Genomic DNA, 52,108 nt, shown 5'->3' on the forward strand with positions numbered 1-52,108 from the left:
TTGCCCCGAAAAGAAATCAGGCCAATCCGACCATCAGATGGATCACTCACGGACGTTGAATCTGGACCGTTGGTTAACACTTCTAAACGATCCAAATAGTTCGTACGACTATTTTTTCCTTACTGATGATCGGACATTCATACTATCTAGAGTGTTAGGATCTTGGATACGGAAAGTGGGCCTCGCCTGATGAGCGGCTTGGATCTTGCTCACATTTGACACGTTTCCATGTGTGAGAGGGGAGTGCTAACAAATGCTACTCACTCGAGCAATTGATCAGGTATAATGGATGATTAGTTTAAGTGAGCATAAACTCGCGCTGGGTACTTTCAGGCACGTTTGGAATGTTGGAGTAGGTGGGATTAGGTGGCTTGGAGCTGTCATACATGGTTGAATGTAAATTCCATCTAATGTCACCATACCATGATAAAGATTGAATTAATTCAGGTATCATATCCTGTAATCTCAGGAGTTAATGCAGCGGAATTTCTAAAAGGAAATGCCACATGATTTCTCTGGTGGATTTGAAAGCCAACATCCATGAGCCCATTGATTCATGTGTTTTACTGTACCGTTCTTTAATGTATACTTTACACTTTATAATTGAGTTGCATATACTTATAAGTAGCCAATGCCAGTTGTAAATCTGATTCGTTAGTTATAATTTTATGGTTCATCCAAATGTAAGTTTCATTTAATAAAAAAAATTTGTCAGAAGAAGAATTTAATTCCAAATATAATATTTGTTGGCCAAAATATCATAATATTACTGACATATATTATTCATCTTTTGTAATAATGAAGTCAATTCCACCCAATGCAATTCAATATCATTTAATCACACATATATTCATGAGATCTACCCTGTCCGTCCATCAGGTACAATGATTTAATCTTAACTATTGAACCCAACAACCATGATAAAAAAAAAAAAAGTAGGCCCCACCAGGTACAATGCTTTAATCTTAACTACTGAACCCAGCAACCATGAAGCAGAAAAAGTTGGCATTGGACACTCACCATTAGTTTCGTGTATTACCCACTGTGGTGTTGATATGACATCCAATCCATTCATATGATGTGTCTCACCAGAAAAGAGAATTATTCAAGTATTCTAAAATGTAGTGGTTTTAGGTAGCCCATAGTTTTTTTTCACACACACAGTCACAAGCACATGCACGCCACATGTGGGCACATGATCCCAGGATCTCAGTGTTGAAACAGTCTGTTTACCACTGAACCATGCAGCCGGACCGGGATAGCCCGCCTAAGTGTTGAATCATCCGGATTTTTGGGATCAAGGCCCAGCAAAGGATAAATATGCGATGGATGGCGTGGATTTTATGCACGTAAGTAGTTTTTCTCGCTCTACTAAAAGTCACCCAGGGAGGTACCCAGCGCCAGGAACCCAAGATATCACTCCAAGAGGCCCGAGACATCTACCTTTCACGGAAATGCCACATACGTAACCGAATCTTCCCACACGTACCAACATGGCAGGTACGTGTGAGATCTGGCTTTCTCATTTGGTTAGTCCCACCGTTGTTTGTGCTATGGCCCAAAAATCAAGTGGCTCCCGTCAAAAGTTGCTTCCCACTTGTATGCAATATGTTAGAAAAATAACTTACTTTCCATACTCAACACAATTGCATGAAGAACGGGACAGGTAAGAAAAGTTGACGGACAGTCCACATTGAATGTAAACACGTGGTCCACTTGATGAATGGACCGCCGAGATTTTATGGCCAAACACCCTATGAACCGCCCAGATCTCATATCGACAAGTCGGTTTTAGATTAGGAAGGATTAACTGAACCTTATTACGGACCTTGACTTGTTCAATCACTGCGACTGGCTGTGCTGATTTGGGCAATATAGATGCTCACAGTCACAGCGATCGATTCGCATGCATCGGGTATACATGTTAAAACATCTCAATCGTTCATGTCGTGGCTCTTCTGTCCACAGTGGAGAGAGAACAAACCCAGAAAAGAAAAAGACCAACTGGGCAATCCTAACCATTGACTATGAAGATTTTTGCCTATTAAATAAGGACCACTGGTTGGACTTTTTCCGAATCATCCATTTATCATCCTCGAAAGTCATCCAATGGGGATCGGTCCAACCCATAATGATTTTTGTAGACCACCGACCAATGTGAATCATATCTCCGCACGTGCTGCCGTGGAAAGATAATGAAGCAGCGCCGTATGGTTTCTGATTCCGTATACAACGCTGTAGGTAATGCAAAGAGAATGATGCTGTGGCCTTTAACTGACCAAAAGCAAGACTTGAAAAAATGAACAGCAGCAACAGTTGGTGTGTGGGTCACGGAAAAGCCAAAAAAAAAAGGTTCCATGCCATCAAAGATAGGTATAGCTGTTAGAGGCTGTTTCCTCTGCAAGCCACTGTAGAACAAGCCTATTCTACAAGTCATATATCCGACGGGAAAAGTCAGCTGCCTATTCACCGGCTTCACAGGCTACTGCCTGTGTAGGCCCACCATAGAGTATGGTCCAATCCCTTCATAAGTGAGCCCTACCATGGTAATGGGATGCCCCAAGAATCAGGCCACCAATCATTAGGTAGGCCACTCCATAGAAAACTTAAGACACCACACACAAAAAAGGGCCTTCAGTTTCACATTGTAGCCCACACGATAGTTGCGTACGCCTGGTTTGTGGGTCCTATTTTCATGGTGGGGTAACCCTTCTGAACAGGTGGGACGCCAGATAACCCCTATGCATGAGCTCGTAACTACAACAACAAGCCCATTCTAATAGCTGATATATTAAAGACAGAGAAGGGAAGATAGAACCTCAGGTGCTAACCCAACCTGATACAATCTGGTCAGATGAACCAACAAAGAGGGAACCTCACGTAGTAAAATCAGGTCATGAAGAACCAATTGAAGTAATCAGTTTTTGGCATGACTGTGTGGTATCTGTTATTATCAATTCCATATCTGATACATGGTTCATTGGACCACATAGAGATGGCCCACCACAGCAGCATGCTGTGGGGCCCTCCAGCATCGCCCATGCATTGCGCTACTGTTTGGGCCCAGCACACCCTTCAAAAAATAAAATTAAAAAATCATACCCAGTGGTAACCAAAGGTTGGTACGAGTCTAATGATTCCAACTGAAACCACCCTGATTCCGCCATATGGGCGGATCAGCAACTGCCATTGAAATTTTATTTTAATTTTTGCTTTCCTCGAGTGATTATACAGTGCTTGATCAAGCTCTCGCCCACTTTCTGTTGACGCCAATCATATGGTTGGCCCCACAGTGGATGGAAATACCACCCAGATCTACTTCATCAGATGACCCTGACCATCACGCATGAGCCCCAATAAATAAAAATGATCTTTGTTATTCCCCGTTTTCAATGGGGCATGAACACTAGGGGTGGTTCTCACCCGTACTAGTTCTAGATCAAACAAAACAAAACCCAGGGAACTTCCATCCTTGATCCAGAAGGATAAAAACCATGCATGTGAGTAGGCCTTACTGTGCAGGTTCCACACCTCAAAAATCACATAGATGAATGCATTACCATTTCCAATCTCTAGATCCATACAACAATCTCTGCTCAATGCTAAACTAAAACTTTTCATTCCCTTCCCAAGAGTTAACAGAATAAGTAATAGAAGTAAAAACAAATACAACGCACATCTAAAATAATAATCCGTTTGTAGCTGATGACATGAAATCCATAAAACATATCTTTCTTTTACTACTAAATGAGAGAACATGATGCATTTTCTTTTGCTGTCTGCATCATTTGCGGGCTTCGGCCTTCTTCTGCTCTTTGGCTGAAAGGTTTGGACAGCCATTTTAATCTCGAGACAGAAAAGAAACGAACAAAAAAGAAATCTATGGGTGTTCAGGAACAACTCACCAGCTTTCTCTTCTTCTCGTTTCTTTGCCGCTTCAGCTCTTTGCTGTCGTATCATGGATAGGCGCTCTGCAAGAGCAATAAACCATTCAAATTGGGAATCCAGTGTTAATGAAAGATTGCTGGTCCACGAAGCAGAAGAAAATTAGGAGCTATCCACTGATGTTTGTAGGAGTACCACATGGTAAATCATTAAACCTTGTCTAACAGAAACAAACTTGTCATGGACTGAGGATGAGTTATGACCTTTCAAAGTTCTCAATAGGTTAGCTCCAACTATGAACAAGCCACATGATTACAATAGTCTCACCACTACAACAGACTGAAAATCCAAGCCACATGATTTCAAAGTGTGAATGTTGGGCTCCAAAAGTTAAAGCCCGCGGTATAGTAAATGATGGTGCTGCCAATTACAAGGGAAGGATTCCAATTTGAGAAATGCTAAGCTGATGTGTGAGGATTAGTTGAAGGGGTGTTGTGGCACATCTGCCAATCTGGCATACATTGATGTGATATAGGCCACTTGTTATTAGGTCCCACCATGAACAGGAACTGGCCCCAAAGTCACGCTCATTATGTGGGCCATATGTACCATTGCTCCCTTTTTCTTTTCTTTTGTATAAGAATGTTGTATGTTGGCTTGACACATTGAAATTAAACCAAATGCACCCTAATTGAACACAAATCAAGCGTGAGTTGGTCAATTGAGGCCCATTAAATTGAAATACAACTAGAATGAAGACGATAACGTGAGAGAAAAAAGTGATGTTTCATCCTTTTTACAAAATTTCCCATAACAGTCCATCCCGCTTCATAACAGGGGGAAAAAAGTGATGTTACATGCTTTTTCCCATAACGATCCATTTTGCTTCATTTTGTCGAATCCCACTCCAATTTATTTTTTTTATTTGATCCCCAAAATAGGCCTAGATCTAGTCTAAAATGACTTTCTAAGCTTTGTCTATGGTTAAATTTTTATTTTTTTATTTTAAAAGAAAAGAAAAATAAGAGAAATAAATTGAACCTTTAATGGTCACATTGGCCCACTTCGGGTCCATGTCAGTGCCGATATGCCCCAAAATTTTTGGGGTTGACCCATATCGTGTATCGTATATGGTCGATACGGATACAATGAAGCTGTATCAGTTGATAAGATACCGATATTCAAATCTATGTGTGCTTGAGACTTATGACACGTTAACACTTGGCGGCATGAATGCCATTGCCATGTGCCTACTAGTGCTTCTGCGAAGAGGCACACATATAGTCCATTAGTCCCCTATCCTTCATACGAAAAGACCCTAGCACGCTACCTCATGAAGGTTACTTATAATGAAAGTACATTTTAAGCTCATTTTATGCTGTCTAGTTATTGTACACCATCTTTCCATATGAAACTTCAGGTCATATTACTATATAAAGAGTTAGCAAGGACCTCGCATCTTACTATTCCCTTGGCTTTTCCACATGCAAACAAATCTTTGCTAATAATATATTATCCATTAATAAATTGCCTCAATACAACCATAACATAAATGGAAATAATATATATATATATATATATATATATGTAAGAAAAAGGAAAGGCAATTTAGGTTCCGATGTTTCACCTAGATCTTTTCTTGCTTGTTCTGTTTTTCCTTGTTCCTGCAGTCTCATGTATCTCTCATGAGCTTTTTGTTTCTCTATCTCCTCTCTGTATACGAGTACAGCACAAGAATATCAACTTAAACAGCAATACTCCACTAGAAAAAATACCATACACAAACTAAGTCAAATAATAGGAAAACCAGAATAATGGACAAATAAGAATGATAATGACAAACAAACAATAGGCCACAGCAAGTTGGTAACTTCAATCTCAAAGATATGTAGTAAATCTTACGAAGATCCTGAATCAATGAAGAGGAAATTGCTGTTCCCATTACATTTTTCCAGCAAAAAGTGTGCAGTGTGCATCTATAAAGAAAAATAATTTTCCCTTTAAGACCTTCTGTTTCCCTTCTGTTAACATTTCTCAGGAAAAACGATCTGTATTACTGTGTGTCATATCTCTTACTGTTTCCCTCCCACATTTATTGTTGTTTTTTCTTCCACTTAAAGAGTCACTTTGATAGGGATTTAGCCAGAAAGCATTCGAGAATATGGAATGGTTTTTGTTTCAGAATCTAAGGGAAGACTTCCCAAAGAAGGAATTACTTCCTTGCACAATGTAGGTAGAAGGTTGCATCTGGAAATCAGCAATGGATCTCACAAGAAGATGGACTTCGTTTCTATTCTTTTTTCTTTTTCTTCTGGGAATGTTAAGAAAGGATAAATATACGAAATCGCTCCACACAAGCCCAATGGAATCATGCCAAAGGGTCTAGGTCTTGAATCATATCACAGGAAACAAGAAAAAACTAATGTCTATTCATAAAAATCTCACAATAATCTGTTCATAATCTCCATATTGCATCACATGTATGGCTTCATAGCAATATACAAGTTTGTGTGCAAATTGGCAGAACAGTTCTATATAAAAACCAAAATCGCTATATGGTGTATATAAACCAATAAAACCATTGAAATACAACTGATCCTGTGCGTCCCACAAGTTCAGTCCATTGCATGGGCCATCAATTGGATCTGTGGGTCCCACAATCTGACTAGACCATTGATTTGGTTCATATCTGTCATCAGAACTTGATCTCATCCAGATTTTCAATCAGGTGATTATGGACCCTTACATAAATGCAGTCTGGATGGTTGGATGGTCTGAATATTCCCTTTGGGACAATTGGATAACCACTATATGTAGTTGCCCTTGATGTAGCCAGATATGCACTCTAGACATATAGATGGTCCAGATGTGCAACCTGGGACTCTCAGATAATCATTGTCTGTAGTTGGAACTGTTGGATGTGCCTGACTTGGGCCAGATTTACAATCTGATGGCCTGAACTTCAATTGAACAGTAATGGAAGCACTCATGGTCTCCCATTTGGATGATCAGTTCATGCCCAGCCTGTGAAAATTTAGAAGGCCCAAGTCATAATGGCCTTTAAGATTTGAGCCCAAGCCCCACTCACCAAAATTCATGATGATCTTCATCATAAGCAGCAAAGAGGGATGGCAACAGGAATTGGAACAAGGGAATAATGAGGGAGATGAAAAAGGAGAATGGACAAAAGGGCAGTATCCTGTTAGAAAGTAAAAACACGTTCTTCATCATAAGAAGCAAGGAGGACGAGCTTGAGAGCTGCGGTCCTATAGCAGGAATTTGGAGCAGATAGTGGGGATGCAATCACACAAGTTGAAATAAAATATAGTAACTGTAAGTCTATAACAAAACATATATTTGTTTAAAATTTTACACGTATAAGTACACCACAACACAGCCTTTCCCATGTCATTCATAATATTAAGACAATCCAAAAGTCAATTTCCAATCTTGCACACCCATGTAGTTATATTAGGCCTATTGACCGATCCAATGTGTCCAAAGCAGAACTCATCAATTAAACAGACGCCTAAAAGGTAATTAAAAAAAAAGCAAAGCGCACCTTTCACGCCTTGAGAGCTCAGTGGTCTTCTCAAGCTGCATAATGAGAACAGTAATTATCCACCACAATTCAGGTCAACAGAATATTGGTACAAGTAGGCCTTGATCGAAAGTGATTAGAAACAAGTATTCTCAAACAAGGCAGTATAAAATAACTGGACCATAGCATCTTTGAGCATCTAAAATTTAGTGCAAAAAAAGTACTCTAAAAGTATTAACACTGGGTGAATCCATCCCTGTTTACAATAACAACCTACAACCCCATAAGTATTTAGGCATCAAGCAGAGATTCAACCAGTCTTGGAAGGACTAACTATTTTTGTGGTGAGTTAATGGAGCACCCTTGGATGATTCACTGGTTACTGAATTATTGTTGAAGAAGAAAAGATTAGGTCAATGTATGTTAATGAACATCATGGACAAGATATCATACTTAACTAGTGGATTCGAGGTTTCAATTCATTTCAAGTGTAATGAAATAGACCATTATCTTAATAATGGAGTGATGTAACCATAGAGAGGAAATCAAACTAGAAGCATAATTCCAGAATCCAGCCCAAATCACAACCCAATTGCTGCCCAAATCCTTAGCCTAAAGCTTAAGTCCAACGGCTATCCCATAGCAAACCACAATCTGTCTACTGAGACCCTGTAATCCACCCCAAACAAGTCCATGAACAGCCACCCAGTGCTACACAATTTGTCCCAACATCCAGCCTTAAACTGTCCTAAATCAAACCATAAAGCAGCCCTTTATTTGTGTCCCTAAACTGTCCTTGCACAGTCCCTCTAAAACCCATCTTTTACCAATTCAAGCCCACTAGAAGCTCAGCTTGTTTTAGTCTTAAGGTGGCAAGTGATAGTTGAAGTGATGTAATGAGGACACTGCAAAAATTCATGGAAAAGATAGATTTCATGCTGGGCTGCATGGATCAGCTGGACGGACAGACAACCGTGATGAAGGATGGTGGTAAAAGGGACAACCCCCAATATGTGGATCAACGGAGGACCAAGAGAATGGCCAAGTGTTGAAGGAGATTTGAAGAAGGCTAGTGTCTCCCTCAGGTCGGCGCTCAAGCCAAGGAGGAAGGTATCTATAAATATGATCATGGTCCTCACCCTGGATATCAGCCACCTAGTTATCCTTGGCAAGGACCACGGACACCAATGCCACCTCATTATCATTAATAAGGACACCAAGAACTGCACCGGTTAGAAGGAGTGGGTACAAGTTGAAGGCTCTAAAGGTGAATGCCCAAAAGGATGTGGGTGGAGGTAGTGAGAAAAGACTTGATGACCAATGGTCTAACAGAAGTTATGGCCCTTGATAGAGTGGAATGGTGGAAAAGGATTCATATAATAGACCCCAATTAATTGGTATAAGGCTTAGAAGATGATGGTGGTGGTGATGATGATCCTCTTTATCTTGGGGCAAGATACCATCAAGGTGTAGATGATCCAATGAAACGTGTTAAAGTTGAGATCAAGGACTATGGTAGTAGACTTCAGTCCAGATGCCTTCCGTGATTAATTGTAAGATGACTTCAAGTAGAACATGTGAATTCCAATGCTCCCACAGAAGCTAAGAATGAAGATTGGATGTGGACCAATATCTTCCATACATGGGTGCATATGCAGGGACTGCCAATTTGTCCGAGGCATACCTGACTCATCCTAATTGACTTGGACTTGGTCAAGAATCATAAGGGTTGGACCCACAAGTCACCCCTCCAATTCATGCCTAATTGATCCACCCAACCCACACTAACACAGAAATACAAGGACACAAAAGGATTGATGCTATGCCTACAACCATTGCCATAGTCCAGGATATGCAACTCCCCCAGGGGCACACCCACTGCTAGCTTATCCACCCTCGAGTTAGACATCAATGAACATGAAAGAAAGACCAAGATGGAAGCACAAGTATCTGTTGCTTTCTGGATTAGGTTCGCTATTTCCACGGATAGCGGCCCTCATTAATCCATTTAATCACATTAATCAAGTCCCCCTCAATATGATAGGACCAAGGTTACAATCGGCAACGACCTTGATCCCCTGGAGATGATCAACAGCTTCGGCACAATTTGAATTGTTGGCACCCAATGGTCCTGAAAATTTCAACACGGTTTGACCCTAGTTGAACAGCCCACCAATGCCGGCCAGACTTGGGTTCCCCATCAACCTCATCAAAATTGAGTTTGATGCAACCTGTGGGAGGAGTGTCATCTTTTAAATATTTTTGCCACAACCCTCCACGTAATAACAACTCCTGTTTGGAATTATTTATTTATTTATTAAAGGACCATGGGAAGCCTTTTCATGACTGTCTTGCCTTACCCTATTTCACTATCAGCGAAAGATTTTCTTAGCGATTGCTAGTGTTCGAAGTATCGTTATCACTACAAGTTTCGCTAGCTGGAGATAAGGAAACAATATTGTTATCGGAGATAACTGGAAATGCAGGGAAACACTAGGAAAACGTGGGGAAAACAATGAAGTTTTTCAGTGAAACTTTAGGAGATGCTAAAATACACATATTTACACATTTAGGAATTAAAAAAAATAAAATAAAATAAATGCAAAAAGAATGCATGCATAATAAGTTCTCATTTAATAAGGCCTAAAAGTATGTGTTATCGTAAGAAATCAGTCCAATAGTAACATAACAATCACTTAAATCTCACTAGACTAATTAATAGGTAAACAAACATGCATAATGCATTCATACATTATACATTCATGCATAAATAAGCATATAAACACAATACACATGCATGATGATCTAACCATCCAACCATTAATCCATCCTATCAATTAGGGCTGTCAATGGGCCGGGCCGGGCCTGGGGTAGGTCTCAGCCCGGATTTTGAACCGTTTCAGGCTGGGGCTATTCAAAATTCTAATTTTCAGGCCCGAGCCCAGCCCATTGACACCCCTACTATCGATCCATCCCATCCATCCATTTATGCAACCATCCATCCGTCCCATCTATCTACCCAACCATCCCATCCAACCATCCATCCATTCACCAAACTGCCCAACCGTCCCATCTATCCATCCATCCAACCATCACATCCATACATCCCATCCATCCAACTATCCCATCCCTCCATCCATCCATCTCATTCGATCATCCAAACATCCATCCATCCATCCCATCTATCCATCCAAACATCCATTCATCTCATCCATCCAAATAATTTTCGAAAATATTTAACAGATTTTTATTTTGTTTTAATTTGTGTCCACAAATCAGTGGTGTGGATTGTTCAAACAATTTGATTTTGGGACTATGACTTAGTGACAGTAAGTCCCACAACTTAATTGGAGTATTATGAGTTAATATGCATGCCACATGTACAATTTCTGAGTGCCGGTGTACCAAACATCATACACTGCCTGAGTATCATATGAGTAATCATATAACTCATTCATACACTGCCTGAGTATCACATCCAACTTATTCTTGCAAGGAGTTCCTTGACTATTAACCTTTTTGCTTCACTTCGCAAGCCTCTAACATTCCATGACACCATAATCATTTTTTAATGATGGCAAGGCTATACCCTACCCTAGCTGCCCCTTTATCGACCTTTCTCATGTTTTAATTCGTACATTTTTCAATTCCCATACCCCTTTTTGTTTCTTTCTGTTGCTTGTGTCGAAGTTGCCCTCTCTAGCCAGTAACTCTTTTGCTTTGAAAAGGTTGAAGATGTATGAAATTATTTTCTCCTTCAACACATATGCCTAGCAACTTCACCTTGAGCATCCTCTAAACCCACAGAAAGATAGGCTCGAGTATCTCTCTTTCCTGATTGATTGTTGCTCCACCCATGGATATTAAGGCTTTGTGCCTCAACCTTGTCCACACTCCTTGGCCACATTAGAAGATGTATATAAAGATCTAACAGTGTCAGCTTGTTCACTACTTAGAACACTGGAACATCTGCGATCCCAGCCTCTCTACTAATCTCGACTCTTGTGAACTCTGGACCATCGGCTGCTTCAAAGGGGAAGGTAGCTAAGACCACGACAATATTATAGGCACTTCATTTGTGGTCTTCCCTGGCAGGATAAACTAGATGCTGTTTTGGTTCACTTGAACTGGGATGGGCATCAATAAGATGGCACCACCCAAACCTGACCCTTGGACATCCCCCTAGAATTGATCAACCATGGCTGGAGATGGACAACCATCAAGAACCATCTCTCCCAAGAATGTTTTTGGGTATAATGGGCTTTGAGGAATGCAAGGCCAGCCTAAATGTAGCTAAAAACTGGTTAGGTGATTGCCCAACAAGGGAGGACGGATGTCACCCAACACAGCAAAATGAGAGCCCATGAGAGAGGACGGATATCTTACACACTTGGTGAATTACTCACCGGGATCACATTTCATCAATTTTGCATGGTGTGGATTGTACCAATGAGAGCCCATGAGAGAAGATTCGCTACGGGAAGAGAGATAAGACCATTTCTACAATTCAGAAGCATATCAAAAGATAGTGACATGATTGCACAAATCGAGAAAGAGGTAAGTGTGCCAATCAAGGTGCAAAAGTAGGACATGAGATGCAACCACCATAAAAAGATGAAGGAGAATCACCAAGAGACTAACAATTGCCAGGAACCAAGAGGAAGGGGAGAACAATCAAACAGAAATCGCGCCAAGCCAACAGGGGGCGCTTCATCACCAACTACCACCAAAGCCAATTCCAAACTACGAGAACCAATACAACACAGCCAGTCATCCAATGGGAGAGCACAAATGGTCCTAATCAATAGAGATCAGCAGCATCCAAGATCTGACCATCTACACTGAAGAACTAGAGCATCCAACAATCCAACTTTAAGATATGTACAACCATGTAAAGTTCAGATTGAGTGGATGAAAGATCAGGACCTTTTCAATGGTCTTGGTTGGTGCGTTGAACCAGATTAAGGGCACCGACGACCTATGGAGCTCACGAAGTCAATCAGATTACTAAAAATAAACATATGTTGGACTGTAGGGTACAAAGGTATATCAGGTCTGCATCAAAGAAGACCTCAGATCAGCTCTTTAACATAGTGTTGGACTGTAGGGTGCACATGTCCAATCAGTTCTGCATCAAGGAAAACCTTCAGCTGCTCCTTATCTTAGGCAATATTTTGCCCCTCTTGCAACTTATTTTTCCCTTTGCAAAAGTTGTCAATTATCACAAAAGATACAAAAGGTTGCTTATGAACATTTGACCAATTTGGAAGTTTTGATGAATATACTTTGTAAACTAATTGCTATTGTACCACTGTCACAGCTTATCTCTACATGGAGGAGTTGAAAGTTGTATGAAAGTCACATCATGGAACTTTTTTTTTTTTAATGCATTCATGGAACTATTTGAAGATAAAAACTACACAACTTATGCTCCAGCTCCTATTAAGCTACTTTATCACATATCGACATATTGTAGTATATAATAATTAAATCAGTGTGTCATATAGGAACATATAGAGAAATAAGAATTGAAATATGATATCATACTGAATACCATCAATTGGAGAGCATTTTTTGAAGAAACTCTTCCCCATTGGTGATCACATGAAAAAGTTAGCTGTCTTTGAGCAATTATTTTAAGGTGCTTGTGGACTTGGTGTTATTGACATACACTGAAGAAATTTTTGGGGCAAAGAAACTTCCATTCCTTGTGATATAATCAATAGTAGAATATAATACAGATATTATGGGCAGCAATGATCTATTCAGACATTCAACATGAGAGGAATAAAGCCTTCTCTAGAGACATATTCAGCACCAAACACTATTAAATTTAGCCAATGCATTCAGAAAATTCCAGCAGAATCATTAAATGACAAATTTCAAACTATCTAATAAGCTTCCAGATGTCAAAATGCTAAACTTTTCCCGCGGTACAACAATTAGGAGGATATATCCAACTTACATCAACGTCTCTCGCTTTCAAATTCTTTGGTTTTACCAAATTAGGATTTTCAATCTCAATAACACCCTGCGTGCCTTTCTTTTTCTGCCAAACATCAGGCACAGTTACATAAAAGAAAGAAGTGAATACAGATATTGACAGCTAAGTGGTGCAAAATGAAATTGTCAAGTTGTAACATAAGATTCTCAAAGTAAGAAGAGACAAAAAGAAGCAATAATCAGAGGGACATCCCACTGACCTCGGTTTCTTCTTCAGATTCTTCTTCAGACTCTTCTTCGTATTCCTCTTCTTCTTTGTCTTTAGCTTCTTCCTGATGGTATCAAAGTTTTTGCTTAAAACCCAAATGGATAAAACAGAAGTGTAGGCAAGACAATAACGACAAAATGAAAAACTACAACATAATCAAAATGCATGACAGCCCTTTGTTCATGCGAATAATTCATGTAAGCAATTCTCTATACAAACTAGATATATTAAGTTAACAACTAACCAAACAAAAATTAAGTCAAAGAGTCTATTGGAGAAACGAATTTATCAGGAAAAAAAATAAGTCACACATACCTCTTTGCTATTAATGCAAATAAGAATTAATTGCAGTTCCACTAGAAATATAAGTGCATTACAAGGCTAAAGTTCGCCACCTTTGTGTAGAGGTAAAAGCGTAGTTACCTAAATTGTTGGATATGCCCTTCAACTGAGATTCAGGTCAAGCTACCTAAATCGAAGTTTGATTCACCAAAATTCAGTGTTTATCAGCGAATTAGGTCACACCAGTTCAATCCTCAGTCAGTAGTCAGTTTGCTGCTAATAGCGAGTAGATTTACTTTGATCCTATGGCAGAGAACAGTCAATGACATGCACTAAAACATGTTTAATGGTAGCACATGCACTCAAAGTTGGTACATCAGCAGAAAGTTTAATAGCATAGCAGATGATATGGGCTGAACACGCATTTAAAATTTGTTCAGTATCTGTGGCGGATGATATGGCAGCACTCAAAATATCTACTTGGGCAACAACCACAGCATGTGTGCTTAAAAATTGTATACCTTGGTAGAGTATTTGGTCTTGTCTCTGAGTATATTGGCAGGGTTTGCATTCAGATTTATGTGTATACTCAGGCAGAGCGATGGAGAAGAGTGCATGGGTTATATTTCAACCAATCATGATCGAATGGGCTAATCACTTTATGGGTAATTTTGCTAGAAAGAAATTCGAGGATTTTTCAGAACAAAGGCGGGGTCGATTAAAGAAATGGTTGAGCACATTTTTAGATGGTTGATATCCTGGTCAAAAGCCAATGCAACCCTCAGCAAGATTCCATCTTCTGAGTTTGTATCCAATTTCGAGGAGGTTCATCATAGTCAGCTTAAAGTTCAGACGGTTTTAACCAGATGGTCCCCTCCCCCTTCCCGAAGCTTCAAATTTAACTTTGATGGTAGTTCCCTTGGAAATCCAGGTTGGGCTGTCATTGGATTGGTCCGTGATCATTCTGGGTGGGTTTCACATTACTGAAGCTCGGGGCCTATCGGAGTAAGAGGATGGCAAGGCAGTCAATCTCCTCCAAGCAGTCAAGATGATTGTATCTTACATCCTGCAATTGTTGAAGGAGACTCATAATGCTATTGGTTGGGCTTTGTCTGAGAGATATCCGTGGAATCTATCAGACCTGATAGAAGAAGCTCTTGAACTCTCTAGAGGCAAGGAGATTTCCTTTCAGCAGGTTCCTGTTGCATCTGTTTTCCTGCTGTTTTTCTGTCTTTCCCATGGATTGGCCTGTTTGTATTTTGTTGTAGGAGTTTCTAGTTTTCTTTAATAAATCACAGATTACCTTCCAAAAAAAAAAAAAATCATGATCAAAATGGCACATGTGGCACACATTAAAGACAAATTGTCCAAAATTGTGGGACCCACAGTAGATCAGCAACAGTCCAAATGTAAGATTGACCAAACAATCCTAACATCTAGTTAATAGGTTTGTTGAATTTGGACAGTTGACCGTATGAATTAGTTCGAGCTATGCCAAACTTAACTAATATATTGAACTAGACGAATCTGAGCTAAAACTAGGGACAATCGAAAAACAAACTAAATGAACCAACCCCAATGAACTGAAGAATTAAGTATCAAACTGTGAACTATGAATTCAAACATGAATCAGTTGAATTGAGATCCAGGTAACTATGAGTAAACAAGTACGCTGAGAACCAAGAATAGAGGTTTGTGAATTCAAACCTTCATCCTTCAACATTCTATCCTTCTACAAATCAAGGATGTTCTAATCTTATTACATTTTGATTTATTTGCAGGTTGCTTGTGGAGATTCTAGGGTCACTTCTTAATTTCGTTTGAAGTTATGGGCACAACTTCAAAGCACACAGGCTCACCAAGAGTCGTGGGCCCATTATCTCTCACCATTTGAAGATGGTTGGTGGAAATCTAGCAGCATTTCAAATTTCAAAATTTTCAGAAGTCTATTTTGAAATGCATGTTAAGATTTCTTCTTTAAAAAAAAAAAAAATAAATGCAAAACTTAAGAAAGGTGGAACAAACAAGAGTTTAGCTGCACAACAGCTAGCTAGCACAAACGGCAACAGCAAAGTATTACGTAAGCATAACAACCTTGCTGGCTGATACAATATGGGCCATATTGGCTATGAGTCACCCTCATATCAACAAATATGGCCTTCTAATACCGAAACTTTTTTGTTTGGGGGGGAAAAATCAAAAAGTAATTGTAAAATATATAAAAAAATGTGAGGATCCCAAATTGCACTCTTTTTCTTTTTTTTTGGGACATGTATTTGATGGTGTAGCAGGTCATTCTTTGGTAACAGTGTTTTCTGTTGAGCATTTTCAAATTCATCTGCTGCCAATCGACCAAATAGACCCTAATCAAATACAAGTCAAGCACAATTCAGTGGATTAGGGCCCATTACATTTAAGTACAACAAAATGAAGATGGAAAAATGAAAATTCGATAGTTTACCCCTACCGATATTTCCCATAATGATCCACTAAACTTCAATTTATCCTATCCTACTCAAATTTCGTGTTTTCATCCTCAAAATAGTCCTACATCTAGTTTAAACATAGTTTATATGCTTCCTTTTATGGTTGAAATGAATAAATAAGTGGAAAAAATGAGAGAAATGAAAATAAAAAAAAGGGCCTTTGTGGTCGTGTATTGGCTTTTAACGGCATATCGGCTCTTTTTTCATAATGGACTGATTTGCCCCATATCACATAACAGCCATAAACCATTTTTAAAGGAACACAGAGATTAACCCTGATGGCACCCACTTGTGCAAGCTGGTCAGCCAAGTATTAGCTACTCTCCACATTTGAGAAATCCACATGGTGCAGAATGAAAATGCATGCTAAGATTCACACCACCAAGTTATTCATGGTGGAAGATATGAGCATGACTATTGGTGAACACTTGGCACACAATCTGTTCCCTCATGATATTGTACTTTTTCCTTCTTTTTTTTTTTTTGCAAGATTTATACTTTTTAAGTTTTAAGCGCTCATCAATGTGAGACCTTGCCATGGACCACAACAGATCATAAAACTTTTGTCATTCTACCATTTAAAAGCCGGCCCCAATTTTCTGGGAGAAAGGCTACGATGATGAGGATGATGATGACGAGGCTACGATGATGAGGATGACGACGACGACGACGTCTATATGCTTCCTCCTGTCAAAACCCGACTTCCAATAGCTAAAACAGTCTCCAAATCAACTATCAAATCAGAAGAATATGTCAACATAAGATTGTCAAGCATCAACCAGTTCCAGATTGCAAACAGAATCACAGCTCTGTTAAATGTTTAGCAGTTCACTTCATGCCAAGGATTTGACTACATCTGGTATAGTTTCCAATGAGAAACATCCAACATATTGATGAAATGAGAACCTAATTCTAGCTCTGATGAATGTTAAACAATTCACTTCACAACAAGGGAAAGACTACATTTGGTATATAGTTTCCAACAAGAAACAAATTGCCTATTACATTTGCTTTGAGATAGACAAAACCAGCATCACCTGCTTCAAGACTAATGGAATTGAAGAAAAACAAGAAGCAGGATAATCTAACAAACAACGAGTATAACTAGGATGATTCTTTCCCAATAAGTATAGATATCTTCACTAAGGAGGGGGTAAAAAAGTAACTTCATGTTGCACTTCAGAACTAGCCAAATGGTTGCATTCAAACTCTTGTAGCTATGACAACCTCAAAGAGAAAGCGTCTGCCATCTAAGATGAGCTGAGTTTAAAACCAATGTTACCTAAAACACAAACCTCCTCACATTTTCCTTACTAGATCGAGTGAACCACATCACAGGTCATTTGCAATCCAGATCACTATTTTTAGTGACCCAAAATTATGGCCCTATATTCTTACTACTGTTTGAGTTAATGCCAAACTTATACTTGTGTTTATTTAGTTATAATATAACACTAAGCATGCAAGGGTTATAATAAAAGCATTCATCATTTCATATATAAATTGCAATATTAGTTCATATACAAAACTATTGGGTTTTGCTAATGTCCCCACCTTCATGGGAATGTTGCAAACCTTTCGATGGCACATGAGGTGACTTATTGTCAATCCAAACCATTCATTCATTCATTCATACAACTAAAAGCAAGCCATGGTACAAAAATAGTGCCAATCGGGTGATCCTAAGCTTCCGATGAATAGCATGAAAATGGACAGTCAAGGTTGACTGGAGAAACAAAAAGGGTCCAATCATCATCTTGAAACATCTACTAGATAGATCCCACTTTGTATTTCTTTTTATTCTGAAGTAACACTTTGATTTGATCATTCTAACCATGTGATTTATGGATTGTAAACAATGGACGGTTGTAACAAATTGGCCTCATTCAAAGGGTTAGATTCATCGGATCAGTGTAATTCTTGCTCCTAGTATGAATTAATGAACAGTTTGGATCGATGATAGGTCACGCCGTGTGCCATTGAAAAGGTTTGGGGATCAATGTTTTAAATAGCGGTAGCGTGATTTGTAGCCCTCAGCCCTCTATAGCGTGTAGCGTAAGCTACACGATACTTTTGTTTTTTAATTTAAAATTAGGACAAATATAATAAATAGTTGAAATAAATAAATAAATAAATAAATATGCCTAAAAGATGATTCATTTTATCAATTATAAGCATGTTCAAACGATTTATTAGTTATCATTTATCAAAATCCAATTCACATATATAAGCCAAATCAAATAATTATCACATCAACAACTTTCTATGCAAACCACTTTAACTAATAATGTCTTATTGAAGCCACAAGTCACAATTATGAAAAGAAATAAAAATATCATAGGTTAAAAGTATCAAGTACAATATAAGTGTCACATTCCTCAACATTAAATACAAAAAAAACATGAAAAAAATAATTAAAAAATACAATAGTAAAAAAAATACATTGTAGTTTACGCTACGCACTACGTAGTTGTAGTGTACACGACGACCCCTGTAGCGTATTTACACTATTTAGGACACTAAGTAGCGCTACAGCCAGGCTACGCTACGGGCGCTATTTGAAACATTGTTGGGGATGTTAACAAAACCTAAAACTATGTTGCATACACAATGTATGTATTGGAGTGATAAACCTGTTCCTAACCCTAGCATACCATGTATTGAAGTGGCACAGCACACACCCATTCTTGTATCACATACTAAAGCAATCCAGTTCAAGTGTTCAACATTGGCAGTCATGTGATTCTAGATGAAACTAAAATTTTCTTTTTTCTTTTTATTTCTTTTTTGAACGCTGATGAAACTAGCTTTCATCAACATTGATGATGTGGCCAAACATAGAAGCTTCAAAAAAATTCAAATGCACTCAAAAATAGAAAATAAGAGAAGTCAAAATTGTTTTTGGTGCAGCAACTACATCACTATACCATCCCACTTATGGTACAGAGTGATCCAAATTTGCCAGCAGAACGGTCTTTGATGCTAATAGAACATACTCAGTAACTGGGAACATTTATACCCCATCTAACCAACCAATTGAGAAAATAGAAGTCGAAAAAAATAAACTGACATTCTGACAAAAAAATCTAAGCAACATACCTGTTTAAAAGTGCGGGGCCGAGTAGAGGTGCCAGCAACTGCAGTAGTTCAGAAGCATGAAAAACAAAACAGAGAGTCAGGTTAAATTTAAAACAGCTATAATAGAAGAAAGTGCTGAGGAATAAGAAATGTAACAGCTATAGTAGAAGAGAGTGTTGAGGAATAAGAATTGTAACATCAACTAAAAGTTACTTATTAGCAATATGACAAAACAAAGACATGGGATCTCATTGATGCCATGGTACTATGGGTAAATCCTAGCTTTTTCAAAAAGCAAAATCTCAACAATCAATTTGACACTAAAAAATCAGCCATTAATACAGAATCTTATGAAAGACCAAACAACCAAGTCCTGTTCCAGGTCAGCAATAACAAACAGAATGCAACAATGCCCAGGCACACAAGTCAAATGCAGCGCCAAACAAAGTTTGGGAATCATGGCCCAGCACCTATAAACAATAAACAAACAAAACCATTTTTTTTAAAAGTCATGATTCTTAAACCTATACAAGTGTGAAAGGCAACACCGAACAAAACTAAGGTGATGAAACGTTTCTGCAGAAACCCTCTCTCGTAATGCCATTGCCAGCAAGACTGCTGCTTTCTTATACACACATGAAAGAAACAGAGCAATAATTTAAAACATCCACCATTCATGGTTGATGTATGAAAGAATGGCCGGCATTAAGCGGTCACCTTAATCCCAAAATAATGCCGCCTCATGGGCTAGTTGCAGCTTATGTGATGGGCCGAGGTGGACTCCACTCAGTCACCTGAATGATATGCCTCGTAACCTATTTTCATAATAAAGAGGCATGCCAAAGTGACTTTTTCTCAAAGGCAGCGATTTTATCAAAGCAGAAAATAGAAACAAAAATTATTAGTAGTGACCCTATTGTCATTCCGTGTAGCGTCCCGATTTCATATAGCTAATTATACACACACACCTAGACATATATATCTACCTCATGAGGAATATATTGAAAACTTAAACATAATGAATCAGTGTAAATGGTAGAAGTAATTAAATTTCGGAGATGAAATTTTGTTCAAGGGGGAGTAGATTATAAAAGCCCGAACTTTTCAATACCCGAGTATTGAAAGTTCTCGAGTGTTACCATGAAATTTAACTTAGTATGTACATATGTACGATACCAATTTATCATATCCTAACCTTAGATATATTCTCTAACCTAAATCTAACCGTTGGGAATAATCTTTAATCATAGATCAAGTCATTCGACTGTTGATTTTTAAAACAAGATCATCATATGTCCAAGTATTTCCACTTATCCATCATAATCAACCATTTAGTCAACCATCCACCACTAGGTAAAGGTATCTGACCATCCACTTTAAGTTTGGACCACCCAATCACATTAAACTAAGTACTTGATCTCTGCATCCGCTCATACACATTAGGGCTGAAAGTTGGGCGGGTTCAACCCGACCGACCCGACATTGGGTTGGGCTCAAGCAGGATGCATCGGGTTCGGTCTCGAGCTTGGGCTATACAAACACCAACCCAATAAAACTTGGGTCGAGCTCGAGTTGAGGTCTCGGGTTGCCTGACCCAACCCGAACCCAATCAATATATAAATAACTTATAAATTATAATTGAGTGCAAATCGTCTGCGTTGAAGGCACAAGAAAATCCAATGCCGTCGGTTTTATTGGTCCACGTCATTTCTAATGACTCAAGCTAACAAGATACGCCAGATTTCTCTCTCTCAAATAGATTGTGTGCTACATAATACAACTTTTAAAGGCGTAGTTTTATATTTTAGCTTGTTTGTTTAGAAAAAGTGAAGTTCTTTACTATAAATAACTACATATATAATTAATAAAACCATAGATACAAAAAAATAAAAATAAAATAAGACGTATTGAAAATATAATAAACTAATGTAATAATGAAAATATTAGCATGTATCAACCCAACCAACCTAATGAACCCAACCAAGCCTGCTTGGATTGGGCTTGGGTTGAGAATTACTAACCCGAGGTTGGGTTAGATTGGGTTAGGGTTGAGGTATAAGAACCTTGGGTTGGGCTAGGGTTGAGCTCCAACCCGACCCAACCCAACCCAACCCACCCGACTTTCGGCCCTAGTACACATATCAAATTGAGATTCTGATCCGTTCATCTTGTTCACCACCTATGAATATGTTTAACCCACCATCAGAACTACAATCTGAGGAACTTACGCATGTAAACGAGTCACTTAAATCTAACAGTATACATGTTCTACACCTTGATCACTAAAAAAAAACCACTTGTGTTCATCCGTTTACAAAACTGACCGTACACCTACCTACCTACATGATCAAAATACCAACCATCAAGTTTCCTTATTTTTAACATGTCATCTGACCGTCCATCATACTTGGATCCACCAAACGGGTCACCCAAATATTGGAATAAACTGTCCAATTTGAAGATCGCAAGGTATACGCCACAACTAACGGTTAATTTTCCCTTTAAAAATATAAGAGCGTTGTCTTAGCTCTTAGAACAGTATAGTCCATTTAAAATGACATTTTGCTCCTTTGTATGCGATCAAGGTCCAAATTGTACCGATGGAAAGAGCACAAAAAATGAAGAATGCCCGCCAAATTTCAAGGCATTCGGACGATGCATTTCGACATAACGGACGTCGGAAGTTGGTCAAGAAATGGATGACAAAATTGTAAATATGTAATATCATTGCATGCCACCGTTGACGCTCAATCGGACCATGTGGCCCACCCGATCAACGGATCTGTTCCATTTTCGAACCAATGTCCTAACAAAGCGTGTAAAACTCGGTAAACGGAACGGATCGTGCCACTACAAACACTATAGTGAACTCTTTAAAAAAAATAAAATCATATTTACATAACTTTCCAGCAAACACACGTCTCATGTCTCCATGAGACGTAAGGAGGGTTTTAATAGTGTGGGTCACCCACACACTTCATGAACGTATGGCCCACCCAGAGCTCAGATCTGCTTCATATTCTGGCTCCTCGGCCAACACGGGCCCATCCTACTGTGTTGTCGAGTATGAGCATGCGCAAATACTCTACATGAAATGTTCACACTCCAAATGCTAAACATTTTTAAGAGGAGAATTTCTAGCTTCTACAGGCCATCCTCCTCTCTCTCTCTCTCTCTCTCTCTCTCTCTCTCTCTCAGTGTTGGAAGACATTTTCTGAACGATTTTCTCCCTCCGCATGCTAGATTTTATAAGTCTTTGGATGCAGCCAGCGAGAGGGAGAGTCCCTATCCAATGCAACAGCGCCTTGCGCTGGTTTGTTTGCACACGGGAATTTGTTGTTTGCCATCACATGTTGATCTCGATTTTAGGTTCTGTTAATTATCTTATTTCTTTAAATGTGTTAGAGAAGATTGCCTGCTTGAGTGGTCATTACATGGATGGATTAGATCCATGGATGGTCAGCATGTAGAGAGGAAGATGGTCCCTGTTTTAATGGTGGATCTTACCCTGGTCCGTTTTTCTTCGTTCTGTTACTCCAGGGCGGTCCGGATCAATCCTTTGATGCATGTTGGGCCACCATCTTAAAGACTCAAATCGATTTATTCGGCGGGTTCCATAAATCCTTGCAGTGGGGTTTCTTTTGGGCGGTTTCACAGTCCGAACCAGGAAACTTTGCTTTTCCAGCGTGCTGGGATTCTCCAGTCTTCCCGAATTTGCTTGTTGGAATCGGATTCTACTCCCTTAGAGTTTGGAGGGTTTAGATTAGTCTTTTTGGATTCCGATCGGAAGTTTTGGCATTCGACTCCTTCACATCTTCCACTTTTATCATCCGTTGTTGCAACGACTGAATTATCATTTTCGGGTACTGTGGAAAGCGACATGTGGGGTCCATTATGATGACATTTCAGAAGATCCACATCCTTCATTGGCTTCGGCATGCCGTGTTGGCGTAGGAGCTAGAATATGAAGCATATCCGAGCTCTGGGTGGGCTATACGTTCATGAAGTGTGTAGGTGACCCCCACCGTTAAAACCTTCCTTGCATCTCATGGAGACATGAGAAGTGTGTTTGCTGGAAAGTCACGTAAATCTTTTTTTTTGTAGAGTCCATTGTATTGTTTGTAGTGGCACGATCTGTTTCATTCACCGAGTTTGACACGCTATGTTAGGTCATGGCTCCGAAAATGGAACATATCCGTTGATCGGGTAGGCCACACGATCCGATAGAGCGTCAACGGTAGCATGCGATGGTATTACATATTTACAATTTTGCCATCCATTTCTCAGCCAACTTCCGAAGTCCGTTACGTCGAAATGCACTATCCAAATGCCTTGAAATTTAGCGGGCATTCTTCGTTTTTCGTACTCTTTCCATTGGTCCAGTTTGGGCCTTGATCGCTTACAGATGAACAAAATACCATTTTAAATGGACAATATTGTTCTGAGACCTAAGATAACGCTCTTATGTTTTTAAAGGAGAAATTAACTGTGGCGTATACCTTACGATCTTCGAATTAGACAATTTATTCCAATATTTGGGCGGCCCATTTGGCGGATCCAAGTATAAAGGACGGTCAGATGACATGTTAAAAATAAGAAAACTTGATGGTTAGGATTCTGATCATGTAGGTAGGTAGGTAAACTCGATGGTTAGTATTCTGATCATGTAGGTAGGTAGGTGTACGGTCAGTTTTATAAACGGATGAACACAAGTGGGTTTTTTTTGGAGTGATTAAGGTGTAGAACATGTATACCGTTAGATTCAAGTGACTTGTTTATATGTGTAAGTTCCTCAGATTGTAGTTTTGATGGTAGATTAATCATATTCATATGTGGTGAACAAGATGAACGGATCAAAATCTCAATTTGAGATGTGTACGAGTAGATGCAAAAATCTAGTAGTTAATTTACTATGATCGGGTGGTCCAAACTTAAAGTGGACGGTCAGATACCTTTACCTAGTGGTAGATAGTTGACTGAATGGTTGGTTATGATGGACAAGTGGGAATACTTGGACATATGATGATCTTGTCTTAAAAATTAATAGTCGAATGACTTGATCTATGGTTGAATATTATTCCCAACAGTTATATTTAGGTTAAAGAATAAATGTATGGTTAGGATAGGATAAATTAGTATCGTACACATGTACATACTAAGTTAAATTCCATGATAACACTCAAGAACTTTCAATACTCGGGTATTGAAAAGTTCGGGGTGTTACACTCCACAACCTGCAAAATTATGTATACAAAAGAGCTAGACACACTAAACAGCCCCAAGAATCTTACTTCCACAAGAGAAAGTCCCAACGACAACAAGAGACTGCAAACCACTCCTCTCCCAAAAGGACCATAGACAACCCATGGAATTCTTTACTTGGCAATGGCCAATTACCAATCAAGACCAGTATTCTTCTCTTAAAGGATTCAATCCACCCCACTTAGTCCTCGAAAACTCTTCACTTTCTCTCCTTCCACAATCCCAAATAATCTAAAAGAATATCATTTTTCTTCTACTATTCTACATGATCTTCCTTCGGCCTTTAAACAACCAACACACCCAAGCCAGAAGCAAGTCACCAACAGACTTGTTAAGAGACCAAGCAATCCCTAATCGAGGCAGGAAAAAGTTCCATATTTCGATTGCTACCCTACGATGGATGAAAAGGTGATCAATGTATTCTTCCTCTTTCTTGCACATCATGTTCATGTTTGAGAAGATCATGTTGAGCTTCTTTAGATTGTCCAACGTTAAAACTTTATTAGTCACAGCAATGCAAGCAAAAGCCTTAACTCTTGCAGGCATATGACAAGAGCTTTCCATGGGGGCACAAAGACCAACACTCTGTCAACCAAGCAAAAAGAGTTTGCTGAGAAGCCACAACTTGATGTCCGCCTCCATATTTTTCTTATCCACTAACAAAATACCAATGGGAACACCATTTAGCCTGGCTAATAAGTTCACAGACGGGGCTGATTCCTTGTCCGAAAGGTTTCTTTGCAAGCTAATGCAGTGTCGTAGCGATGCTACAATATTACTATATTGCCATTGAGATATTGCTATAGCAGTGCCATGGTGACACTACAGTAACGCAATTTTAGAAAATCGATCATCTAAAATTGGTTGTGGGCAAAAAAAAAAAAACCTTAACCAACAACCAAAATTATGTCATCCAAAATGGTTGTGGGCTAACTTAACCAATGACGAAAATTTACAAGTATTCTGCCCTTCGGTGGAAAATTGGAAAAATATCAGAAGGGATAGAAAATGGCCATACCATGATGTCACTTGCAGGTGATCAGTTCTATTTAAGAAACTCGGTTGGGGCAGTTAGGTAGTTTTTGCAATATAGAAATGACTTTGTACAGGGTTTTCTTTAGAGACAATATAGGGTTGAGATTCCTATGGATCGAGAAATAGGATTCAATCTAGGGGTTTGCTTTTATGTTAATGAAAAGAGACACTTTCCAAATTTTATCATATACTTTTCTAGGATTTTTATAGAGTTTTTAACATTGTGGGTGAAGTAAAAAATCTTTCTATTTCCAATATCCTTCTTAGTGTGAAATAGTCTCTCTACTTAGGAGGTTTAAAAGTGAACAGCCCCCTAGTTTGCGCCATTCAATCAATGGTAGGGAGCGGGAAATCATACAGCTTTTGGGGTTTCCACTATGACATTCGAATATTAATGTTAAAGAACCTTGCATAGCAAAAAAATAAGAGTAATAGGCACTTGAAACGAATAACGTCACGGACTCATCACAATCGAATTTCACCAGATTGGGCAACTTCAATGACCTTGGCAACAACAATAACAACAGGATCACTAAATCACCACGATCATGGATGGCACATGTACTTGTTTATTTGAAGCTCTCATTTCATAGGCATTTGATGCCAATCACCCCACATCCCACGCATGCACGCTACACAAGTGTGCACAACAAAAGGCCCACTTTCCTTTTGTTGTGTAGCGTGCACAACAAAAGGCCCACTTTCCTTTTTTAGCTCGTTCCTAATTTTCTTTCTTTCCTATTTTTATTTTAGGAAAATAACTCTATGTAAGGAAATAAGTGATAATAGGATTTTCTTGTTTAAGAGTTTTTATTTTAGAGATCTTGGCTAACAAGGAATCCCATTTTAGATTCCTCATATTATGTTAGAGATTTTTCAAAGAGGAAACCTTGTAAACACTCATAAATAAGGCATGGGTGCTACGAAATAAGACACAGTTGAATGAAATTTTCTTTGAGAAAGTTTTCTTGTTTCTCTACGGTGGTGTGTTTAGGGGGGGGGGGAGGGGGGGGAGTGGTGATCTCTTGTAAGACTAGAGGACTATTGAGCTTGCTCACAATCGTTGCATCTTTTCTCTTTTGTAATTAGAACTTTCAATCTGGTACATTGAATTGTATTGTAGTTAGTTTCTTCCTTAATCTAGTTGCATGATTTTTTCTATCAGAGCAAGTTTTGCTCTTGGGAATTATTTACATTTCCACAAATTTTGTCCGATTTTCATTTCAAAGCCACCCTAAATTTCCTAAACCAGCCTATTAATTCAACCCTCCCACCATATACCATATATGACTTCCATCTCACCTGAGCCATCACCCTATCTCCATCCCAATAGTATTAAACCACGCTCGTTGTTCAACTTGTAAACAACCCATAATCTGTCATACACCCAACCTTCCCAAAACCTTTCCATTCCCCATGTCCAAACAAAAAAGCCACTCACATATTTTGCATATACATTCTATTGCCAGAAGAGGGACAACTTACAATCATGGGATAGCTATTGAACCTTAGGATAGGACTATATTGACCTTGCAACAACTAGTCGATTTGATTATGAAACAGTTGGACGATATGGAGGCTCGTTTCACGACTAGAGTAGATACTCTGGAAGAGCGAGTTATAGTTTTTGAAGAAGCAAAAAAGGGATTCAATCCAAACTATCAAACATCTATGGATGATCTTAAGGGAGACTTGAAATTCAAGAATATTAACCCAAGGCATCCTGGCTGAAATGGAGATTTCCTCGAGTATGAGTCGAGATATGGGATCCAACAACCACACTACACACAGCCAGGAACAAGAGGAACGAACAATCTCCGAAAATATTATCCAAATTATCTTGATGGAGTGCGAAATGTCATGTCAAGATTGAAATTCCATATTACTAATGGTGTGCCGTAAAGGCCGTAACGGCTGTTACGTAAAGATAACGGTGGCAACTGCCACATGTTACAGGGTCATGAAGGCAGTCACGGACGTTATGGGAAAAAAAAAAAAAGAAGACCCGTAAAGGCTATTACAACCCGGCCCGTTACGCGTCCCGTAAAGGCCGTAACAAACTATTATAAGGCCAATACAGGTTTTTTGGATTTTTTTTTTCAATAAGAGAGAGAGAGAGAGAGAGAGAGAGAGAGAGAGAGAGAGAGAGAGAGACTATAACAGCCACTACAGTGCCCATAACAGCCATTACACCTTGTATCGTAAAGGTAACAATGGTGGTTATTACGGCCACCATTACCGTTATGGAATATCTCGACTATGGTAACTTGGATCTCAAGGTGTTCAATAATTGGCTAAAGTCAATAAAGCAATATTTCTGATGGTACGAAATGGAAGAAGCTGTTAAACTAAATTTCGTTGCCTTAAAGTTTAAGGGCATGGCGAAAGATTGGTGGTACACAACAAATGTATACTTGCAATGATGTGCTTTCATCCTATGAGCAATTGGGAGGAAATGAAGGCAAGATTGAAGCAAAGGTTTCTATTGCTAGATTATGAGACGACTTCCTTTCAGGGGCTCCTTAAACTACGGCAAAGCAATTTGATTGTGGAGAAAAACACAACGTTATTGTAACGTGGTATTCATTGACACCTAATGGAGATTAAAAACAACAAGTGGCGCATTATTGCAATGGACTACAGTTTGTTATTCAAAGAGAACTTGTGACCTTTTTGCTCAATAGTGTGGATGACGTGTAGCAGATAGCACGAAAAGTACAAAAGCAGAAGTTTGTGACAAGGGACGGTAGCTCTCAATTAGAGGGTTATACACCCACCCACCCTACTATTTGTCGCTCCACGGCACGTCTGCAGCCAGTTGTTCTCCATAGTAATTTTCCATGAGATTACAAAATTGGCGAGAACTCTACCTCTAATCCTCTTTCCCGAAGTGGTAATGCAAAGGGAAAGTTTGTTGCAACGACTCAGGGGAGGCCAACCAACACTTGTTTTTAAGTATAATGGTCATGGACATTATACAACATCGTCCCTCTTGCAATCTCCAATTTTGTGAAGGGTAAGGGGATGAATGGTACAAAAAGAACTTCGCTACACACCAAGTGAAAGGTGAGCATGAAAGTGATCCAGAAGATGACAATCAGTAACCTGAGGAAAGCCCAGAAGGCCTTAAGGAAAATAAGTTGCCATCAATGGTTAGGAAGATTCTGACAGCACCAAAAGAAGAGGCCTAAAAAAACTGGGTAAGAAACAATATCTTCCATATAAAAGTATCGTGTGGTAGAAAGATTGTTAAGGTCATTATTAACGGAGGTGGCAGTAAGAATGTGTCCTTGCAATGCATGGTGGACAAGTAGCCGAAACCTCACAAGCATCCCAAGCCATACAAGATTGAGTGGGCAAACAACACGTTCATCCTCATGACCAAGCAATGCTTAGTGAACGTCTCATTGGGTCATTACAAAGAATCAATTTGGTATAACGCCATTCCAATGGAAGTTGCACATATATTACTAGGTCGCCAATGGATATATGGTATGGATGTGACTCATGAACAACCCTACGTATGAAGGAAGCCCATTACTCTCAACAATGACAAACCCGATGATACAAAGCTAGTGTCTACACTGTTTGAGTATGGCCCGTTTTGTGGAGGAAAATCAAGAACGGGGAATCACGTATACTCCAATATGATGGAAGACCAATCTAACTAGTAATGTTTCTGTCCAACCACCTGAGATTCAGAACATTCTTTCCTAATTTCAGGATTTAGTTCTTGAAGAACAACCCAATAAGCTTCCACCCATGCGCGACGTTTAGCACGTGATTGATTTCATGATAGCCTTAACCCATGTGTTGTGTCATCGTTGTGGACACCAAAGAAAGATGGCAACTAGTGAATGTGTATTGACAGTTGTGTTATTAACTAGATAGCGGTAAAGTATTGTTTTCCAATTCCACTCATCAATGACATGCTACAATCTTTTCGAAGATTGATTTGTGAAGTGGTATCACCAGATAAGAATTTGTCCTTGGGATGAATAGAAGGCCACTTTTAAAACAAAGGATGGATTGTATGACTGTATGAGTGTTTATATGGATGATGATATAAATTTTAGAAAGGTATTTTCAACACTCTTTGCCTGCTGAGGCATTGAGTATCCATGTTACAATCTACACAATGGATACTTGTTATATGATATAAGGTTGTGCCTTCCTAAAGTTCATTGCAATACCTTGCGATACAAAAGATTCATGTGGCCTCGGTGGTCACTTTGGCATCAACAAAACAACAGCCCTAGTCGATAACAATTTCTATTGGTGAGTTTGAAGAAAGGTGTTGAAATCATTATTAGTAAAATTGAGTGTACCAACTAGGCAAAGGTATCAAAAAAAATATTGGTCTATATACTTCACTACCTGTCCCAGATGCTCCATGGAAAGACATCCACATGGATTTCATCCTAGGATTGCCTAAGACTCAACATACCTATGATTCTAATTACATTGTGGTCAACAGATTTTCTAAGATAGCCCATCTCATTCCTTATAAGAAAACATCGAATGCCCTACGCATCACCAATGTTTTCTTCAAAAAGGTGGTTTGTTTACATGGTGTTCCCAAGACAATTGTATCTAATCATGATGTTAAGTTTATGAGCTACTTCTGACGAACTTTGTGGTCTAAGATGGGAACTAAATTAAAGTTCTTAAGTGCTTATCATCCACAAACAGATGAGCAAATTGAGATCATCAACTAGTCTTGGGAAATTGCTTCATTGTTTGATTATTGATTTAATCATATCAGCTCATGGATCATCATGTTATCACAAGCTGAATTCGCCTATAATAGTTCTATAAACCGCATATGGGACTCATTTCGAATCTGCGACAGGTATGCCACCTGGACAACCTATTGATTTAGTCTCACTTCCTTTTGCGACTCAAACAAGCCAGGATGGCGAAGCTTTTGCACAACATATTAATGAGATCCATGAGGAAGTCAAATGGACGATCACCCTTAATAATGAAAATTAGAAGAGGCATGCAAATTATCGATGAAGCTAAACAATTTCAACAAGGGGGTTGGGTTATGATGCAGCTCAAATTTGAGAGGTTTCCATCAAGCTCTTACACCAAGCTCCACTGGAAAAAAGGTGGGTCCATATCATATTTTGAAGAAACTGGGTGATAATGCATACCTAATCAAGCTTTCGCCCAAAATGAAGATCAGCCCCATTTTCAAAGTGGAAGACCTTACAACTTACCTTCGACATCATGAAAATGGAAGCATGGAAGAACGAGCTATCCAAATACCCGAGGTACCACATCAGTTCAAAGAAATTATTGAAGATGTGTTGGGCAATCAAATGGTTTCCACACGCCAAGAAGGATATTAAAACTTTCACATCGAGTGGAAGGGCCAATCTAAACTAATAGCACGTAAATCTCAGCAAACAATTTCAAGCGCATCAACCCGAAGCTCTATGAGGAGCAAATTGCCACTAACTTAATAGAGCCATGTTTTTCCAAGCCAGGAGAAATTGATACAATCACCCCACATCCCACACATGCACACTCCACACGTGACCACTTTCCTTTTTTAGCTTGTCCCTAATTTCCGTCTTTTCCTATTTCATTGTTAGGAAAATATCTCTATGTTAGGAAATACGTATAATTAGATTTTCTTGCTCAAGGGTTTTCTTATTTGAGAGATCTTAGCAAGCAAGGAATCCTATTTTTAGATTCCTTATATTATGTTAGAGCTTTTTCAAGGAGGAAACCTTGTAAACACTCATTATAAATAATGCATAGGTCCTGTGGAATAAGACATGGTTGAATGAAATTTTCTTTGAACAAGTTCTCGTGTTTCTCTACGGTACTATGTTGAAGGGGGGAAGCGATGATCTCTAGTATAAGACTAGAGGACCATCAAGCTTGCTCACAGTCATTACATCTTTTCTCTTTTGTGATTAGAACTTTCAATCTGGTACGCTGAATCTTATTGCAATTAGTTTCTTCATTGATCTAGTTGCATTAATATTCCACCTGTTTGCTTGCCATACTCATATCAAATTATGACACTGGATGAACCTCAGATTTAAGAGTTTCTTGAGATATTTAATATCTATTTGTCGAAACTAAACAAGTAGATTCAAAACCATGATCATAATTTCCACACCAAAACAGGAATCTGATAAATATTGGAACAATTTCTGTCAAAAAAAAAAAAACCCTAAAATCTGAGGCGGATATAGAAAACAAAATATCCAAATATGATAAAATAAAGAGAGAGAGCCTACGCATCTCTTCGGGGGTGGAGAAATTTCTGCGGCCCGTGGGCTTGCCCTTGAACTTTCCCCTTCCCATCGTTCGAAGCTGATCGAGAAGAGAAAGCTCTTCTGTGTTGCAGCTGCTTCCGAAAACCCTACGAGCAGATCGTTTAACCGATTCGCGGGAATCTTATGTAGAGGTTTGCCAAACAGACGCAAGTACATTCACGCTAGGTCATACGTGCCGACGTGTGATATGTGCGAGATCCAGAGATGTGTCCACGTGTTGGAAGCAGATTGCGTACTGAGTAAACTCTGTGGGGTCCACCGTGATGTATTTTATCCACTCCGTCCATCCCATTTACCAGATAATTTTAAGTATTGAACCAAAATGAAGCATATCCAAAGTTCAAGTCGACCACACAACATAAAGCAGTGTGAATTGAGCGTTTACCGTTGAAAATTTCTTGGGGACAGAAATTTTGGATCAAGATGATATTTGTTTTTTACCTTTATCCGTGTCGTTTGATCTTATAAGAGGTTCGATGGCAAATAAACATCACTAAGAGCCCTCGAAAGGCTTCAAGGGTGGAAATCATCATTCCCTCTGATTCATGTGGTGTCTTCCACTTAAGATTTGAATTTGTTTCAATTTTAGTATAATTCCCTAAACTGGTATGGAAAAACGGATGGACGGCATGGATAAATCACATAGGTGGGGCCATAAAAGGTTAGTCACTACGATAAAAGCATACCGAGTAACTAAGTACTCAATCAGATTTCACACATTTTTATTTTTTATTTGTTTAAAGATCTCGCAGTTTCGGACGGACTCGGATTAGGCAGTGACTCAAAAGCTACGAGTTTTATCTACGGGCTCGTTCTTAGGTAAGAGCCTAAAAATGCGGTAGATGCAATGCTCAAGTTAACCACATCCCGGGAATCAATGATGATTGAACGTTCCCCCTTAAACTTTTCTAAGCTCACCACCGTGTTTATTTGCGTCTAACCTATTCACAATGTCACTCAAATCTGGATGAATGGAAAACACAAAAACCAACTTGATTCAAAATTTATGTGAATTACAAAAAGTTTTCAGTGGTGGGCATTCAATCCCCACTGTTTCCTTTGGTGTGGTACGGTTGAGATTTGGATTTGGTTTATTTATTTAAATAATGCCCTAGAATGAGGGAGAAAATGATGGACTGCTTCTATAAATCACATATATATCATGATGAGGCCCACCAAGCTTCAACCAGTGCCTCGGCACTAGGGGGGTTACTATGAATCGGAGTCCAACACAAAGTGGCTAGGCCGCGTCGAAGCTAATATGCGTGTTTACCGATGCTGTTCATTTATCTTGCCTGCTCAATTTAGTGCATGATTCAAAAAATGAGGCAGATTTAAATCTCAAATAGACCTCACCATAGGAGATAGTGGTGATTGAACCCACCATTAAAAGCTTCCTAGTGCCACTATAATGTTTATTTTCCATCCAATCGTACTACATGGATGAAGGGAAAACACAAATATCAGCTTGATTCAAAACTTCTATGCCCTGAGAGGTTTTCAACAGTGTAAGTTCCATGGTCCTCCATATATTTAGATCTGCCTTGGGTTTTACATTGTACCTCAAAATGAATGGTAAAAATGATAAACGGTGTGGATAATATCATGGTGGGTCTATAGAGGTTTGACACCAACTAGGGGATGGTGTTAGGGTCACCAGCCAAACAGGTCTCTGTGGGGCTATCAATGGGCTGGGCTCACCTGATGGGCTTATGAGACTAGGCTACCTTGGGCAGCAGGATAATACCTAAGGGCCAAGTGAGCTGAGCTTCCGTCCATCATAAAATTCATAAGTTGGACTCGGACTAGACTATGAGAGTGCAAGGTTTTTAGAGTATATGGGAGTAAGATGTTGTTTTATGAAGGAAGCATAAGGTGATTTTTGGGCATTACGTGGGGTTGACGGAAGAGAAAGAGAAGGTCGTTTAAGTTGGAGGAGGAGATGGCTAGTAGTGTTTGGATCAACACTTCTACCTATGCAAGGTTCTCTCTCTGGATCAACTCTTTTTCTCCTTCTCTTTGGGAATAGCCAAATTTGGGCTTGGCCGAGCATTTATCACAAGCGGCCCATCACGGGCCCAACCCAAGTTTGGGCATATCTTAAAGAAGATAGACCAGGCTTGGACAAAGTTTGCCCGACCTAACCCCTAGCCCCTGGTTTTGGGGTCATCAACTCTTCAAGAGGGCTATTGGTTACATGGTTAAGACAACAAAAGATGATTACATACCAAGTAAACTCTGTGGCAACCCATTGTGATTTATGCCTTTTATCCACACCATCCGTCCGTTTTACCAGCTCATTCAGTGCATGAGCTCAAAGCTGAAGTATATCCAAAGCTTAAGTGGACCACACCACATGGCATAGTGTGATTGAACACCTGCCATTTAAAAATTCTTAGGAGCCACATAAGCTTTGGTTCAAGTTGATATTTGAATTTCCCTTGTCCATGTCCGTGTGACCTTATGAACAGGTGGGATGATAAATAAACATCACCGCGGGCCTTACAAAGGTTTCAACAGTCAGACATCATTGTTATTACTTGATCCACTTCAGCTTCTGATATGATTCGATTTGGGATCATCACCGTGTACAGTGCGGATAAGACATATGCCTCCATGGTGGGTCCTGCAGTGTTTACTTCGTACGCCATTGCTTTCAAAAATGACTTTTCCAGGGAAGTGGTTTGCGTACTCCATACAGTGGTAACTGCCATGATGTGTCTTATCCATGCTGTCCATTGGTTTTATTAGTTCATTTTATGGATGAACTAATAAGAAACTGTATGAATGGAATCAATCATGGATGTCATTATCCCCATTGTTTTATATGGTGTGGTCTGATTGAACTTTCGATATACTTCAATTTTAAGCTCATGCTCTAAAATGAGTTGGTAAAACAGATGGACAGCAAGGATAGGGCACATATTCACTACTGTGGGCCCCCACAGGGTATACTTATCAATACACCATCAAATTCCCTTTTCCAGCAACCCATTTGTCATATATGTTGGTCCACTTGAGGAGTGAAGCAACCTGATTTCCCTGCAATTGGAAGCTAGGTAAGGGCATACTGTGATGCCTGTGAGGAATCCAGCTCATTCGTCTAATTCATCTATTAGGATAGGAGCTAAAAAAAAAAGGCAAATCTAAATCTCAAGTGATTTTTAGGACACGGAGTGATAAGAATGCCCAATATTAAAACATACATTTGCTACAGAAGTTTCGAATCAACTAATGTTTTGTTTTTCCAGTTCACCCTAGTGGGAAATGACTTCGTGAATGATTTAGTAAGGCATATACCTGGCAAACATCAGGAGGTTTTAACAATAGGTATTTCCCTCCCCACCTTTTTCCAACCGCGTGGCCAAGTTGAGTTTTGGATCTGGCTATTTTTTGGCCGTGTTCTAATATGAGATAGCAATATGGTGGATTGGATAGATTTTTTAAAAACATCACCATGGGCTCCACTAGCTTTTAGGAACTTCCTGAGGTAGTAGGGAATCCCTAAATAGAATCTAGAGCTGTACACAATTTAAATCGAGCCGAACTTGGTATTTCTCGGTCTGATTCTGCCTGCAACTTACCCCGCTCAAGTTTGGCTGGGTCAGCAACTCGGCTTAATTTGAGCCAAGTTTGAGCTCGAGATTTCAAACGGAGATCAAGCTTGAACTTCCAAGTTGAATATTTTCTTTTTAGTTTTCATATGGGCAAGCCTTTTGTTATATTATATATAATATATTAATTAAATTATATATATATATATATATATATATATATATATATATATATATATATATAACTTAACAAAGCTGAACTGAGCCGAGTTAAGGCCAAGTTTCTAACTGAGTCAAGTTGAGCTCGGGCTAGCCTGAGCTCGCTCCGTAATTCTTTTGAGCTAAAAAAAATCAGCTCAGCTCACCTTAATCTAGTTTTTAAGTGGAGCCGAGTCGAGCTTATTCAAGTTGAGCCGAGTAAATTAACCGACCTAGCTCGGTTCGTGTCTAGCTTTAATAAAATATCTCACATGTGTGTTATATTAGCACATGTGCTTGTGTGATTGTACGTATGAGGTAGGGACCAAATCCTATGCTGTGCAGCAGATAAAGCAGCGGCGTTCTTTCAAGCCACCATGCGGCATCTGTGAAATCCAATCTGTCTATTGGGTGCGCTTCTCCGTGACAGGCCGTAGGGCCAAAGTAAGCAAAGTGCATAACTCATATAGGACACACTACAAGGAATAAGGCGAATAGGATGCCACTCAAAGGTTTGGGTGTGGGGTCACCTAATCCAACCCGTTCATCTGGTGGGACTCGCCAGGATGAAGGGAAGACACCTAATTCTGCATTAAATCACGATAATGGTATAATAAAATCAAGAGACAAGATTATTTAAAAAAAAAAAATTTAAATACAAAGATTTTGAAAATCCCACATTATGACTGGGCATAATAGAATTTGCTCAATTTTCCTTTTAAAAAAATCCATTAATTTTAAATTCTCCATATATTTTAACAAATGTCACCACCACCAATTTGCAGTGGGGCATTGCAATTTGCAGGGTGCTTAGACTTCCATTGCATGCTAAACCAAACTGTCCATCTTTGAGCCTTACAAGTACGCCATATTCAACCTCTCGTGACTTTCACACGCCAAGTATTATGTGTGAAGTATGTGGCACCTTGCATTGCCGTGCTCTCCACATGTCTCACATTTGCATGCATCAATTATGCCTTATTTTGGATTAAAATGAATTGTTCTAATTTTGCATTAAATCACATTCATGGCATAATAAAATTAAGATACAAGATTAAAAAATAAATTGCCAAGATTTTGAAAATCCTGCACTATAGTTAGGACATATTCCCCTCACCCAAAAAATAATAATAATAATAAATTGCAATAGTTTCAATACGGCAAGTATGCCACATTCAACCGGCCATGCCTTTCACGTGCCAAGTATTATATGTGAATACGTACCGCTTTGCATTGTAGTGTTCTTCACATTTCTCACTTGTACATATGTCAATCGTGCCTAAATTTTCAAATGGCACGTATTTGTTAGATGTGACAAGTTGAAGATGTGCATGATGCATATGCCATATATAGAATCATCATCCAAAATTATTTGAACAGCTAAAATTAGAATAATTAGCATAGAATGGCATGAGCTAGACAAACCCAATTTAGGTAAGTTTAAATTGTTACTGACTAAATTTTCTATAAAAAAAAAAGGATTAAGCATTTAAAAATATTATATATAGACTTTTGAAACTCAAGTGTTCAAAAGATATTTATGCAACAAATAAGTGGGCTGGGTTTAGGTTAAAGTGTTAAGCCCAAGGGTAGGGTTCAAGTTTAAAATTTAGGCCCATTTCTCAATTAGATTGAGTTTGAACGGTGTAGAATAACCCATTAGAATTGGAAGGGGCAATCTTATAATATGGAAAATATGAAAAAAAAAAAAACTTCATTTACTTTTCAGGTTCAATACTGAAAGCTCGGCTTGGAAATAACTTGGACTAACCCTAACCCCACTAGTTTCCATCTAGTAGTGGGAACACTAACACTTGATGTTGGGTCTTCTGATAATAGGGTGATCCAAGACTCAGATGGGCCTTCTTTGGCCACCATGTTGTTCATACGACATCCGACCTGTTCATCGAGTGATTACCACAAGGATGCATAGACATCCCAAAAATTATTTTGATTCATAGCTTAGCTGGGCCACACTAAATGAATAAAAAGGTTGTGGTCGTGATTTTACATCATTCATGTGGCATGGCCCATATGACTTGAGGATCAAGCTGTTTTCTGTTACCTGAAGTGAATATGTGCTGGTACTAATGATGAATGGAGTGGATGTCACACATATCACAGCTGCCTACGTCTGTGTGCTGCACGCAATTCATCCAACATGGGTAACACCTTAGTGGGTGTTACCCTTGCCGTGAGGCCCACCTTAATAGTGTGTTATATATCTACGCCGTCCATCCGTTTCTCCAGACCAGTTTGGTAACTGTACTCAAAAATTAAGTGGATCCAAATATCAGGTGGACCACACTACAGGAAAAAGTTGTAATTGAACATCCACCATTAAAAAGTTCCTAGGGACCGAAATAATGCCTATCTTAATGTTTTTTTTTTCCATCCAACCCATTAATAAGGTCAAGAAGACCTGGATTAAGGGATCCAAAACTTTTATGGCCCACAAAAAACCTTTAATGGGTATTCAATACATTTGGATATGCTTAAATTTTAGTCTTACGTGTTAAAATAATACGAGAAAACGGATGGACGGCATGGATATACAAAGATGCATCAAGTTGGCCCCCACACGGTCCACTAATGGGTCACCAGGGTAACACCTAATCCGCTCCCCTTCGATGGACGGGGATTGTCTGCAGCGCCTCTCCGGGAATATACAAGTCCCGTATGGCCGCAGTGATACATGTCTTTTATCCACGCCGTTCATCCATTTTCTTGATCTGTTAGAATAAGAGCTCAAAGATATCTAAAGCTAAGTTGTCTTCTTGGAGTAAACAGAAGTTTTGGATTAAGTTGACATTTATGTTTTCCCTTCATCTAAGTCTGTGTAACCTTATAAACAGACTGGATGGCAAGTAAACATGTGGGCTGTAGGAAGGTTTCATTGGTGGGCATCATTGTACCAAATGTTTCATATGGTGTGTGATCCACTTCAAGTGAACCATGGTCTCGGATTATCTGGCAAAATGGATGGCAGCATAGATAAGACATATATAAGACCGTTGGTATCTCGGAGCTGGCAGCGTAGGCTGCATTGATACTCCACGGGCAATCCGCGTCCATGAATAAGTAGAAACACGACGGGCGGGGATTGGCTACTTACGGGTTGAGTAGCGAGATTATTACTGAAGTTACGTCACCAAGTTATGTGGGCCCCACCATGATGTATGTTTTGTTTCCATGCCGTCCATCCTTTTGGAGAGATCATTTTAAGGTAAGATCCAAAGAATGAGTCACATCCAAATTTCCAGTGGACCTCACCACAGAAAATAGTGGAGAGAGTGACACCACCGTTAAAAACTTCTAAAGGCCACAAAAGTTTTTGATCAAGATGATATTTATGTTTTTCTTTCTTTAATGTATTTGTTAACTTTTGAACGGGTTGGATTTCGAAAAAAAAAAACATTGTGGTGGGCCTTAGGAAGGTTTCAACAGTAGGCATCAATATTCCCACTGTTTTCTTTGGTGGGGTCCACTAAAGCTTTGGATCTGCCTCTATCTGGGTAATGCCTTAAAATAATTTCTCCAAGGGCGTTGTTGTGGATAGAACACATACTTCAATACCGAGCCTTGCTACTTAACCTGTCAGTATCTAATCCGCGTTCAAACACCACGAGGAAACGGCGGTGGGTGGAGTTCTCCGATTTGGCCAGACAAGCCCTTTTTTTATTTATTTAAATGTTAGCTTGTTAGCGTTGAAACTGAGGTATCTTTCGCTCAAGTCTGCCACTTGAGCTATGGATCAGGGTGTTGGCCAAGCAAGCAGGGTTACATGTTATCGTGACATCATGAACACATGGATACATCTTAATTAAGCACCCACTCGATGGTTCAGCCCACGTGATATGTCTTGTGTTGTCGTGAAAATATTGATTAAAAAATATTTTAATAAAAAAATATATATTAATATTAAAAAGTTAGTTTGAAAAATTGAGTTTTTTGTGGTGTTTTATCCAAAAAGTGATATATAAAAACTGTTTATACACGAGGTGTGGAGTAACTTTTTATTTGATTGGTTGATACGTGGGACTTGTGTGTTCTAGTGTAATCGCATTTGGGCTCAGGCTCAGTGCGAGGGCATGGGCATGTGAAGCGGTGTGGCTGTAGAAGCATTAGTGACATAATTTGCGCTACACAGATGGGTTGCTCCCTTATGCGAACTGATATAAGACGAGTGTGAATCGCAGTATGACATGGAAGAAGGGTCAGGTGGGTGGAGTGGGCGAGTGGTTTGAATGAGACCAGTGTAGCTTTTATAGAGGTTGGAATGCATAGCGGTCAAAAATTGCCAGTAACAGCTTGTTTCTCACCAACAGCCATAAAACGATTATATTTAGTTATGACCTTAGACCAAAACGGTTAGGTACCCTGGACTATATAAACAGTGTCTAGGTGGTTCATTGGACCATCACCAACAATCAAGCCACTCTTACTTACAACCCAACAAGAAGAGCAACAATGTACTCTGATCAAGTCACTAATGTTCTTACGAACATTAGCCAGAAGTCCTCAAGAAACAAACCAAAGTAGTAATCTAAACCAGGTAGAATTTATTAATCTTCTTTCTGATATGAGATTTTCTTTTCTTTATTTGCCAGACAAATTTGTGTATGAAGAGTTCCATTCGTGGTTTGTTATATTTACTGAACGCAAAACCACATACTAGCTCATCGTATCCTATAAGCGATCTGCCTAAAACTTATCAGTTTTCTTAATTACTTTAAGAATTGGTGAATAACACTTTAAGACTAGCATGATCATGCATGGTTCAGCCCATCCTTAATTTTTCCGTTTCTTTAATATTTTATAAAATTGTAAATCTATAATTTGCTACAACATGTATTGCATTATCTTTCACGGCAACACGTGGCTCTAATAAAATTTCCCCACATCAGGTCTTTATTGTGTTGTGCGAGGCACAACCTCTGAGTGAGAGAGATTTCATCATTCTAATAGCTATAATCTATGTCATTAACCACACGCGCGCGTGCCTTCGAGCCGTGCCGTGTCGAGTCCGTGTGGGCGTACGCGACGTGACAGAACGGGACAGGCTGGGCTTGGCGCGGGTGCGAGTGTACTCGCGCGTGTGCGTATGGGTACTCGCACTTGTGAGGAGCTTACTCGATTTTTTATATAGTCTATTTAATTCAACATATATTCCAACAAACACTACTCCACTATGAAAAAACCCATGGTCAATGGGCCACATGGGAAAAAACTCATCGATATTAAAAAATAAAAAAAAAATAAAAATTAGACTATCCATATAAAAGTGAGTCAGCATATAATATCCGACATTTCAACACATATCTATAAACCACGGGGATATCTAAGTAGCTGGAAGATTTTGACCGCTTCTGTGAATATTCATCACAGTTATGTGTAACTGTTCTAGACGATCAAGCAAGTAAAAACTCTTCGCGGCAACGTGTTACATGTCATGGAATCCCATACAAGCAACAAAATGGGAACCCAAAGAAAAGTAAAATGACTGCCTGTGCGATCCTTGCCATTCGTCAATGACTGCTCATGAACGTGCCTTGACCCAAAAACTGGGCTTGTTAGTGACCTATTGAGTAAACTGTGGAGCCTACTGTGATGTATGTTGTATCCGTACCATCCATACATTTTACCATATCAATTTAAGGTTAAAAGACAATTTGAAGCATATCAAAAGCTCAAATAGACCACACCATGAGGAACAATGTCAATTGAATGTTTGCTATCCAAAATTTATCGGAGTTCGTACAAGTTTGACATGTGTCATCACATGTCATGGAACAATGTCAATTGAATGTTTGCTATCCAAAACTTATCGGAGTTCGTACAAGTTTGACATGTGTCACCAAATGAATATGTTGGATGACAAATAAACATCACTATAAACTCTAAAGAGGTTTCAATGGTGGATGCCATTATCCCCGTAGATTTATAAGCTCAATTTTGGGACTATACCCTAAAATGAGTGGGAAAAATGGATGGATGGCATGGTTAAGGGAGAAATGGATTGGCTGGACTACCACACACCCCACACCACACACCACTAACCTAGCTAGTGTGGGTACGTGTGACGAGAGTTGATGCTCCTTGAGCTTCGAGTTGTATGAACAGTTGAAAGGAGATTAAAGTTACATGGGCTCCATAACGATGTTCATTAATTTTGTGAGACCATTTGAGTTCTTGATGGCAAAAATGAGTCATATCCGAAGCTCAAGTGGACCACACCACAAATAGCAATGGGGACAATAATTCTCACCATTAAAACATCCCTAAAGCCCACCATAATGTTAAATCTACGTCCAATATGTTCATGAGGTCCCACTTGATTTTTGGATATATCTTTTTTTTTTTGGCTCAAGCCTTATGACGAGCTAACCAAGCCAACAAAAAGTTTGCATATAACTCATGCCTTAAGATGGCACCCACATATCTTGGTGACGTCAACGCACCAGCCAGGTTGGTGGTGTGTGGTACCACAGCCTATCCGATTATGGGAAATGCAAATACATACAAATTCAAGTCATGTCCACGATTTTAACTTATACTTAGGGGTGTACATGAACCGAGCTAGCTCGGTTTGCTCGCTCGGCTCGACTCGAAAAAGTTCGATTCAACTCGGTTCGAAGCAAGTTTGAGTCGAGTCGAGCTGATTTTTTGAGCTCGAAATTGAGTTTGAGCCGAGTATGAGCAGGCCCCAGCTCAACTCGACTCAGATCGAATCCAGCTCGAATTGAACTCGGATTGAACAAGTTCGGTGACTCGGTTACTTTGGCATTGATGTTGCTCACCAAGTGTTTGATAAAATGACTCAACGAAGTGTGGCCGGTGGCAAGGAAGGTATGTACATGAAACAAATACCATTTTTTTCTTAGTTTTTCTTAATTTTTATGTTGCTTAGAAGGTGTTTGATAAAATACCTGTAAAACCATTGCTTTTGTTTCACATACAGAGGGATTTTGAAGGTGCAGTCTAGGTGTTTGTGGAAATGCCTCAATGGCGAACTCGGCTCGATCTTGGCTCGAACTCAGCCCGAGCTGGCCCAAGCTGCTGACCAAATTGAGCCGAGCTGGCCGGTCAGGCTCAAGGATCGAGCCGAGCCGAGTTTGAGCTGAGGCTAACTCAGCTCTACTCGGTTCGACTCGATGTACACCCATACTTATACTCAACCACTGTCTTTTCAATCCATTTCTCAGGTGAAAGTTTTCATTTCTTGCAAATTGAAGAAAAGAGTTATTATTATTTTTTTACTTTATTTACTAGAAAAAGTAAATAAAATAAAATGTACCACACACCACCAACTCCGGTTGTGTGCACGTGCAGTTCCAATACAAGTGCATCAGGTCCTCAGCGCCACAGGCGGATTTCCTGTAAAAGTCTTCCACAAGAAGTTCATGCGCTGGAAGCCTAGGTGGGGCCCACCGTGATGTTTTTGAGAAATCTACCTTGCCCATCCATTTTTTGAGATCAGTTTAAGACTCGATATAAAAAATGAGAAGAATCAAAGACTCAAGTGGACCTTACTAAAGGAAAAGTTGGGTAGGGAAATTCGTTGAAACATACCCGGGTTGACAGTGATGCTTACAAGCCATCCATACCATTCATAACATCATTCTTAATGAGATCAACTGAAAACACAAATATTATCATGATTCAAAGCTTTTGTGGCCCCACTAATATTTAAACCATGAACGTTAAATTCTTAAGTTTTTGGCCCACTTGAGTATTGGATCCGGTTCATTTTTTCTCCATTTACTAAAATGATCTCCAAAAACATATGGACGAGGTGGATTTCTCACAAACATCACGATGGATCCTACCTAGGTTTACAGCATAGGGACTTCCTGCCAAAGGCTTTTGCAGGAAATTTGCATCCCACCACACCCCAATGTACTATCAATTGAAATGAGATAAAAGTTTTGTGAACTCCATAATGATGTATTTACTACATTCACACTGCCCATTCATTTGGTGAGATCATTTTAGAGCATAACCTTAAAAAAAAATTATAGCCAGCAATCAAGTGAACCACACCAACACCTTGATCCATAGCTCAAGTGGTAGACTGAGTGAAAGATACCTCGTTTCAACACTGAGGTCATGGAATCGATTCCCTGGCGGGATGGACCAGATGAAGGGAAAAAAGAAATATCAGATTGATACAAACCTTCCATTATCCCTAAGAAGGTTTTGATGTAGAACGTATCACAGATACATTCCCAGCATGGTTGAGACAAAAGAAGATGGACGGTGAATTAACCATAACTTTTGATCCGGGTATTGTTATAGGGCATGCAACCTATCAATCTTTACTGAAACGGGCCATCCGAGGTGAACCGACCCACAAAGTGGGTCGCATCTGTCCGTTTCGTCAGAAAATGTGCGCTTTCAACTCAAAAATGAATTTTTAGAAAAATTTTACTATTTTTAGTAATTCCGAATTTTTTAATATTTTTTAGAGTTTTAGATTTTCTTTCCTTTTAGAAATAACTTTTAGTTATACTAGGACTCTTCTAGAGAAAGTTTATTTGCAATTTTTATTTTTAGAAATTAGGCCTTAAAAGAGTTTTATTAGAATTAGAATTTTTATTAGAGTTAAAATTTTGCTATTTTTGGTAATTACGAATTTTAGTTTATTTTTTTTCTATATTAATGGTGTAAGGACACACATTATGCAATTATCAATTATTCATCAATCAATTTCGAATTTATTAGAATTTATTTCTATTTTCTGCTTTCTTTCCTCGTGGATTCGAGAAGTCTCTGTGAGGAGTCCAGAGAAGTTCCGTGGATTCGGAATAGTTATCCTCTTGAGGAAGACGGTGCTCGACCTCACGTCCTCCCCTGCGTCAGTTTGGTATCAAAGCGAGATTTTTCCTCGGATAGATGGCTTCTAACGATGGGTTGGGCAACAATCCCATGGGCGGTGTTCCAGGAAATTTACCTTTAACGGCGGCAGCTTTCGAAGCAGCACGGCGAGAGAATCGGCAAGCCATGCAAGGGCTGCAGGCTTCCATTGATCGCATGGCGGATCGTTTGGCGGAGGCCCTAGGGCAGCTCCGTGTTCATGGTGGTGATCCACCATCAACAATTACTAGAATTCGTAATCATATTGATCGTAGGGCGACGCTATCAGTGAACCACAGGATCAGTTCTGATAAAGTGGGATCTAACGACATGATTTTACAGCATCCTAGACGAGCCATTGATCAGATGGATCGGATGGACCAAGAATTCAAGATGAAAGTCGATTTTCCTAGTTTTAATGGTCAACTCTACTTCAAGGACTTCCTCGATTGGTTGCTTAAAGTCGAACGTTTCTTCGACTACATGAACATAATGGAAGAAAAGAAAGTTAAACTCGTAGCCTACAAGTTGACGGGCAGAGCTTCAGATTGGTGGGAACAACTTCAACTCGAGCGAACGAGACAGATGAAGGCGCCAATCCGCATGTGGTCGCGGATGAAGAAGTTATTGTGCATGCGATTCTTCCCTACCAATTATGATCAGGTATTATTCCAACAAAATCAAAATTATTGGCAAGATAACCAATCATTAAAGGGTTATGCAGAGAAATCCTATTATTTGTCGACAAGAGGTGACCGGGTCAAAACGGAGTTGCAACAGACCACAGGATTCATCAATGGTGAACATGTGACCTCTATAGGAATGGAAAACCAACCCAAGACTTCTAAAGTTGAGGAACAGTCTCTCACAACTGAACAGGCTTTTGTCAAACAATCTGAGGAAACAAAACATATATATTCATTAGTTGAAAATGAAAAATATATGGAGCCTGTGAATATCCCAAAAGATTTGAAGCCAATTTTGCAGGAGTTCAAGGAGATTGTGCTCGATGAACCCCCCGATAAATTGCCTCCCATACGAGATATACAAAATTACGTTGATCCCATCTCAGGGGCAAGTCCGCCTAATTGCCCACATTATCAGAAAAAATATAAGATCTTGAAGACAGATGTGAAGGAACTGATCAATTTTAGTCAAGTCAAGGAAAACATGAGTACGTATATTATGTCAGCTCAAGAGCTTAATGCCAAATACAAAAAAAGGGCTAATGAACATCGGCGTCAGAAGTTATCTCAGACTCATGTGCCAAGTCTCTTGCGTAACTCGAGGACGAGTTTTTTTCAAGTGGAGGGGTCTGATGTAGAACGTATCACAGATACATTCCCAGCATGGTTGAGACAAAAGAAGATGGACGGTGAATTAACCATAACTTTTGATCCGGGTATTGTTATAGGGCATGCAACCTATCAATCTTTACTGAAACGGGCCATCCGAGGTGAACCGACCCACAAAGTGGGTCGCATCTGTCCGTTTCGTCAGAAAATGTGCGCTTTCAGCTCAAAAACGAATTTTTAGAAAAAAATTTACTATTTTTAGTAATTCCGATTTTTTAATATTTTTTAGAGTTTTAGATTTTCTTTCCTTTTAGAAATAAATTTTAGTTATACTAGGACTCTTCTAGAGAAAGTTTATTTGCAATTTTTATTTTTAGAAATTAGGCCTTAAAAGAGTTTTATTAGAATTAGAATTTTTATTAGAGTTAAAATTTTGCTATTTTTGGTAATTACGAATTTTAGTTTATTTTTTTTCTATATTAATGGTGTAAGGACACACATTATGCAATTATCAATTATTCATCAATCAATTTCGAATTTATTAGAATTTATTTCTATTTTCTGCTTTCTTTCCTCGTGGATTCGAGAAGTCTCTGTGAGGAGTCCAGAGAAGTTCCGTGGATTCGGAATAGTTATCCTCTTGAGGAAGACGGTGCTCGACCTCACGTCCTCCCCTGCGTCAGGTTTCAATGGTAGACCTTCAATTAATTTTGGCTTTGAGCCTTAAAATAATCTTGCCAGATTAAGCTGTTTTGGATATAACACATGACTCATAGTGGGCCCATAAAACTTAATGGGTAAAAATGTCAAGATTTTTAATATCTCACAATGTAATTTTTGGTGATATTATCCTGGGATTTTAAACTCTGAGCAATGTTTATCATTGTGCTCATTAACCGACATTGCCTTTTTTTCTTTTTTTCTAAAAAGAAAACGTTAACTGTCCAATGATTATCCACCAATCTTATATTCAGCTAATAAAATAAGCATAGCTTTAGGTTTACGATACATCTAATATGGAATCCATAATTTAGGCACTTTAATTTAAATACTTTTGTTTTAATCATGCAATTTCTAAAGCCTGCGTTTCATCCGTCATACTTTGCCAGAGTATCAAAATTTTCCTCAAGCATTTAAATTTCTCATTGACTTGTATCGGGTAAGATGCATCCAGTACTGCATTGTGGACGAAGAAGCACACCCACCAAGAAACGGTCATTAAGTTCCCTTGGGCGAGAAGACCTAGGCAGAATCACTCATGCCAGCCGTATGACAAACGTGCGTGGGATCCGGCCTTTCCATTGGTGGTCCCCTACTGGAATCGTCTACAATAGGGACGTGGATTGGGTATTTCCCCAGACTGGGCTCCGAAGGGTTCACCGTGATGTATGGGTTTATCTACACCGTCCATCCATTTTTCCCTATTATTCTAGGGCAGAAGCCCAATGAGGCAGACCTAAGTCTTAAGTGGGCCACTGATATTACAAGCACTCTGTTAAAAACTTATGGGAAGCCGTAGAGGTTTTGAATTAAGCTCATATTTGTGTTTTCCTTTAATCCAGGTCTGTCTGACATTATAAATAAGCTGGATGAGTAGAAATCCGAAACAAAAGAACAAAAAAACATCACGAGTCATTATACCACTGTTATTTATGATGTGGTCCACTTAAGCCTTAGATCGACCTCATTTTTGAGCTCATGACATAAAATGACATGGAAAATTTGATGGAAACTATGAATAAAACTCACACATCACGGTGGGCCCCTCAGAGGCCCTGCCTCTGCCGAGCTGGGGCAGGTGCGGGGTGGTACCCTATCCGCGTCCCTACAGTACCTGTTTTTGGCAGCTGCGTCGCACAAGGTCTATGGGCCCACCGCATTTTGTACGTAAATGAACTGAGTCCATCAGATAAGAGATCATTATTTTAGCCGTACGCACAAAGTATCATCCCGGTGAAAACTGTGATAGGCCGCACCAGTGCGAAGAACGTAAATATCCTCCTAAAACCTGTAAGTTAACATGGTGTGGCCTGTCCAATACTCAGATCAGCTTGTTACAGCTGATTAAAGGCATTGATGAAAGATACAAACCATGGTAACCACAGACGTCATGGTTGGCATACCATCCTCATTCTTCCATGAAGTGTGGCCCACCTCAGTTGTCGATTTCACTGGCATTTTCCCTGCATTTTCCCCCAAGGGACTGAAATATAGGATGGAATCTGATGTATGGAGTGGATTTTACACACTCGACAAACTTGGGTGTTTCACACGCTGCCTCAAACAGTTGGTGCAGATGATTCTGGTCCGGTGGTCCCGGTCTCCATGCGCCTTGCCAAAACAAAACAGGCCGGTACGCCTTCCAAAGGTGACGTGGATTTCAGGCTCTGCGTATCATCCATCGTACTCAAGCGAGCCACGCAGTGGGGATTGAACGCCCACCGTTGAAAACTCATGAGGAGTTCACGTGGGGATTGAACGCCCACCACTAAAAACAGGTTCAAACTTCAAATAAATATCACGGTCGGCTCTAAAAAGGTTTCAACGGTAGCGTCGTTATCACCACTGCTTCTTACAGCATAGCATACTTTAGCCTTGGATCTATCTCTTTTTTTTCCATGCCCTGAAATAATCAGCCGAAATGGATGAACGGGGATAAAAAAAAAAACATACATAACGGTGGGCTACACAGAGCGCCTGCACGTGGAAGGGACGGATCTAGAGAACAAGCGATATGCTATTATTATCCGTGATAAGCCTATATAAGTGTGAGCAGCCCTTACTTCTCGCATGGAAAAAAGACTAATGCCACGTGCACACTCGCCGCATGGAATGTGTATAATATCATAGCCATTCATAAAGTGATACAGTACTTGATGCAATGGTTAAAATATCGACACTTGTAAAAAATAACGCAGGGTTAAAAGAATTGACCAACAGGCCAGATTCCGTATCTATACCTCGCTTGAATGCCTGATGAGCGGTTCGGATCTCTCCAATGCGTGACTCGTTTCACGTCTTAGGAAGGTGCTCGCGAGCGACTGCAGTCAGCATTTCTCCACCATCAATGGGCTAATGGATTCGCATACATCATTGTTGTACGATGTGGCCCACGTGTTATCTCTGAGACATCCACTCTGTCCATCAGATTTGTTCATCGTTTCTAATAAGTGAGACCAAAGTCTTTCCGTACAAAACTCAAGTGGGTTACACCACATAGAACAATTTAGATGATATGGCCAACCATTTATATGTTTTCAGGACCATCACGATGTATACATGTCATCCATTGGGCCAAATCTCGTGTTAGTTAGAGATTTTAGGGATATTTTCCCATCACGTGAACTGAGATGGTTCCCCATAAAAGTATAAGTTTTTATATGGGGTTGATATTTAGGGTTGGTGAAGATACGGTGCTCCAATTCCGTAGTGATTCCTGTGTAAGAGCGCCAATGCTCCGCAAGCAACATAAGCCCCGATATGACTGGGTCCTTACTTTTGCCCCGGTGGTAGACTCTGAGGAGCTTCAACTCCTGGTAAAGGGTCCGAGTACCCATAGGTGGTGAAATTCCACCAGCGTGTGTGTGCGGGGTGTGTGTGCGTGTGTAAAAAAAAAAGAAAAAAAAGAAAAAAAAAAAGGATCCGATATGACGTCCTTGTTTTATCTACCCTGCTCAAGGATCCGATGTGACGTGCTTGTTTTATCTACTCTGTTCATTTATCTTGCCACGTCATGTACATTTATCTTGTCACGTCATTTTAAGACATGAGTAAAAAAAAACAGAAAGGAGAAAACTTTTATAGGCAATGTGTATTGGATAAAGTTGATTTCTTTGTTTTCTGTTTACCCATCCATTACTTGCCTGATTGACAGACTGTATGGTAAATGAATTTTTAAGTTATGTTAGCACTCGGCTCGAAGATTGATCGCCTATCAACCAATTACAAGATAGTTATAGGATAATTTAGGGTGCGGTAATTCCTCGATAGGTTGCACCTTATCTTTCATATCAAAATTTTTTTATAAGCAAAAATAATAATTAAAAAAAAAGAAAATATTTACTATTAGTATTGAAAATTATAAGAAACCTTTTTGAAATATTAAGTGATTAGATTAATATTGAAAATAGTCTAATATAAAAGCAAAAACTGAAATTACAAGTAAAATGTTTTACCAGTGATTGTAACTAAAAATCACCGCTACTCTTAGAATAGATCTAATATATGATAAGGAAACATAATTTTATTTATTTGATTGGTTTGTACGAGATTATTTACTTTAATAGGCTTCTTATTATTTATAGATATTTATAGCCACGTATTTTCAGTCACTTTTTACTTTATTTGGCAGTTAAGGTAGGTCTTTCAGATCCTTTCTTTTCCTCTCCACCTGTGTCCCTTAAATTGCTTTTTTCATATGACTACTTCCCAATTCATGGACTTAATGGCTGTGCCTTATCATCATCCAATGTGGATCATTCAACTCAACACCGACTGTACATAAATAAGATACAACATGTTATGGTAACATCGAAATGATGGGCATTCAATCAACATTATTTCCCGTGATGTAGTTGGCATGAGATTTAGGTCCAAATAACAGCTAGTTGGGTTAGTTATTGCTGTGGGGCCCACCTTAATATATATGATGTATATTAATGTTGCCCATTCATTTTTTCAACTCATTTAAAGGCATGATCCAAAAAAGGAAGTCTAAATCTCAACCAGACTATAGTAATGTTTAGTTGACATCTGATCTGTTGTTAACGAGAGCAGTTGGGACAGAAGAACGAAGTGAGATCCAAAAACTTTTATCACTTGGCAAAGAAGTTTTAATTGTCAATTATCATTGTTTCTTATGGTATGATCCACTTGAGATATGAAACTGCTTTATTTCTGGATAAATGCTCTAATTTGAGCTGAAAAAAAAAAGGATGAACTACAAGTGCATACAATACAAACCTCAAGGTGAGCTAGGGTCCAACTTAACCGAACTGGGTGTTACCCTGACGAGACGTCTCGGATCCGCTGTCAAAACAGTGGCTCTCACCCGTGGACACAGCAGATTTAATACGAGCATCATGGTAGGCGACGCGGTGCTACGCTACAGGTGCAACAGCCGCTGTCGACTATTCCATAAAAGAGGTTCGCTAGAATGCACCGGATGTACTGGATTATTATAATGCGTGGGACTTTGTTGGCGGTTGAAATTCTGAGTTAGCTGGCTTCGCTGGAAAACCCAAAAGTCCAGTCGAGAGGAGATTGAATGATAAGAAATTTATTAGATTAAAATATTTCAACCTTTTGATTATTCAAAATCCAATGGAAATCGTTCATTTTCAACAACTAATAGTTTTTATATTTTGAATATCCACCATCCAAGGTGAGGCTCATGGTATAAACCATAAACGGTCTGGATTGTTGGAAATTGACCGCAGACTCAAACAGTAAATACCCAGCATTCTAAAGCAATATACGTCGTCGGAATGTATACCAGTAAACCTCTAGCCGATAACACGAACTCTGCCGCTCGGGTTTTGGATCTTTGAAGGTTACGTGCCTCGTTTGCATCAAACTCAACACGTCAGCATAAACCACCAGACGAGATGCGACCCATCTTTGGGCGCGGATTAGATACTTACAACGTCAGTAGCCAAGTGGCTACTGAAGTGACGTCACCAAGCTCTGTGGACCCTACCATGATGCGTGTGTTGTATCCATACCGTGCATCCATTTGGAGAGATCATTTTATGGCATAATAAAAATAATGAGATAGATCTAAAGTTCAAGTGGATCCCACCATAGAAAACAGTGAGGATAGTGACATCCACCGTTCAAAACTTCGTAAGGGCCACGGAAATTTCTGATCAAGCTTATATTTTTGTTTTCACTTCATCTAACTCTATGTTAACTTATAAATAGGTTGGATCTAAAAAATACATCATGGTGGCCCCATGAATGTTTCAATGGTGGGTGTGACTGATCCCACAATTTTCTGCCGTGGGTCCAGTTGAACTTTAGATCTATCTCATTCTTTTTCTCATGCCATTAAACAATCTCTACAAATGGCTAGACGGTATAGATGTAACGCATGCATCATGGTAGGGTCCAGTGAGCTTGATGATG

The 52,108-nt window shown here is 39.3% G+C and overlaps 1 protein-coding gene across 2 annotated transcripts; it reads right to left on the reverse strand.

The window, feature by feature from the left end:
- Window positions 1-3,591: 3,591 nt before the first annotated feature.
- Window positions 3,592-32,203, reverse strand: LOC131241106 (uncharacterized). 2 transcript variants are annotated; one of them, XM_058239772.1, is made up of 8 exons: window positions 32,041-32,203; window positions 19,505-19,542; window positions 13,630-13,707; window positions 13,392-13,475; window positions 7,448-7,482; window positions 5,513-5,598; window positions 3,906-3,971; window positions 3,592-3,819 (listed from the first exon to the last, which is right to left on the reverse strand). In XM_058239772.1, exons 1-8 carry the CDS (start codon window positions 32,105-32,107, stop codon window positions 3,785-3,787), a joined length of 489 nt encoding a protein of 162 aa, XP_058095755.1. In that variant the 5' UTR covers window positions 32,108-32,203; the 3' UTR covers window positions 3,592-3,784. The 2 variants fall into 2 exon arrangements, with proteins under 2 accessions (XP_058095755.1, XP_058095757.1); XM_058239774.1 differs by having other exon boundaries at window positions 13,630-13,701; window positions 32,041-32,201.
- Window positions 32,204-52,108: the final 19,905 nt, after the last annotated feature.

Source organism: Magnolia sinica, chromosome 3, assembly GCF_029962835.1.
Source record: "Magnolia sinica isolate HGM2019 chromosome 3, MsV1, whole genome shotgun sequence".
In the NCBI taxonomy this organism is placed as follows: Eukaryota; Viridiplantae; Streptophyta; class Magnoliopsida; order Magnoliales; family Magnoliaceae; genus Magnolia; species Magnolia sinica.

Coding starts and splice junctions, on each gene's coding strand:
- LOC131241106 (XM_058239772.1), bottom strand. CDS start 32,107: ATGGGAAGGGGAAAGTTCAAGGGCAAGCCCACGGGCCGCAGAAATTTC. Junction 19,543..32,040: donor CTCCACCCCCGAAGAGATGC/GTAGGCTCTCTC, acceptor GAACTACTGCAG/TTGCTGGCACCTCTACTCGG. Junction 13,708..19,504: donor GGCCCCGCACTTTTAAACAG/GTATGTTGCTTA, acceptor AAACTTTGATAC/CATCAGGAAGAAGCTAAAGA.